The sequence below is a fragment of the Notolabrus celidotus genome, chromosome 11 (genome assembly GCF_009762535.1).
Source record: "Notolabrus celidotus isolate fNotCel1 chromosome 11, fNotCel1.pri, whole genome shotgun sequence".
NCBI lineage: Eukaryota > Metazoa > Chordata > Actinopteri > Labriformes > Labridae > Notolabrus > Notolabrus celidotus.
The window spans coordinates 30,438,535-30,499,482 of record NC_048282.1 but is presented as its reverse complement, the minus strand read 5'-3'; the positions used below and the strand labels follow the sequence as shown (position 1 = coordinate 30,499,482).

At 40.9% G+C, this 60,948-nt stretch overlaps 3 protein-coding genes across 5 annotated transcripts; all 3 read left to right on the top strand.

The window, feature by feature from the left end:
* The first annotated feature begins 872 nt into the window (after positions 1-872).
* On the top strand, positions 873-7,090 carry rnf41 (ring finger protein 41). 2 transcript variants are annotated; one of them, XM_034696176.1, is made up of 7 exons: positions 873-1,013; positions 1,747-1,851; positions 2,759-2,871; positions 2,966-3,237; positions 4,426-4,561; positions 5,311-5,414; positions 5,526-7,090. In XM_034696176.1, the coding sequence occupies exons 3-7, from the start codon at positions 2,782-2,784 to the stop codon at positions 5,878-5,880; spliced, it is 957 nt and encodes a 318-aa protein (XP_034552067.1). In that variant the 5' UTR covers positions 873-1,013; positions 1,747-1,851; positions 2,759-2,781; the 3' UTR covers positions 5,881-7,090. The 2 variants fall into 2 exon arrangements, with proteins under 2 accessions (XP_034552067.1, XP_034552066.1); XM_034696175.1 differs by having other exon boundaries at positions 2,756-2,871.
* A 4,825-nt stretch (positions 7,091-11,915) lies between these two features.
* dgkaa (diacylglycerol kinase, alpha a) lies at positions 11,916-34,867 on the top strand. Of its 2 annotated transcripts, none has more exons than XM_034696405.1 (24): positions 11,916-12,312; positions 21,349-21,448; positions 21,757-21,833; positions 23,021-23,150; positions 23,335-23,409; positions 23,495-23,544; positions 23,627-23,701; positions 24,029-24,145; positions 25,183-25,300; positions 25,444-25,532; positions 25,647-25,763; positions 26,028-26,126; positions 26,351-26,437; positions 26,530-26,603; positions 26,683-26,757; positions 26,901-26,986; positions 27,075-27,164; positions 27,332-27,492; positions 27,586-27,650; positions 28,014-28,104; positions 28,259-28,445; positions 32,743-32,860; positions 33,068-33,128; positions 33,866-34,867. In XM_034696405.1, the coding sequence occupies exons 2-24, from the start codon at positions 21,373-21,375 to the stop codon at positions 33,938-33,940; spliced, it is 2,193 nt and encodes a 730-aa protein (XP_034552296.1). In that variant the 5' UTR covers positions 11,916-12,312; positions 21,349-21,372; the 3' UTR covers positions 33,941-34,867. The 2 variants fall into 2 exon arrangements, with proteins under 2 accessions (XP_034552296.1, XP_034552295.1); XM_034696404.1 differs by having other exon boundaries at positions 21,345-21,448.
* A 2,144-nt stretch (positions 34,868-37,011) lies between these two features.
* On the top strand, positions 37,012-52,277 carry tamalin (trafficking regulator and scaffold protein tamalin). The gene is made up of 8 exons (XM_034696406.1): positions 37,012-37,364; positions 40,811-40,863; positions 42,435-42,489; positions 45,297-45,399; positions 46,494-46,587; positions 47,998-48,064; positions 50,565-50,631; positions 51,435-52,277. Exons 1-8 carry the CDS (start codon positions 37,164-37,166, stop codon positions 51,914-51,916), a joined length of 1,122 nt encoding a protein of 373 aa, XP_034552297.1. The 5' UTR covers positions 37,012-37,163; the 3' UTR covers positions 51,917-52,277.
* The last annotated feature ends 8,671 nt before the right edge of the window (positions 52,278-60,948 follow it).

The following is a 60,948-nucleotide window of genomic DNA, read 5'->3' as shown; positions in this document are numbered from 1 at the left end:
AACTCCAAATAACGCCTGCCGAGCAGAACTGGGACGTTTCCCATTACTATTAAACATTCAGAAACGGGCAATCAAATTTTGGACACATCTAAATTTAAGCCCAAAAGACTCACTTCAATATAAAGCACTAAAAAACCCAAGAGCTGAACCCTGAAAACTGACATGGCTGCCCAGAGAGGAGCGTCTATGTGCTCACTGCTCTACAGGGGACATAGAGACAGAGATGCACTTCCTCCTCCACCGCAGCAAGTTATCTTTACTAAGAGATGCCCACTACAGGGAAATTACTAAAATGGTACCAAACTTCCCAACATTAACCCCAGAAGAGAAACTGTCAGTTCTCCTGGGGGAAGGGTCAGCAGCTCCTCTGGCTGCTAAATATGTGTCTGCCTGTCACAGCCTGAGGGACGCACCATCCCATGGTGTTTGATTTTGGTTGGAGGTTTTGTGAGCGTGCCGCATCGGGTGAGGACATTGAGATATGCTGTATAGGTGACACCATCGTTCATTAATGCACATAAAATATGTAATATATGGTTGATATGTATGTGATGAATATAATATGTAATGAATATGTTGTGTGATTAATGTATATATGGTGAGTGTAGTGTTGTGAATATATATAATGTACTGTATGAATTTGTGTGCTTTGGCAATAATATCTCGTTGTTCATGCCAATAAAGCAAATTTGAAATTGAAATTGAAAATTGACAGGGAGAGAGGGATAGCGAGATAGAGGGAAAGAGAGAGAGAGAGAGAGAGAGAGAGAGAGGGGAGAGAGAGAGAGAGAGAGAGAGAGAGAGAGAGAGAGAGAGAGAGAGAGAGAGAGAGAGAGAGAGAGAGAAAAATCAAAAGCTTCTGTTGTACGTCATGACGTCAACAACGACCGGCGTATCGACGTCACAGAGGTGTAGGATGTAGCGCCAGACGTGGCTAGCCAGCTAGTGTGTACAGTAGGACGTCCGAAAATACATTTACATCGACATCGGAATCAGCTTTTCTACATGTTCCAGTGAGTATATCAGTCATTTATACATTTCTCTTTCACCGTGGCTGCTTGTGAAGAATAATTTGAGGGTTAATTCCACCCGGACTGAGGTCTGTCTGGTTAGCTCGAGTGCTACATCCACAGGAAGCCAACGCTCCTGTGGACGCTAGCATGGCTGGTCAGTTAGCATCCGTAATCCACGTTTAATTCATGGCGTGCAGACTGTACTGACGTCCGAACTCAAGCCTCTGGTTCTTTACTGAAGATGAAACCAGTTAGACATCAGAAGGTGTTCAGTGTAGTGTAGTTAATGCAGTCGAGTCACATCCTACACACAGCTAACGTTAGCAGGAGAGGTTAGCTTGTGTGCAGGGCGACGGGAGGAAAAGTCTGCAGCAGTTAAATCACCCTACACCGGTGAATGCTGATTTTACCAAAACTAGGTCAGATCTGAGTCAGATGGCACAACAGGATGCTTCCCTCAGATGTTAAGGCTCGGCTGCTGCAATTTCATGTGTGGAGGATAATGTTAGACGACCACATTACATTAGGGATTAAGGCTTTTTGGCTCTCTCTGGATGTCTATAAATATGCTAAAATGTCATGTGACATTGTGCATTTACAGCTTTTGATTGATTTTAAGCATGTAGAGCTGAAGGATCTTCACCAGGATGCATTATTCCACTTGTTTGAGTCTGTAGAGTTATTTCTGTGATATGAATATTCTCATGTGTTTCTCCTTTTTCTCTTTTTTTAGGGAGTCTTTGAGTGTCTCTGGGCAGACTGATCATTTCTGCCTGATGTGACGCATCAGCTTTACATCAAGATCTAATGGAAGTATTGAAGGCCTTTCGTGAGTGAGGTAGGCTCATTTTATGTGAGTGAATAACTGACTATCAACGGCCTTATCTTAAAGCTGCTGTTGGATGTCACAGAGTAAACATCTGTTCGGAGAGGGACTACGAATGTCAACACTATCCCTCTCAACCAGATTCCCTCTTCGCCCCCCAACCAAGCGCCAACCTCCAGTCTAAAAATATGAGTCCAATGCGGAAGTGCTAAAAACTGCAGTTCATCAAGGGTACGCTTGAGGCTGGCTCCGGAAGTACCGGAAACCACATACACACCAATTCAAAAAAGACGATCTTTACAGCAGAAATAAACATGTTTACAGCCTGGTACAAAAGACGAGTGTAGTCTGGATAGCTCATTTCGAAGATATTGAGATTGCGAGTCTTCCAATGAGAGGCACAGCTGACTTGATTGCCAGGCGGGAACACTGTAGCTGTTGGCTAGGAGGCTCAAAGCCCGCCTCCTTACTTTACAATTGCTTAAAAGCAGCAATATGGCTCCCACTGACGATTGGCCTCAAAACAGCGCTTCAAAAACAGATGGGTGACGTCACGGATACTACGTCCATTATTTATACAGTCTATGGTGCAGTCATGATAGTGCCGGACTCATAACCAATCAGAGGAGGTAGTAGGGGTCACCCCTTAGCCAATCAGGACAGAGGCTTAAAGATTAGCTATGATTGGTCCGTCATAACGAGAACAAGGGGAATAATTACATGGCTTGATACAAAGGCACTGGAAAATGCAGAGATAGTCTCAAATTACTCCACTTACCGATGAGTACCGATGGGCATTATGACCTTTTCTCCAAACCCAGCAGAAAAAAGTAAAGTTTTTTTACACCATTCCTTCCAACAGCAGCTTTAATGCCGTCAGGTTGTCTGTGAACCTAATCTGTATGTTGTCCCTCAGGAGGCTGTGGTTCCTAGTAATGTACCATGGGGTACGACATTACGAGGTTCCAAGGGGAGGTGGATGAAGACCTGCTGTGCCCTATATGCAGTGGAGTTCTTGAAGAACCAGTGCAGGCAAGCCCTCCTTTTTAAGATTACGCATGTTTCATTGCATCATCCTTTCCTCAAATGTGTATTTTAAGCTTCTGCGTTCTCGTTTGTATTTCAGGCTCCACACTGTGAGCATGCCTTCTGCAACGCCTGTATAACACAGTGGTTCGCACAGCAGCAGATATGTCCTGTTGACCGCACGGTTGTGACGCTAGCTCACCTCCGACCTGTGCCCCGCATCATGCGCAACATGCTGTCCAAACTGCAGATCAACTGTGACAATGCGGGTTTCGGCTGCACAGCAACACTGCGGCTTGACCAGCTTCAGTCACACCTGAAGGACTGTGAGCACAACCCTAAGAGGCCCGTCAACTGTGAGGAGGGGTGTGGGTGAGTGGTTTTTCATTTGATCTTCACTGCATGTATATAACTGATGGATGCATTGCTTATAAAAGTCTTTTCAACATTTAGAACCAGAAAATAAGACCTTACTCACTCTTACAGGTGGAGCTTGTCACAACACAACAGCTACTCTACCAAAACAAATATTTAAAGACGCTGTCAAATATTTGTTCTTAGGTAGAGCGTCATATGAATAACAAAAATATGACATTTCTGTTGTTTGGTGTGACATTTCTTCATCTCCTCTATCCCTCTTTCCAACTCAGTCTCAGCAGATGTCTATCTAACATGATTCTGGTCCTGCTGGAGGTTTCTGCCTGTTAAAGGAAGTTTCTCCTTGCCGCTGTAACTTGCTAAATGCTGCAAAGTGCTCTGCTCGTGGTGATTTAAGATGCGATCAGACTGAGTCCTGCCTTTAAGATGGGACTGGATCTTATCCTGTCTAGATGTTGGGTTTTTATTAATGATATATCATGGAGTACGGTCTAGACCTGCTCTGTTTGTAAGGTTGCTTCAGATCACATTTGTTGTAATTTGGTGCTATATGAATAGATTGATTATTGAATCCAATTCCAATATCCATTTTTATCTATAAAGATTTTGTTAGAAAAATTACCAACCTACCTAACTGAACTTCTTCATTACCCAGACTCGCACCTCAAACCAGCTACTTTTGCATGTTCCCTGAGTTCGGTCAGAACTGGGAAAAACTGCTTTTTGTTTCTCTGCTCCTGACTCCTGGAACAAGTTGCAGCAGCTTCTTGAATAAGATGCACTTTTACCTTTTGGACAATTTAGAATCTTTATTTTTAACCCTTCAACCCCGCTCTGCAACTGTTTTAGCTAGGCTTACCTGTGTATATTATTGTATCATTTTAACCACTGGCCCTTCCTATTTTAGTGCTTTTATAGACAATCCCCTACACCTCCTTTTATTTGTACTATTTTATTTGATCTTGTAATTGTTTTTATATCCAAATCAAAAAAGTATCCTATTTGATGACTTTTGATACTCTTGATGCATTGTTGTTTGTTTGTTGTTTGTTTTTTAAATGTCACTGTAAATGACTCGATATCATTGTAAATGAGGGTTGCCCCTGAATGATCTCTTGAGTATAAATAAAGGTTGATGATGATTGATTATGGAAATATAAATCTCCTTTTTCTGTCTTGCAGGCTTGAGATGCCCAAAGATGAGCTACCCAACCATAACTGCATCAAACACTTGCGGAGTGTCGTCCAGCTGCAGCAGACAAAGATCTCAGAGCTGGAGAAAACTGTGGCTGAACATAAACACCAATTAGGGGAACAAGTAAGAACATCTGTCTGCTCATTGATGTGCTAGCCACAGAGCACTTTGAGAGCCTAGTTTGAACAGCGTTATCTACAAATGTATGTAGTGAAGGTTTAGAAATAGCCCAGGGCACAGGTCTAAGTGCTTAAAAATGCTCAAAGCGTTGGTGTGGGATCATAATAATGTATTTGTAGAATGGTTACTCGACCAAACCCTTTAAATGTTTGTGTGTGATATTACTTTGTGGTCACAGATGTAATTGATGTATGACTCTGTAGATGTTCTGTTTGAGTTACAAAGTATAATGTGGAGAGCTGGATATAATACAACTATTGTAGTGAGACCAGTGAGTCATACCATGAAATGTTGAATGGAAATCTTCCATTTTTTTAATTGAATGCATTACTTTATGTATTTGTCAGTGACATTACATTCCAGAGAGATAATTTAAGAGGCTTTTTATGATCCTGTTACATAAAGTAAGAGAATAAGACAATTTATACAATATCACTTAACCCTGAAAAGCATAGCTATTAAAATCTATCTTCTTAATGGCTTCATTGGAATCTGAAAAAGCAGAGAGGATTAAGGATCAATGTTTGTCCAAAAAAAAGTCAGTAAAAGTGAGTTGCGAGCGGCAGAGTACTGCTGATTCATCAAGCCACAGCAGCAGCCAACAGACTGCAAGTTTTCAAGCTGAAAAATTATGAGCAGTTTTAGGAGATTGTATAAAATTAGACATTAAAGATGATGCTATTGATTTCCAGAAACGGGACATTCAGCTGCTAAAAGCCTACATGAGAGCCATCCGCAGTGCGAACCCAAACCTTCAAAACCTGGAGGAGAGCATCGAGTACAATGAGATCTTAGAGTGAGTGAAACTTTTATCTCTCCTCTCGCTTGGTTTTCTATTATTAACCATGTCATGCTGCTGCAGCTCTGTCCTTAATTCTCTTTTGATTTCACTTCCAATTATCCTCAGGTGGGTGAACTCCATGCAGCCTGCTAGAGTCACGCGCTGGGGCGGTATGATCTCCACGCCCGATGCTGTGCTCCAAGCAGTAATCAAACGCTCCCTGATCGACAGCGGCTGCCCGCTGTCCATTGTGAACGACCTGATCGAGAACGCCCACGAGCGGAACTGGCCGCAGGGATTGGCCACGCTCGAGACGCGGCAGATGAACAGGCGCTACTATGAGAACTACGTTGCTAAGCGTATTCCTGGCAAGCAGGCGGTGGTGGTGATGGCCTGTGAGAATCAGCATATGGGGGAGGATATGATCCTGGAGCCCGGCCTGGTCATGATCTTTGCTCACGGAGTGGAGGAGATCTTATAACTGCTGTAACGGCGAGCAGTGCTGAACCAGAGACAAGTGGGGGAGGGTTTGTTTGGGGGGTTTGCTGTGATGAGTAGGTTTGTGCTCATTGGAGGGAAACCTTCTGGATAAATTGGCTTATTAAAAACAAAATGTTATGAGAGGCTAACTCCTAAGCTTGATACCTATGCCTTAAAGTAAGGACAATTATATTATGAACCTGTTAAGTAGAATCTTAATCTGACTGATCTGAGAGAAAAGGTGAGATGTGATGTTTACAAGGTTTATATTTGGTGCATTATATGATCTGATTGTTCTGCTCCGTGTCCTAATGTAGTATTGAGCTTGAGCCCCAGTTTAATGTCCTCAGTTGTATAAATGCCTGTAAATACAAATACTATATTGAATTATAAATGTCAGTCTCTTTCTCCTCTCAGTGTAATTAGATTGTGATTTTTTCGTTTCAATCAGTTCTGTTTCATCAGCTTGTGTCACCGTCTGCAGGGGACGGCGACACGGGAGATTTTTGTGTGCTTGCTTTAGTATTTAGTTTCCTGTGAATATTTCACACGACATCGTGCTTTCAGTTTAGATTGTCTAAACCTTCTGTGCCATTCGTTTTATTTATTGTGTTGCCTTTTTACATAAACATGCTTGAAGATGTAACCGTTTGATGTATGGAAATCTGCCTTTTCGGTGAATTTGAAGTTCATTGCAGGAAGAAAATTGATTTTGTGTTTGTTGCCTCAGTTGTATATATAAAAGTCTGTACGTTGAATCCAGCTGAAGTGTTAAATTTGAAGTTTAACATTTGGGATTTAACTGTAAAGGCGTTTTTATTTGTCGAATCGTATTGGTTCACTAAATATCAAAGTGATCATTTTGTCTGTTTCGGATAGAAACGTAGACATTGATATTCTCTTCACATTTAGAAAGCATCTATTCACTGACATATCACTACAAAACCATAGCTTGGAGATTGTAAAAATATTTGTAAAGTCACTAATGGCTTATGAGAGGTATAATGTTTCACCATACCATCACCATACTTATTGCTGTATTAAGATAAACAAGACTGCGGAAGTCCAGTATAAAAGCCTACACAAGTGCAGTAAACAGACAAGTTTTGGATTCGTGCCCTTTGTTTTCCCTTGTTACTGTTTTTATTTGTTTTGTGTCTGTTATGTACTGTGTTGTACAGACAAGAAAGTAATAAATATGTTAAACTAAATCTAGAAAAGAATGTACTTCCTCATTGGGATTATGTTGTTTGTACCCTAATTAGGAGAAAAAATGCAGTTCCTTATTCAACCACCATATGTCATCAGAGATCCACAGGGAGCTCTGTTTGTGAAAGGCACGCCAGCTGAGTACATTATGTAAAAATGTCCGGGGAGAGAGTATGATTGCTACTCTAAAGAAATTCAGATAGATGTGGAGATGAAATGAAGTTGAGCAATACAAAGAAAAGAAAGAGGAAAGTTTAACCACAAAATCAGAGGGAGGAAGGTCTAACTGCTCGGTCCTGACTCACTCTCCTTTTCTCTGTCTAACCCAGACACCCACATGCTTTCCGTGTCTGTTATCCTCCCTAGCCAGCCCTGTCCTCATTGTGAAGCCTAATCCCTCACCATTGTGGTCACTGGAATGTGAAATCATGTGCTTTACCAAATACTGAGGCTCTATAATTGACTACACATAATTACGTGACGTGGTTGTTTGTTGAGAAGTCAGACAGCAGTCCCCACACTTAAAAATATGATACGTACCTGTATGTCCCTCAGGGTAAGCTTTATAAAGATGTTGTGCTTAAATGACCTTTAAACAGTACTAATATTAGAGGCCTGTTTGCAGCGCTGAAGTTGGCATGATGGATTAGTAAAAGGGGCAGTACCCTGTTGTATAAAAGCCCCAGAACAGGGTGTGTGTGTCTCGGACAAAGATGACTGTGGATGAAACAAAGAAATATCATGTGGTTTGATCATAAATGCTTTTATATCATTGAAATAAAATGAAAGTGGAAATAATTTATAATATATTTGTTAGGGGGGCTGGATAGTCTGATTACTATCCTGTATTTCAGGAGAAAAAACTAGCTGTAGTAATAGTTAGCCATAGCTAAAAAAAAACAATGAAATAAATATAGTGAGTTATGAGTTGCATAGTTGAATGAATTGACAATAATCTAAAAATGTAAGTACCTCAGATTTGTTCCTCAGATGATTTTAGCTGTAGCTGTACTTTAACATTCCTTTTCTTACCAATATGTGTTGACATCAGTAAAAATAAATGTTTTTGATTGGTTCAGAAGACAGTTCCCATTAACCTCTCAATCATACTTAACACTAATGAGAAAACTGAGGGGGAGCCATGGCATTGATTTTTGTCTTGAGTAATCAAGCTGATACAGAAGTGCTAAAAACGGCAGTTCCTTGAGTGTCCACTTGAGGCTGGGTCTAAAAGCACCGGAGGCCACATTCACACCCCTTTAAAAAAAGCTCTCCTTTACTCCAAAAATAAACATGTTAACAGCTTGGTTCAAAAAACAATTTTGCTCTTAGTGTCTCATTTCTTTATCACACACACTGTATTTTTTGTTATTTTTGAATAGCTCATTAGTTTTGAAGATGTTAAGGTCATGAGTTTTGCATATGGAGGGGCACAGCTGACTTGGCTGAGGCAGATACACTGTAACTATTAGACAAGGCAAGGCAAGTTTATTTATAAAGCACCATTCATACAAGAACAATTCAAAGTGCTTTACAGAGTTAAAAACAGTAACAATCAACAAAAACACACTGCAAACTCTTCAAACATTACAGTTTTATATGCGGCCACTTATGTTTCATCTACTCTCTCTCTCTCTATGTACTAATGTAACTTAACGTACGTAGTAAATCGTTTTGGTTCTTATTATTTATTTAAATTAGGAGGGATTATTATGAATAATCAGCCCCAATTCACTGCTCTGAAGTCCATAACTTGCAGAGTCTTACACAGAATCACAACTGATCTTGTCTTAACCGAAATGAAACCTTAGTAAGAAGGCTAACCCCATCACGTTGCCTTTGTTAGGTTGAACCCCCAGTTAGGTTGAGTCACATTTCTAATATGGCGACCACCTTTGACAGGCCTCAAAGCTCAGCATTAGAAACCAACATCACCGAGACAACGTCCATGTTTTGGACTGAACGTGACGGTTGTCTCAAGGTGAAATGTTGCCAAACATTTCCCTTTTCTGAGTGTTACTGAGTGGACAACTAGTTTTAGAGAAAGAAACTGAAACACTGTAGCTCTGCCTCAAAGGTGCACAGAATTTGAGAACAGAAAATGAAGACAATTAAAGCTGCTGTTGGTAGTCATGATATAAACATCAGTTCTGAGCATAGACTGTAAAAAATATGGACGTAGTATCCGTGACGTCACCCATCTGTTCCTGAGAGCTGTTTTGAAGCAAATCGACGGCAGCAGCCATATTGGTAATGCGGAACTCAACTAGGCAGAGTGTGACGTAGTGTGAGTCTCTTAGCCAATGGCTGTGTGTTCCCGACCGGGATTCACGTCAGTCATGTCCTTATTTGGGCAAAACTCATAATATTAATATCTTCTTAACCGTCACGTTAGAAAAAAAATCACCCCCCGTACAGTGTATGCCATTAGAGAGATTAGCGTTGTAGGGCCAAGCCGTTTTTTGAACCAGGCTGTAAACATGTTTATTAATGCTGCAAAGATCGTCTTTTTCCCATTCATATCTATGTGGTTTCCGGTGTTTCTGCAGCCAGCCTCAAGCGGATTTTCGATGTATTGCAGTTTATATCACTTCCGCATTGGCTTCATCGTTTGAGACCGGAGTTTGCCGCTTGGTTCTGAGAGATATTTTGAATGTCAACACTACGCTTCCCCTCTCTGCTGTTATAACCCCGCCCACAAAAGATCGTTGTGCGCGTTCTATTAGGAAGTAGTGGCTTCCCAGCTAATCAGGGCGACGTAGTGGGGCCGCCACTCAACTAATCAGGACGGACGATTGGAGATTAGCTATGATTGGTCCGTGATAACGGGAACGAGGGGAATAATAACAGTGATTTTTACATAGGCATTGGAAAACAGAGATTTCGCAATAGTCTCAAATTACTTCACTTACCGATGAGTACTGATAGATATTATGACCTTTTTTCCAAACCTAGCAGAAAAAAAGGAACGTTTTTGACACCATTCCCTCCAACAACAGCAGCTTTAAGCTCCCCCATGAAGTTGGTTTGCTAAAATTCAGGTTCAAAGTTAGCATTATTTTATGAGCTCTGAAGAAGCCAGCAGCTACTTCAGAGCAGCTGTGGACAAAGCAGCACCTGCTGTCTCTTTGTTTATTTTGTCCTGTACATGTGTAAATAGTGTTGGTGTGTTCTGACAACAAAATAACATCCTGCTGTCTGTCACCAGTGTGATGCAGCACTCATTGTGACACTTTGTAAATGTAAATAACTAGGCTATCTCAGTGGTGTTAATCACTCTATTTGACACCTAGCCCCAGCAGCATTTACACACATTAAAAATAACTATACAGGGTTTGAGTTTAGAGATATCTGGGGGACATTTTTTAATTTAATAAAAAATGTTGACATTGAAGCAGTGCTGGAAATGTGAGGCAATGATGCGAATGACACATTCTATATTTATATATTTATGATGTGAGGAATTTGTTTTGCTACATTTTAGTTTTTTATGTATCATTATTATATTATTATTATTATTATAAATTTTTTTAAATGTTATTTTATTTATATTATTTATTGTAGGGTTTTGTCTAGAATTTTCTGAAAATGTACTCTGACAATCTAAGCGTTACTCTCATTTGTTTTTAAATTAATTTTTACGCTTTCTGTATGTGTTTCAGGTTTGTAATATTCTTCAAATATATATTTTTTGGGGGGGTTATGTGTTTTCTGTATGTTTTGATACATTCTGTGAAGACCATAGACTGTATAATATATGGACCTGGTATCCGTGACGTCACCTATCTGTTCCTGAGCGCTGTTTTGAAGCCAATCGACGGCGGCAGCCATATTGGAAATGCGGAACTCAACCAGGCAGAGTGTGACGTAAAGAGGCAGGGTTTGAGCCTCCTAGCCAACAGCTATGTGTTCTCGTCCGGGAGTCAAGTCAGTCATGTCCTTATTTGGGCAAAAACTCGTAATCTTAATATCTTCTGAACCGTCGCGTTAGAAAAAAATTCACCCCATGTACAGTGTGTGCCGATCATAGACTGTATAAAATATGGATGTAGTATCCGTGACGTCACCCATCTGTTTCTGAAGCGCTGTTTTGAGGCCAATCGTCGTCGGCAGCCATATTGCTGCTGTCGAGCGATTGTGACTTAAAGAGGCGGGCTTTGAGCCTCCTAGCCAACAGCTACAGTCAATCAAGTCCGCTGTGCCTCTTATTGGAAGACTCGTAATCTCAATGTCAATCCCCCCCGTATAGTGTGTGCCGATCGAGTAGAGCTATCCAGACTACACTCGTCTTTTGTACCAGGCTGTAAACATTTTTATTTCTGCTGTAAAGATCGGCTTTTTTGAATTGGTGTGTATGTGGTTTCCGGTACTTCCAGAGCCAGCCTCAAGCTGATCATCGATGAACTGCAGTTTTTAGCACTACCGCATTGGACTCATATTTTTAGACTGGAGGTTGCCGCTTGGTGCCGATAGAGAAATTAGCTCCATAGACCCAAGCCGCTTTTTGAACCAGGCTGTAAACATATTTATTTCTGCTGCAAAGATTGGCTTTTTTGAATTGGTGTGTATGTGGTTTCTGGTGTTTCTGCAGCCAGCCTCAAGCGGATTCTTGATGAACTGTAGTTTATAACACTTCCACATGGGCTTCATAGTTGCAGCTTGGTGAATACCCTGTAAAATGTGAAAATCAACAAAACATGTTTACAAAGAAAAAACAAACAAACTACATAGTCATTATCAGTAAAACTCCTCACTGGAGCTTTAATGTATATTGCATGAATAACAATGGGGCTGTAATAGTTCTTAAAGCTTTATTTTATTCAACACTCCAGAATAGTTTTCTACACTGCATTTGAGGGAGCATGTTGATAATTCCAGTGTGACAGTTTACAGCTGCATACTTGTGATGAGCATTGCTGTGCAGCTTCACAGATGGGTGCACGCCGCCCCAATACATGTGTGTGAGTGTGTGTGTGTGTGTGTTGGTGAGCAGAGAGGGCGCAGAGCAGCTGAGGCGGTGCTTGACAGGAGGGATCCTCACCCAGTCTCTGCTCTGCACTCGTCAACACCGCTTCCACCTCGCCCGATCTGCCTTCTCCGTGTTAAAGTTATAGCGGTCACTTTGCTCTGCATCTGAAGCCGGATTTTGGGGCAGGAGCTGGAGCTGGAGCTGCTTCACGACGAGTTGAAGAAAAGACATAGAACGGAGGGACGACAAGGAGAGGTAAAAGACTCAGAAACAAACAGTAAGAGATCCTCACTCGGCGGATAGATTGAAGTTCATATTCAGCTCTGATCGGTATAAATGAGTCACAGTCACTGGGATCAATTGTTTATTCTCTGCTGTTATAGAAAGAGCAAAACCCAAATAGCATTCCTTTTGAATCCTTTGACTACTGCTGGATTTGAGTTCTGTGTAAAGGTTTTAATACATTGATAGTCGAGTAGAGCATGAGTAATTCACTCAGATACACACAGTCAGCAAGACAGATGGATTTCATTGCTCTGCACAGTTCTCTGCCTTCTTTTTAAACCTCATAAACATGCATCATTTCAGTTCCCCTTTGCAGCGTGACATGATTGTTAATGTCAGGCTACTTAAATTACCAGCAGGGGAACCCTTCTCTCAGTCTATTTAGAGAATTGAGCAATTAATCTGATCTGTCAATGTACAGGGACTGCTGTGCTTTCAAGGGTTTCTGAAATATTAGAGATGTCATGCCTGATGAGAAAAAAACAACTTTCATGTAAAGGTTTCCACACTACATGGAGCATATGGCACAACTTCATAGTCAGTAGTGCATTGAGCAAACAGGTTCACAGTGTTATTACCCTCCTTGTTAAACATAATCTTATCTGAGTGAGCACCACCTGTGATTGTGTTTGTTGCAGGATATGGTGCTAAACCTGCAGAGACAGTGAAACCACAATCAGAATCATTCTCTTTGTTTTTTTGTTATTTGAAATAATAATAAAAAATCCTCCACATTGTGAAGTAGATGATTGTCGCCTGTGGGCGTTGGTGGGCACTGTCACTGCTGCGTGATCGTTTCTTATTCACAGCTCCCCTTTCACTGTCATTTCACTGCAAATGCTGAATGTGTATGAAAGCCCCCATGCGAACAGGAAAAACAAAGCATACAGGAAAGTCTTGGTACTTTACCAGGTGTTTGTTCTTTCTTCTGTTTCCCCCTGACTGTGCAGTTTCAGAGCCACTTTATTTGCTGGGTGACACTTTACTGGTAGAGCTGTCTGTTCATTATGTGCAGGTTATTTGAAAGCTTCGGTGTCTCTGCTGTATTAATCTGTTTCTAGCTGCAGGAGAGCTTTCAGGGCCCGGCGATCAATACTGTAGTCAGTCCAATCAGCCCATAGTTAATGTTTACATCAGAGGCTGGAGGCTGTAAACGAACGAGCCCATTTTGAGATCTGTGCTGTGGTTGATAAATGCTAACTGATGATAAATGGGACAGAGGAACGAGATGAAAGCCTTTTGTTTACAGACTAAGTCACTTTTCTAAATACAGTTGATCTATCCTCCATTTTGCTTTCACTTCCTTATATATCATCACTGAATCAAGGTGGCATCCATAAATTACCTGTCATAAGTCATGTCATAGAGATGATTTGAATTTGCAGTGGCGCAGTGCAGTGTCAAAAGCTGTGAATTATAACATCATCTATCCCCTCCTACACAGAGTCCTGCATTCATGTCAAGAAAAAAAATCAGCCCAACAAATTTTATCAGATATATTTTAGTTCCTTCCAAAGAATTTGGTTTCCTGAATGCCTGACTTGAAAATGGAGACTATGTCAATTTTAGTCCACTTAAAAAAAAGGGTGCATTTCATTATTGTGTGAATAGATCTGCGTGGGAACCAGATGATCCTCTAGATCTATTGCAAGTACTGAAACCATAAGAGTCATGTGAAAGTTGTACGACTGCATGCACCCTCACAAGTCTGGGCAGGTCTGAGGTTTTTTTTTTTTAACATTTCTGAACGCAGCATGGTGTTCCACAAGGCTGCCTCCACAAAAAGCTATTATATAAGTCACATTCAAGTCTGAACTCTGAGTGATGGGCAGTCCTCTCTTTGAAGCAAGTGAGAGAGAAAAGCCTCGCCTACATTTTCCAAGAAATCAGTGATTCATGCTGTGGTGAATGTCTTTTGTTGTTTTTTTTTTCCCCCTTTGGTGTTTTTGCCTCATTTGTAATGCGTGCTTAGTGAGTCAAAATGCTCCTGTGTTTCTAATAACTGGAGCCTGCTGTAGTTTGCATACTACCTAATTTCTGATGTGTTACCACAGTGTTGTAGACAAGGGAAAGCCATATTCAACGGCATGCTCAGCCTTCTTTCCATTTTCCAGAAAAAAAAGTGTCTGAAAAAGTAATCCTCATTGCCTGTACTAGGCATAACATTTTTGAAACACGAGGGGGTTTTAAACTGGTTATAAAACAGTCTTAATTGATAAACAATGCCTTTATATGACCTAGAAAAGGTAAACCATAGTACTTTTGTTGGTTCTGATACCTGCCAAAGCTTATATTACATGCAAACCAAGAGAGCCTGTGTGTACATTTCCACAGCAAAGTTTTTACAGTGCGTATTGTTTCAAAACGAAAGCAAGAGTAGACTGTTCTTCAGAATATACAGTCCATATACGTGTGATCACAAATTAGGTTAACAGCAGAAAATTGACATTGACAGTGATTGGAAACAGATCATAAATCTTCCTTTTTTGGTATGGTATGCATCTAATTATAATAAAGACATAACATTTGGCCACCTAGGTAGTGCTAACAGCTGTATCACTATATACATATACTACTACAGAACAATATAATGTTAGGTAAAGGATACACAAGTCTGAATCTTGAACATAGTCTCATGTTGTCATATTGAAGTTTTTAATCTGAAAGAGCCAAAAAATGACAAATAACTCATCATTTAATTCAACCCAGATTCCCCCAAAAAAGCTGATGATAAAAAAACAGATTTTAATGTTTTGCTAATCACTGAAACCCTGCATTGAATTGAACAAAGTGCAAAGACATATATCAAATATTGACACTGAAAATGTGTATTGTTTTATTAGAAAAAAAACACTAACCAAATTTGATGCCAGCAACATGATGGAGTATAAAAAGGATATTCAGAGAGGCTGAGTGTCTCAGAAGTAACAATGGAGAGAGATTCAACCCTCTGTGAAAGGCTGAGTGACATATAGGTCAACAATGTTCAATAATGTTCCTCAGCGTAAAATATAAAAGAGATGAGAACTTTGTCATCTACAGTTCATAATGTCATTAAAAGATTCAGAGAATGTGGAGAACTCTCACACAAGGGACAAGGCTGATATTGATGGCTGCAATCTTCAGGCCCTCAGGCAGAACTGCACATCATACAGACATGGCTCTGTAGTGGAAAACACTGCATGGGCTCAAAAACGCTTCTTAAAACCAATGTCTGTGAACATAATTCATTCCTCCACCCACAAATGCAGATTAAAACTGTACCATGTAAAGAGGACACCATATACTAACATGACCCAGACTTCTCTGAGACTATTTATGATGGACTGAAATGAAGAGTAGAACTGTGCTGTGGTCTGATGAATCAAAATGTGATATTCTTTTTGGAAATCATGGATGTTATGTCATCCCTTCTAAGAGGATGGAGATCTTTAGGCTTCTTATCAGCACACAGTTCAAAAACCAGCATCTATGATGGGAAGGGGATGCATAAGTACCCCTGGCATGGGTAGATACACACACCTGGGAAGGCACCATTAATGCTGAACAATAAACACGGGTTTTGAAGAAACATATGCTGCTACACAGACCATTTTTTGGTTTCAGGGAATTCCTTGCATATTTCATTAAGACAATGCCCCAAACCCCCTTCAGCATATATTAGGACAGCATGGCTCCAGCTAGTAGAGGTTGGCAGGTCTCCAGTCCTGACATGTCAGCCATTGAAAACATTTGGTGCATCATGAAATGAGAAGTACAACAAAGGAGACTCCAAACTGTTGAGAAGATGGAATCCTCTAACAAGCAAGAATGGAACAACACTTCACTTTCAAATCTCCAGAAACTGGTCTCTTTGGTTCCCAAACGTTTACAGAGTGTTGTTAAAAGAAGAGGGGATGAAACACTTGTCCCTGTCCCTACTTTTCGTGTTGCTGGAATCAAATTCAAAATGAGCATATATTTTCCCTAAAACAATAGCATTTTTCAACTTCAACATTTTTATGTTGTCTTTGCACTACTTTCAGTCAAATATAGACTTTCAATGATTTACAAACCATCAAAATCTGTTTCATTAACGTTTTACACATGTGTTTTGGAGACAGGATTGTAACAGCTTTGTTTGAAAAGAGAAAACAATAGTATTGAAAGTGGGTGGAATCTGGTGTTGTCTAACTTCCCCACCAAATGTACGTGCTTGAAAGTCATTATGAGATCAGATATACTAACTCACAGGGGAAGCCAAAATAAACCCAATTGTAAGTTCATTACAGCTGTTTTGATTAAAAAAATGTGTATCAGTCATTTCTTTTCCTCTAAGGCATTACATGCTTGTACACAGTGCAGCTGTAAGTACCATCCTGAACTACAGTGAGCATTAGACAAAGAGGGGAAGCAGTGGTTACAGACAGTCACTGCAGGGATACAAAAATGTAAGGAATGTTTTCTCAGATAGTTCCCTCACTAAGACAAATATTACCTCTGGTTTTACCCTCTAGCTTAGCCGGCGAAGTGACCCGTTGAACAAACAATCCATTTATAGTTGGGGAGTATTCCCCTGTTTGTGCAATGAGTCATTGTAGCATCTGCATGTAGAATGCAATTTCCAGCTCTGCCTCAGGTTTTGAAGGCCAAATCAGGCTGGTGGTGTGGGAGGAGGTGGAGCTGCAGGGGGAAGACTCACAGCAATGGACTGGGCTCCCCCGTCTCTTGGCTGGCTGCCTGTCTTTCTGCCTGTGCCTCCTCCTACCTGTTAGTCACCCGTGGCAGCACTCTGACGGAGAGAGCAGCTGATGGAGGGAAACTCTTTCCATAGCAACCAAGCATGTCCTCCCCCTTCTCTTGACCTGGTACAGTCTGCTCACACATCAGTGAAGAGAACTGTTGTAGTTTCAGAAAGAACACAAAGACTAAACTTAGATGCAGACTGTTGTTCAAGGATCCGACGCAGTGTTTTCCAACCACAGAGTGACGGAGTCGAAGACTCGCACCCTGCAAGTGTTGCAAAACAGCAGATTTCCTTGACACGAGGCGTGGGTGTTATGACAGCTTGCACAAACATTAGCCTGCATGGAAAAAGGTCATCCCCAAGTGTACCTTGAATGATTCTTGTAAAGAGAGTGCTGTGCGGTTGTTGACATTGTGACAGGGAGACATAATTAAAAGCACAGCCTGTGTTAAGGGAAATGCCCACTGAGCTGTCCACTCTGATTCTCTAATTATTTCACTGTGTGGATTTTTATAAAGCAGTAGCTTTGGTTGTTTTTTTCAGCTGAGTGGTCAAAAGTAAAGGCGGGTGCCAGGCTCTGAGCAGACGGTTTTTCAGAGGTTTACGGGGGAGTAGATGTTGCTTTCACAAGCTGTTGCTGCTTGTAGAACCACTTTAACATTTAAATTGTTTTTAATTTTTTACTGCTATTTGAAGAACTACTGAAGCCCACGAGTCTGCAGCTCCTGTGTTTTTTGACTCGGTGGATGTTCTCCACTGTTTATTCAAGCAGTGATTTTATGGAGCAACATTTTGTTCAAACATGAATTGTACCTCAAACTGTCAGTAAGTAGTGTGATCACACTGAACCACGCTGAATGATTGCTACGTGACTCCTGCTAACTTTGAAATCTTTTCTCATGTCTACATAACAGCCTCCCCACCGCATAAATGTTTCTATAAAGCAACATAAACAGTTCCCTCATAAAGCATCTACCATTCAGCGGTGTCACCTTGACTGTTTTAGGATTAAGAGACATTTCTCAAACCTCCTGAAATATTAATACCTGCTCCCGTTCGCTCATTTAGATGATGCCTTTGTTTCTTCCTTCCTCTTGACTCCACATCTTAAAGTGGACATGACAGCTTTGTATTTGTCCACCATTTATCTCTTCTGCTACTAAGTGAAGTGGATGCTCCATGTTCTTACTTCTCCTAATTCCCGCTCTGCATCATGCATGCAAATCATTATCTAATCAGGAAGTGAGGAATCAGATTACTCAGATAGGCTTGAGATGCTGTTGAACCAGACAATAATGATGATGATGCTCAGTTGATGAGGAGACAGAATAGTCACTGACGCTGCTCACGACATCAAGCTCCCAAGTAAAGGAAAGCCAACACCTTGGAGAAATCTAAAATAAGAGGTGTGTTTGGTGGCTATTTTCAGGGGCATATTTTTAGAATAATTAGGTCAGGTGATCAGTAGCAGATGGCGGTGTTATAGTCCTTCATGTGTCACTTTTCTGTTGATACAGTGCTGGCCCACCTGATCGGCTACATAAACAGAGATGCTAGGCAAAGCTGCTGACCTTTCGAGGGTATTAAGGGAGGACAGTGTGAACCTTTTAGAGCCCAAATGCATCCAGATCACATGTGATGAGTGGGTGCTATTTCAGATTATTTTACTTCTTTTTCTCAGTACACTCTTTGTCCTATAAGTACTCTGATTCTTTTGTTCCGAGCAGGCAGCTGTCACTGATACCTGCACTGGCTGCACTTTAATGTGTGATAACACCTGCAGACCCGAGTGTGAACAACACATTTACAGTGGAGTCCTTTTCATCAGCCGGGGTTTAAAACTACCACACAGTCTTTTATTCGCTCTGCCTCTGTGTAGCTGATGAGAGAATAGCCTTGATAACAGATATGATGGATTCACAGGCATAGATCTGTTTCTCTTAGTTGAGCTTATTTATCCTCTTTTATCACAAATTATTTCATTTCGTAAAACTCTCAGTAACTATCACATTATTAGGCAGGTAATGAACTAAAGTGGTTCTAAATATTTTTGTTCCTCTCTGGAACAGGCTGCTCTTAAAGATCCATTATAGTCCATTATAGTCTCATGATATCCTCTCCTGTTTTACCGTCACAAACACTTTTGAGGATCTATCAACAGAGGGAAAAGACTGACTTTATTGTTTTCAAAGTCCATTAAGGTTGCACGGTAATGCAGGTGAAGTGCAGATTGATTTTGCCAGTCTGCCCCCATAATGGTAATGTAGTTTGTTGGAACCCCTAATAGAGTTTGCTGTGATGGATCAGATACACGACTCTGATCAATCTGAAGATGAACGTCCTTTTGACATCTGGAATCTGCAGCATGGACCATCAAATATTATAATGGATTAGATTATATACAATGAGGGCAAGAATGTGTAACTTGTGATGAATAAGATAGAATGGCAAATAAAAAACTATAACAGATGCATATAGCAATGAAGGGGTTTAATAATATATCATCTTTACTCATAAATATGAAATAAAATCGATTCACAGCTGTTGAGAATTATAGAATAGATACGGTATGACAATACATATAAACACAGTTCTTAAGAGTATTATATTTGCTTACAGCTCCAGTTACAAGAGAAGAATAACCATAAAGACTGCAGATTGACTCATTAATGTCAGTTAAATAGCAATGATCTCAAATTATCCACCGCTGGCTAACATGAACTCCAGGTCATTACAGGCTGAGTGAGACTGAAGCAACAAAAAGCTGTTAAATAGAGCGTGGTTGTATTTACTGCTTATAAATCAGCATTTTGGGGGGTGCTGGTGGCCTAGCGGTATAAGCGCCCCACATAACGAGGCGATGGGCCTTGTTGCAGAGGTTGCCAGTTTGACTCCCTGCTGCAACCATTTGCTGCATGTCCTCCCCCACTCCAGTCCCCATATTTCCTGTCCATCTACAGCTGTCCTATCAATAAAGGCAAAAACGCCCAAAAGCATTACTTAAAAAAATCTAATCAAATCAGCATTTTGTCTCTAAGTATGACTTAATGGACTTTATTTACCGCATTAGTCATCTTTACCAAGCCGGGGAAGCCTCAGTAGTCAGAACAGCATGTTTCTTGGTGCTCTTTCGATAAACCTGCATGCACAGTTCCCTTTTTTTCTGCTCAAATGATTCCCTTACATATTTATTCTTCACCACATGAGTCATTCTATAACTTCTGTTTTGACTGATCCCGATGAATCTCTTTGCAGCATTTTATGGCCATGCTTCTGCAAAACAAACAACATCAAGCAGGATGTCCGGATGGCCACTTTCTCTCCCTCCATTAACTAGTTTCACTTCTTCCTTCAATGATTAATGCTCCATACATTTGTGTTTGTTTGTTCTCCCCATCATTAGGCAGTCTCCTTCCGTTATGTTTTAACAGCGTGTTTGCTGCCGTGGAATATTCCTGACAGATCCACTAAATGTACGTCCACTTCATGCTTCTGATTTTAACAACATGCCAGGGCCCATCTTTGATTGCAATCACAACCTCCTCCTCTGTGTCAGATTCGAATTTCATGCTCACTTTCAGATTTGTGTGGCATGTAAGTCCCTTCCTTTTGTTTAGAGGGAAGGTCCCTTGATGAGCCAGTTTGGTTTGTTCTCAGACAGATTTTTTTAAACACCTCACTGCACTCTTTTCTCTTGAACTAACACAGACACTTTCAGGCGCCATAACTGGTATTTTGTAAATCAGATATGGGCCACTGAGCTTATGGAAAGAGTTTCTGGGTGCTGAGAATCCCAAGAGTTGAAGTGCCATGGGTGCCTTTAGCCTGACATAATTTCTACTAGACATATGGCCCAGTTTGGGCGGCTAGCCAGCTGATCATTTATACAAAATGTCAAATGAATGCTTTATTTACTCCTGACTTTGTGTCTCTGTCGGGTGGTGTAGCTGCATTTCAGAGCATCATACAGGGGAAACATTTTATCTCCACACACGTCAGAGACAGACTTTGGGTCTATGAGTAAAGACCACAGTAAACTTCTGTGGTGTTTCACTTTAAAACAGTTTGTGTTCTTCTGCTTCACTCAAAAATGCTGTATGTTGAGTCTAATCCACCCTGTCAACATTCATGGATTTTTTTTAAAGCAGGAGTTGGGTGATGTTATCTTTTTGCTCGCAGCCATGCTTTTATGTTTTACAAAGAAAGCCAGCTACTGAGCACCCACCTTCTCTTTTCTCTCCATCTACATCTCACCGTTTCTCTCGCCTGTGCACAGGCAGGCAGTTAGTGCAGAAGCAGGCACCATGTCCACCCCCACAAACCCAGAGGTGAAGGAACTGAGCCCTGTCGACTTCATCCAGCTCCAGCAGTACATTGAATGTGAGTACAGACAGGGAGGCGGGCGGGCAGGCAGCTTTCTCAGCGCTTTACACCCCTCCTTTACTTCCACTTCCACCCACATACACACACTCATGATGATGATGAATCTCATATCTAGAGAAGGTAGCAGTCTGCCACAATCTTTTTTTTTTTTTGTTTCAGTTAAGCATACACATCTCTTTTATTCATTTTCACACACATGTGATGAGCAGTCAGTCAGTCTGTTGAGTTAAACCTGAATATTCTGAGAGCTTCATGAAGTACAGTACACTTGTATCCCTGTGTGACCTGTGTGTCTTTCCTTCCAGACTGCAGCTTGAAGGTGAAAGATGTGCTGAGGGAATTTGATGCAGATGGCAGTCTGGCCCGGCACAGACACGGAGAGGTGAGGGGGACACGCTGTCCTGCTGTTCACCATCACATCACCATCCTCTCCTCCAAAACCCTCTTATACCGTCTTACAGCTTTAAGATGCATAACTGGGCTGAATTACAACCCTCAGCAGAGCATGTTAGTGAGAAATGAGAATTTGATTTATGCATAATGGGCGATATTAATTGCCCCACACCGATTAATGAGATTGAAACCCATCGATCATCAACTAGGCTGTCCACATGAAATATCTTCAGTGCGTTCAAGCGAGGTATCAATTGTAAATGAACTCCTTGGTTTTGCCCACGCAGCAAGGCCTTTGCAGAACAGTGTGCTGGCTGCCCTCATGCAGTGTAAGCTCAAATGTGATTGAAAAGACATCTTTCCAATACTGTACGTCAGCGGACGACAACGCCAACTAATTTGTGCAAGAGGCAAACGCAGTAATTACTCACGGTTAAATTGTTCGCATAAATTTTGTTCAGGTAATTAGATGGAAATTGTGTTTTAATGGGAGCTGAAGAAGATATTCATATAAAGTACTAGTTAAAGGCTGGTTAAACACACACACACACATCAGTGAAAGTATTTGTAAATGGGGGGATAATGACGCACTTTTCTCAGTCTCACTCTCTTTGCATATTTTACTCCTCTTCCTTCGTGATCTTGCCGCTTTGTCGTCACATTATTTATTACTGGGGCAGCTCTGCAGGGTATCAGCTGGAGACATGGAATAATGTCAACAATAAATGGGTTTGTGGTTCACCATTATCAAGGGATTTTTGCTTGTTAGCCCCTCTAGCATATTATCATGTGAGATACACAGCAGATGGACTGAAATCTTGAATTAGGAGATTGTTTTTTTTGGTGTTGCTTTTTTATCATGTGAAAGCATGCAACTGTGACGATATTTTTACCTATAAATGATGGATTAAATGTTTCTGAGAAAGCTCTTGGGATTTCAAAAGTCTTTCAACCCCCCCCCACACTCAATACACTCGTGAGCCTCCCAAGCTCTAATCAATGTGTTGTTCTGAGAAAAGCCGCACATGCAAGAAATGTAATATTCTCACGGTGGCAACAATGTGATTGTAATCTCCCTCAAATGTGAGAGGTTAAATTTAAAAATGCAGAATTGAGTTTGCACAACACTCAGAGTGCAAACAGTCAAAATACCTCATGCTCTTCTTTCTATTCCAGTGTATCGATGAAGAAGGCTTTCGTCTGTTTCTGAAGACATATTTAGAAGTGGAGGACTTCCCTGTGGATCTCTGCCAGCGACTCTTCCGCTCCTTCCAAAACTCTGAACCCACCCAGGAAGACAGTGCCAGTGAGATTACACACCATGTATTTACACAACTCACTGCCTCCACGCTACTTTCGCAGCAGGGCCCTTATCAATTTATGCCATGGCCTGCTTGGCATAAATTCATTTATCACTACATGCCTGTGAGGTACTGCTTGTGTGGATATGATAACCAGAATATTCACAGCCAGCTCTCTCTCCCCTGTAGAGGAGGTCTTTCTGAAGGATGTGTCATGTTACTTCTCCCTGTTGGAGGATGGCCAGCCCAGGGACAAGTTGGAGTGTGAGTCCTTTGATTCTATTATGCCGAGAATAATTTGAGTGTTGACTTGATCCATCCCCTTCTAAATCCCCCCTCTCTTCTTTAGTCGCTTTCAAGCTGTATGACAGAGATGGCAACGGAGTCCTCGACAGCTCTGTAAGTTTCTGAGAAAATCTTACAGCTTTCACTTGTAGAATTACTGAATCTGCTACAGGCTTTTTCTTACATTTTGCAACAGGAAGTGGACAGGATTATTGCTCAGATGATGCATGCTGCAGAGTACCTCGGATGGGATGTGTCAGAGCTGAGGCCGGTAAGTCCCAGGGAGCTCTCTTCTCAAATGAGTATGTCCCACAGACACATTAAAGCCTGCACACACTGTCCTCTCAGCCGTGACAGCATTAAAGATGTGCTCACAGAACAAGCCTTTGTTTGCAAATGATATCTTTAGCATCATTAGATATAGTATATGGCGGTACTTGTTACTTATCTGCTAGTGTGGACAAGATGATAAGCTTGGCTGCACCTTTAGAGGTTAGCAGATGACCATGCAGGGCCCCAGTTTAGAAAATCACGTGGACACTTATGAATAATAGAAATGTGTGGATTGTAAAATAACGATCAGATGTGGTTTCTCTAGGTTCTGAAGGACATGATGACAGCGATCGATGCTGACAGCAGTGGCACCGTGTCTCTAGACGAGTGGGTAGAGGGAGGCATGAACAATGTCCCTCTGCTGGTCCTGCTGGGTCTGAAGGTACGTGAGAAGCGGGATGTTTCTCTTTTCATTAAGAGTTGGCTCCAGACGCCTATCCCGGATGTATATCATTTTTACAGCAGGTGTCTCACAAGGTGATATAAAACCACTTTTACTGCTCTTGTGAAACTCTGGCCTTGCATGCCTGTACTCTGTCCTCCGCCTCCTCCCCGTCTATGAAGGCTTTTTTGCCGACTCAGTGTTTGACACAGGGTGTGGTAATGTCATCTCCTCTCATGCAAGCTCTGCACCATCAGAGTGCTTTAGTGTTTTCCATTTACTCTGCACAGTCTGTGCCCACATTTCACAGAGAGCTCGCATCATATAGCAAACATAAGGCCTTTGCGTTACATCTGAATACAGGGATGAATCAGTCTGATATTTAGTGTATATGTTAGACCAGGGACAGATCACTTTAATGTTGTGGGTGTTGTTTAATGAATATAAAAGCCACTTAGTGATCGTCTCTGTGTCTGCCTGATTACTGTGTTGATCTAATACTACAAACTGGTCTCTGTCGCTGGGTTTGGCCTTCCTCAACAATGCCAGGGACTTCCCCTCAGGCTATTCCTAGCCACCAATGATCATTTGAAGCCTGGGGTGCATGAATTCAGCCCCCTCACACTCGCTGTGTGTCTGCTTCCCCGCTATGCTGAATGCAGTAAGTGATAAGCTGAACCGTCATGTTGGGAAAAATATGGTGTGTAATCTGGATAAGAGCGCTGGTCTCTGTGAAAAAAAAACCAACCAGATTGGAAGCAACCATATAATCTTGTGTTGAGAAATTCAGATTAAAGTCATCGTTGATTTGAATAGCCATGGTTCTACAGTGTGTGTCACGATATGCAGAGCCACTATGGACTGCATAATCAGCAATCTCATTAAGGCACCATTAGTCATGAGTGGGTGCAAAAATAACTGTGAAATACAGGCTCCATCCCCAATGTGTTAATGAAAAGGTTGAGCCGTTTGAAAGATTAAAACTGTAAGCTTCTTCAAACACTGATGTTCTTCACTTCCTCTCTCTCGCACACCAGATGACCCAGAAGGATGGACAGCACCTCTGGAGGATGAAGCATTTCAACAAGCCTGTTTACTGCAACGTGTGTCAGAGCATGCTGCTGGGTCTGAGGAAGCAGGGACTGTGCTGCACATGTGAGTGTCCTAAGTTCTCCAGAAGAGGGCGACACTGTGCTGACGTTTGTCACTGAGTCTGTAGAGACAACACAGAGCATCAGAAGATTTATGTTTCTCTGTTTACATCATATAACAGCTGGGTTGTGTGTCTTGTTGTGCAGGCTGTAAATACACAGTCCACGGGCGCTGCGCTAACAGGAACCCGGCCCCTTGCACCAAGACGTATGTAAAGTCCAAGAAAGAAACAGGGGTATGCTGCTGTCTCCATGACAGCATTAATATTGACTCTCACGATCTAAATTAGATATCATCCCATGTCTGAGTGCCCTTAAGTGAACGCTGAAACATTCATCACACATCTCAGGTTCCGGCGCACGACTGGGTGAGTGGGAACTGTGACTCCAGGTGTGATAAGTGTCAGAAGAAGATCAAAAGCTACCAAGGCTTAACGGGCAAACGCTGTGTGTGGTGCCACACGATGGTGAGGAAGCATCTTCATCTTTCAGAATACACAGTGTAATGTTTTCCCAGAAAAGAAGAGAGAATGTTTGCTGTAGTTATCAGTCATGTTCGCTCCAGTGAGTCTGAGTCTGTGAGGCCTTTTTTCTCCTTCCTCATTTTTCTAACTTTCCCGTCTGAGCTGTAATTGAAGCAGAGATAAAAAAAAATAGACAGATTTGGGTGTTATTAAAGGTCATAGCTGTTCATCTTTTATGTAATATGTGTCACTGTTTTTGTTTAACAGCGTCATGATGAATGTGCCGAACAAGAGCCCACAGAGTGTACCTGTGGGCTGCACAGAGACCATATCCTGCCTCCATGGGCGATATATCCCGTCATCAAGGTACAGAATGATCCTCCAGCACCTGTACAGTACAAACACCGCCTGTTACGCCAACACAGAGCAGAACATAACATCAGCCGCGGGATGTTTTTTTTTGTTTTTGGTCAAACATTCTCGCCTGTGTTGCATTTTGACGACTACATTTGTGTTTGTCCTCAAGGGCAAGAAAAGCTATTAGATTTCTCTCCGTGATTCACTCTGGGCCTTTGTTTTGATCCCTGAAGGAAAGACCAAACAATGTAAAGAATGGCTGCTCAAGCTCGACTGAAGACAGCGAGCTCAATACTACTCCCGATGGGCAAGTGCTTCAGGTATTAATCTCCCCAACAAAGGCTTTCATCAATGCCAGCGTACGTTGTTTCATCTGGTGTCACAGCTGTAACATTTGTCCATCATTTTACAGATCAGCCCGGTGCCAAACACTCATCCTCTCCTCGTGTTTGTCAACCCTAAAAGTGGAGGCAAGCAGGGAGAGAGGTAAGTCCAAACAGAATGATTTAAGAAGAATTAAAGTCTCCTACATGCTCAATGTTCAGCCGGGTTTTATGCATTTCAGAGTCCTGCATAAATTCCAGTATTTACTGAATCCACGGCAGGTTTATAACCTCTCAAACGGTGGACCAGGACCAGGGTGAGTACTGACAGATTACAGTCAGCATAAAAAGGAAGCAGACTTTATTTCAAAACACACAGACCTAAATATAGAGAACTTCTTCAATCCCTGCATCGTGCTCAGCTTTTATAGTCCTCATCTTTTTTTTTTTTTTCTCTCAGACTGAGTTTCTTCAGAAATCTGCAGGATTACAGGATCTTGGTGTGCGGGGGAGACGGCACAGTTGGCTGGATTCTTGACGCAATAGGTGAGATAGTTGGATGAAGCAGTGCAGAAGACACACGTCAGCTTCCAAAAACCACTATGACGCATTTCTCTTTTTTTCTTGGAATCAGACAAAGCCAATCTGCTGGTGCGGCCACCTGTCGCTGTGCTTCCTCTTGGCACAGGAAATGACCTTGCACGATGTCTGCGATGGGGAGGAGGTGAGAAGTGTATGAAAGCTGAAGAATTTCCTTATTGTGAAAATAATGAAACCGTTTGTGTTCTGTGAATCTGCTTCATAAAAGAGAAGTTCTCCAAATATTCTATTTTATTCAGTTTGTGTGCATCAGACCATGAACAGTGTTGTGTGTTTCTGCCGTATTTGAAGGATACGACGGGGAGGATTTGAGTCGTATTCTTAAAGACATCGAGGGGAGCTCTCAGGTGCTGATGGACCGCTGGAGTGTGCAGGTCATCACGGATGAGAGTCAGGAGAAGGGCGACCCAGTGCCATATGAAATCATCAACAACTACTTCTCCATTGGAGTTGTGAGTTTCTCAAACAGATAAAACACGACAGAAAGAGAGTCGAGTTAAGTTGAGAGTGTAGTTTGTAATCTCTGTGTTATGTTTTGTTGACAGGATGCCTCCATTGCTCACCGGTTTCATACCATGAGGGAGAAACATCCTCAGAAATTCAACAGCAGGTACGCTTTTAACTGGAGCATATTTATTCTGAAGGACACTTCCTTAGGATCAGACAAACAAACAGAGACCTCTCATAAAAACAAACAGCACTGCGTTAGAATTCAAAAGCAGCACTGGGGCACGTTGTTTGAATTTGTTGACCTCGGTTTTTTACTTTCATTTTCCTGCTCGCAGTAACATTTTTTTTTACAAAACTGAAAAAAGGGATGCAGGTGGCAACAGCAGGTGGCTGTGGCTGCGAGCACTGTGGCCTGACTCCTCCCTTGTAAAGAGCTGGGTGTGCTAAAAGCAGATAATGCTCTGCGAAAATGAAATATCACTTAAAACAGAAAAAAAAAACCCACTCTTTTGCATGACTGCAGGATGAAGAACAAGCTGTGGTATTTCGAATTTGCCACTTCAGAAACCATCTCTGCTTCCTGCAAGAAACTGAACGAGAGTCTGACGATTGAGGTGAGAACTCGACTTTTCTGTTACCACGACTGCAAGCTTGCATTTTGAGTTTTCCCTTTGATCAAATACTGTTACTACGTGTGAAGAGACTGAACTGTCCCCACTGATGCAGCCTGCAGACTCTCTCTAATGTGTTCTGCTGTTATTTCTTCAGTGCTGTGGGACTCCTCTGGATCTCAGCGGCCTGTCTCTAGAGGGAGTTGCTGTCCTAAACATTCCCAGCATGCATGGCGGCTCCAACCTATGGGGTGAGACCAAAAAAGGGGACACGAAGGGAGTGACGAATCAGGATGAGCCTGAAGTCATCATCGACCCAGAAATCCTCAAAGTGACCTCACAAGGTATTTTATCTTTAGTGATGGAGGAGGAGCAGAGAGCATGTGAGGTTAACAAAGTCTGACAGGGTCACGTGTAGGAACACCAAACTCTGCTGGGAGGTTGTCAGAATGTTAAATGCTGCAGTACTTTTCAAAAGCACCGATAGAATCTGTTGTTTTTACGTTAGATAGCATCAAAAAAGCACCAAGATTATGAAACAAACAGATCTACAATCAAATTTCAACCCAAAGCTGGAGGGAGCAAAGGAGAAAGGAGGCACAGTGGTGGTTGGTGGATGTTGGGATAAAGTAAGGAGAGAAAAGGAGATGGTTAAGAGAACAAGGAAGGGCACTGTGGCTCAGCGGGTTCAAGGTTCAAGGTTCAAGGTTTCTTTATTATCTCCGAGTGGCAATTTGTCTTTCAGTCAGTGGTGACTTAAACAAAACAGTACAACAAGTCACACCAACATCAAAACAGTAACAACAGTAACAACATAGAAACAACAGCTATGTGGCATCGTTAAAGCAGGCTAGCTGCTACCGGGACAAAGGAGTTCCTTTTTTCTTATTGGTCCTGCTTTTTGGCTTCGTGAATCTGCAGCCTGAGGGAAGCCGGCGAAATTCACGAAAAAGAGGATGACACGGGTCAGCCACGATGGACCAGGCCTTGCTGATAGGGATGCACCAATCCAACTTTTTAGGTCCCAATACGGATATCAATACCTGGGCTTTGGTATCTGCCGATAACGATACTAGCCGATCCGATCCTGGTATTGATTTAATAATCTCTATTCCTTAATGTGAGGATAGAATCATGTTTTGGTAACTTCAGGCTTTTCTGACTTGATGGTGAACTGTACCTGGGTTCCAAGTGCTAAACCAGAGGCTGGAATCCCTTAGTTTCAAAGATCCGGAACAATTTAATCCAATAACCTGTATCTGTTTTTTCACACTTTGAATCCATTAATAGAAGGTTTCTTGCTTCTTTGCAGTAGGCTACAGCTCAGGTAAACTTCCTCCTTTGGGCTCCCATTATATTTTTCAGCGCAACTGACATCCGTCAGAACATTAGCGCTTCCAGCAGAGTTGTTAGCAAAAGAAGCATGCAGCTAAACTGCAGAGCCTCTATAGTTATCCTCCATCATGCTCCACTGGGCAAAAATACACAGACCGGCCGGCGCTGATGACATAGGAGACGCACATGGCTGTTGTAAACACAGAAAAGCATAGAACTGAGATGAATAAATCTGCCATATGGATTGGCACTATATATCGGCCCCTTGTCATCGATATCCAATTTAGCTTTTTGAGTCCGATGTAGCCGATATCCGATACCAGGATTGGATCGGTGCATCCCTACTTGCTGATGGTCCTGGCTCGGTGAAGGCTTGACATGTCAGGCAGGGGTGTGCCCGCAACCCTGCTGCACATCTTCACAATAGAACTGCAGTCTATTTTTATTTTTAAGACTGGTGACCCATACCAGGACACCATTGAATAAAACATAAAGCATCTTCATAAAAGTTATGTCGACATTAAAACCCCTGAGCTTCCGATAAAAGTACATTCTTTGGTGGATAGAGTGGGTCTATCAATTGGGGAAGACACTGAACCCCAAATTGCTCCTGCTGCGAAGTGTGAATCTGTATGAATGAGATTAGCTAAACTGATGGTGCCTTACTTTACAGCAGCCTCTGTCATCAGTGAGTGAATGTTGTGTGAATGGGTGAATGTTTAGAGTAGTGTAAAAGTGCCTTGAGTGGTCAGAAAGATCAGAACAGCGCTATACAACAACAAGTCCATTTACCTTTTACCAAATAAGACATAATTCTCTGATTGTTTCACAGTGACTACACTCTAAAAAACATAAAGACACACACAGAAGAGGAAGAAAATCCAGACACGGCCACTCACTTCCTCTGGATTATTCTCATTTATTCAGAGGAAATATTTAGTCATCATGGGTCTAATATTTATTTTTAATTATTTTTAGGGAAATCTTCCTTCCTTTCATGACTATTAACAGTATGTCAGAGTGAAAATCAAAACACACACACACAAGAAAACAGGTTTGGTTGCCCAGGAGTTCAATATGAAACAGAAACAAAGGAGACTGGAGACCTCAGCCAAGATGAACAGAAGATGGGCCAGCCACGCATGTACCATCGCTCCCAGCAGAAACTCCCTCTAAAAAAAGAGCAAGGAGTACCTTGAGAAAATAAGATACAGATAACCAGACTACTGATGGTCTCCAGCCCAAGCTAAGACAATACACTACAATAACAAAACGGATCCCACACATGCCGAGGGATTTTAAACCTGAGGATGAAATAGAAGGTTAAAGGAGGACAAAAGCTCCTCAACAAAATCGTTCTGCGCAGCGAGAAAATGTCTACCTGTCCTTCTATATCACTTCCTCCTACCTACGCACTTAGGTGTGCAGCAAGCAGAGGGATGAGGGAGACCAGAGAGAGAGAGAGAGAGACAGGGAGAGAGAGAGAGCTGCACTTAACAGTATAGAAGTTTAAAATTCTGCTATCGTGACAGCTCTAATCTGCAGTTCCTCTCAGTCCTGTTGTTTTGGTCTTTACAGTCTACAAACTTGACCCCTCTCGACCCTGTGTCTAGCAGCAGCAGACAGAGGTCCTGATAAACCAGCTGTCCAATAAAACCAGGACCTCCCCAGCAGTAAGCGTCTGACAGACTGAAACAGAGAAAAAGTAACATGAACATTGTACTAACATTTGTCAGTTGGACACAAACATCACCTCCTCCCAGTGTCTGCTGCTGGGTGAAAAACGGCTGCCTGTGTAACTTAACAAGCTCTGTCTGCTGACTCCAAGTGATCGAAAGAATAGATAATGCAGCTCTAAGAAGGATATTATTTAAAATGTCTTAATAAATTCAAAGAATCTGTAGTGAAGTGGTGTAGTTTGGTGATGTATGTTCTGACCACCAGAGGGCAGCAGAGACAAGCTGGGAATACAACCATACTCTCATTTCAAGTTAGTGAATTAAAGTGAAGCCTATTTCTACATCCAGCAGACTCACAGCAACAATAACTTTCATTTATTCATTCACATTAAAACTCATTTAAAATAAGAGTTTGGTGTCTGACAACACCTGAGGGAAGTGAGTGTGTCTCTTACCTGCTCCGTTATGTTCAAGAATCAAGAATCAAGAAATCTTTATTGCCAAGTGAGCGAGCACACACAAGTGAATGGAACACTTAACAACAAGACAGTAAGGACAATAAATGTATAAACCTAAAAACTAACCTTTAAAGTTCTAAATAAAAATACTATCTATACAAAGAAAGGTGTAGAAGTACTTTTAAGACATCTGCCAGAAGTGCAAATTTTAGTGGATGAATATAATGATAAAATATGTCATAGAATAAATTACAATATTGCACATGGTTATGAGGTATTGCACTGGAAATCAAGGATTGCACATGTACAGTATGTGATGTATCACATTTTACAGTTTGATTGTTCATGAGGGATACGGCCTGAGGGAAGGGAATGTTCACCAAAAACCTTGAGTCTGCTGTTGTATTGAGTTGAGCTGGTACAGTTAAATATTTAGTTTGAGTCTGTTTTATTTTGTTTTATGTAAACAAACAAATTCTATAAACTTACATTATTTATTTAACCTGGTAAAACAATCACACCTTCAATTTTAATTTTTAAGGTTGACTTGGTCAACCTTTAAAAAAACTTTTGTAACAATGATACCCTTCAGGCAAATACAACTGTTACAGTACAGCAAAGGCTAACAAATATCCAGTTAGTGTGCAACAAATATATATATATCTCAGTCCAAACACCACAGTTTTCTTTGATGCAGTAAAAAAATTCTCATTTAAAGTCTAGAAATTACACCTGAGTTAGCATCTCTCACAGTGTCAGGTCCTCTTATTTCAAGCAGAATGAGCTGCTTATTTCAACATCTCTTGTTTGTTCTCTTCTAATTTTGGAGACTAAAATCTTGTTTTTTTCACCACAATAATATGTTTTCCATTCACACTAACAAATCACTGTATGACCCATCTAAAAAATGCACATTCTTTTTTTAAAGGTATATTTTTGGTCATTTTTTATCTTTATTAGTTAGGTCAGCAAAAGAGAGACAGAAAATGTACAGTAAGGGGAGATATGCAGCAAAGTGCCGTGACAGGGAGTTGAACCAGCGCCCACTGCAAGAACGACTACAGCCTGTTCACAGGGCCTGCAATTAAACCACCAGGCCAACATGCGCTCCTAATGAATCCACTTTAGTCATGTGATCATGTGATGGGGATGGTCTCTTTTTTTGTCAGATCTCAGTGATCGCCGATTAGAGGTGGTCGGCCTTGAAGGAGCGATGGAGATGGGTCAGATCTACACAGGCCTGAAGAGCGCCGTGAGGCTGGCCAAAACATCACAGATTACCATCAGGTGAGACACAGACAAGTTCAGACATGTCAGGCTTTGAGCCTTCAGTCTTGACAATGGCCTCATGCTGGCTTTGATGACCTACTGAGGATAATACTTCATTGTTACTTAACACAACAATTACTGGCTTCTCCTTTGGTATTTTAATGACTCATTGGAGTTGATGTTTTGTTTTCTGATGTTGATCCCGCTCTTCGTCTTTACCCTTAGGACCAAGAAAGCATTACCGATGCAGATAGATGGAGAGCCGTGGATGCAGCCTCCCTGCACGGTAAATAACACGCAGACACAATCTTCTCTTTACGACAGACCAGGGATACTAATCATTATTTTTATTAGCTGTTAATCTGCACATTATTTTAATCATTTTAAACAACATTTATTCATCTTATTTATTTAGTTATCTATTTAATTCTTGTATTTATCTGATCTTTTTAACTTTGACTGATTTTTTATTTTGCTTTCTACCCTTACTTTTTTTTATTTAGTTTACTTCTTTCTTGTTTTATTTTTTTTACCCATTTCTGATGTTTTCTATCTCTGTTCTTTTGTGAAGTACTTTGGGCTGTATGCTTGTATTAATGAAATATATAAATACAGTTGAGTTTGAGTTTAATCAATTGATCCTATAGACCGTACAAAGGCAAACAACTAAAACATTTTAATAGCCCCAAGTGACAGCTCTAAATTGTTTGTTACGTCTCTTGGGAAAAAAACCTTCACCCTTCAATTCTTTGCAGAAAGATAGTACATTTTAAAATCCTCACATCGACAAGGCCTCAAATCAGCAAATGTTTGTTCTTTGGCTAGTAAAACGTGACTGAAGTGACTCAGCAAATATCTTAATACCTCTTTATTTCCTTTTGCTGAACAGATGAAGTAAATGATATGTCATACAGCTTTAGGGCAGACTATGCTTCACATATAAAAGCACATGTTCCTCTTAAACTTTGAAACTTGTTTAAGCGTGTTGTAATTTACTGGACATCTTTATTTATATGTTTTCAGATTCACATCACACACAAGAACCAAGCCTGCATGCTGATGGCTCCTCAGGCCAAATCATCTGGATTTTTCAAATAAAGCCAAGCACTCAGAAGCCGCCACATGCACTCTGATTAACTGTACATAGAGGACTGACACTTTCCTGCATGTGTGTTAACATGTAACCGAAGCCTAGCTCTGTATGATTAGATGTGTTCTGCATCGTGGCAAAAAAAATGACCAAATTAACTCTGTGTTCTTATCGGTACTCGACACTCCTCGCTGCCTCTGTCTCAATGCTTCAGTTAGTGGAAATGTTGCTCTGTAGGAACTCTTAATGGGTTACAGTAAAGTGTATATCATGCTTAAAGAAGAATATTCAGCTTAATGTGCCTTTACAATCTCTTCTCTATGGTTATTGCTTAAGTAGAGGACTTAAAGAGCGTTGTGTAGGCATGCACTTTGGACATAAACCATGTAGTATTTTTGTTTTGTTGTGGCTTTTAAGGAAAATATATTTGTTCCTTTCAGTTTGGAGACAAGAAATGAAGGATTAATTAATTGATTAATTAATTAATATCATACTTACATTGTGGCTAGAGCAATTTTACCTTTTTTCGTACATTTCACAAGATACTTGAAAGTGTTTTTGGGAACAGTATTAGGACAATCATTGCCAAAACGGGCTGCATGTTGATCTAATGCAGCGTGTCTAATCTGCTGTTCCTGTGTGCGTATGTGTGTCCTGTATGCTTGTACATGTGTGTATGTGTGTGTGTGTATGCATGCGTGCGAGGGGAGGGGGGCTGAAAATGCTGTACATGTTTTGCGTTGAAAGCTGAGAAATGTTCACTTCTAATTTATGAATTACAGATCTGTCAGATTTGAAACTATTGGTTTAGACTAAATGTATGTAGTTCTTATTTAAATGCTTTAACAGTCATATCATTTCAGTGTATCTGGATGATGTTTATGTAATATGCCTGATATAACACAGTGAGATTTTAATAAATCATCTGGACCTTATTGTTTGAGATTGCTTCTTTAAGTGTTGTTGGGTTCTTTTTCTACCACAGGGGGGCGTCATCCTCTTTTACTCTGACTGAAATGAGTTGTTTACTTTCCCTTCTTCAGCTTTAACATGTCACAGTGTCATTTACAGCTTCATCTTTTTGTTTTCAGAGAGAGAGAGCTCCACTTAGGATAGATTTATTTATTTATTTTCCTGAGTAATATGTTACATCTGTCTCTTACTTTAAGATAGATTAATCCAACCAGCAACAAATGGTGCCTTCATTTACTGTTGGAAAAATGATGACTCCTGCCCTGACTGCATACTGTAGATTTTGGAAACTTTGCCAGAAGCACAGCTGTTGCTGCTGGGAGTGATTTGCGCAGCTGTTTGCATATAAAATAAGACACACAAATTAAAGCAGTATGTCAAACATGTGCCTTCGATCAGCTTAGTCTCATTGAAGTGTATTTATATATCATAAGAATTTAAAAAAGCTCAGCTCTTCACATTTATTGGGCTTGTTCTACAAAATCTGAAAACATTTCTAAAACAACTCGTACTTTTTTATGAGAAAGAAAAGATTGAGTCTTAAAATACAAAACCTAGATCTTTGTATTAGGATGTCCCTTCACTGAACACATCATATATCATTATACTGTACAGTCTGAGCCGTCACTAACCTAGGGCTTAAACTTTCTTTAATTAGGGTGTGTTTAAAAATTTGGCAATATGTGGACATTAATATGTTATTTAAGTACAACTATTGGATGCACTGTCACAACATTCAAATGTTACATGCGAGTTTTACATCTTTACTTTTAATTCCTATTCAAAACATCCACTAAACTTAAACAAGTTAATAACCGGCTTATTTGGGCAATAAAATGTCACAAAAAGTTTTTAAAAAGTTGAAATTTTTTCAGCACAATCTCTCAAGTATTAGGGTAAGAGGTCCAATGACTAGAGAGAGCATCCTCACACAGAGGTAGTAGTGGACAAAGTACACAGCTTCATTACTTAAGTCAAATTATAGGTACTCCTGGTCAAATATTACTCCAATACAAGTGAAAGTTGCTCTGTCAGATTATTACTTGAGGTAAAGTACTGGAGTACTTGCTTTTAAAAATACTTAAGTATCGAAAGTACTTTTACGTTGTATTTTCACAGTACATGAATGCAGTCAAGACATAGGAGTACATTCTGTTACATTACGTTTATTTAGAAAACATTACTTGAAATCTTTTAAAACTATACCATGGAATAAAAACAGAAACTAAGTTACTCCAAGTACAGACAACTTAGTTTGAAATGTTCATCTGGAGTTAAACAAATGTTCTGTAGCTCAACACGCTTTCTCAGGTTGGACAGTGAATGTTTGTATGTTTGGGCAGAGTGGGAAACAGGAAGAACATTTCAAACCACACGTATCATTCTTCATTTTAAAACCCTCTAACATGGGCTGAAGATATGGACATGGGTGCTCAGGTGGAGAATTATAGCCATCATTACCACCTCTAAATGAACTACCTGATCTGAGTGAAATCTGCTCTGTGTTTGCTCCACGTTCAACCGTGGAGACATACAATATACAGGTATGACTAAACCACTGAGACAAACAGAACTACACAAACACATTTTACTGTCTTAGGGATCAGATTTCAGAAAAGAGGAGGAAATTCATGAGCTGACTTCAAAAGTAGTGAGTAACTAGAGCACTGATAGAAATGTAGTGGAGTGAAAAGTACAATAATTGTCTTCTGAATGTAGTGGAGTAAAAGAAATAAGTTCCTCCAAAGAACAATACTCAAGTAAAGTACAGATACTCAAAAAATGTAAGTACAGTACTCAAGTTAATTTACTTTGTTACTGTCCACCACTGCACAGAGGACTGTTTGTTTGAAAAGTGTTTCTAATATATTTTAAACCATCAAGTGATCAAATAATCAATCTTTATTTTTTCATCCTAAAGTTTTTTGTATTCGATTGTGTTTCTTTTGTTAGTTTCATTTTTTAAAAATCCCCACAGATGTCTCATCACACAACAAATACAATACCTGTTGACATAAAGTGAAACTGAAATTTCCGAGTTACACGCGAAGGCAGCATAAAGGATGCACGTCAACACTGCTATTGGCACTCATTTGTGTCCTTCACTACGCAGGCCCCGCCCCCAACCTATTCACAAGAAACACTGAAGTCACATTGTAGTTTAGTTGACTCCACGTTGAGCCTCAAACACAACCCGGCAGCATCTGTAGGAAGGAAGTCTAGCTCTGTATCTCCTCTCTGAACTCTGTGAGCTCCACCATGACGTTCAGGAGGCTGAAGAAGGTGAACTCAAGTGGGCCAGACACCACTGGACCCGCATCTCAAGACAACGACATTTATTTCCCCTCTTCAAAGTCAGACAGCTGCAGGACCAGAGACTTACCGCCACAGTCCTCTGAGGTGTACAACTACAAGACCCTGGCTTACTCTGGAGGCACTCTGCCCAGGAACTTTAAGAAGGTGAGTCCATGCAACACCTTTGCAACTACCTCAGGGTCTCTAAAACCTGAGTGCATCACTATCCTCTGTCAGCATGAGTTATTAAATGCACTTAAAGTTATCCTGGACACATATTTTATTTTCCTAAGTCCTACTTGTTCCTGAAAGACTTTCAGACTTCCTCAATATCAAATGTACTCTAACATACAGGAACTAAAGGTTACTGTTTTTGCCTTATTCATGGGCACACATCATGTTAAGCTCCAGGATAGTGATATTATATTGTTTACTTTTTATTTTTATTTGATTCATTGCTTTAACATTTATTTTTTTTAGCTTTTTTTAGCTCTGATTTTAAGGGTCTGTTTTATAAGTTTGTAGGGTTTTTAAGATTTTATTTCATTTAATTTTTATTTGCTTCATTTTGCTTTGCACTTCTTGTTTCTATTGCCCACTGTAAAGCACTTTGTAACTTGTATTGAAAAGTGCTTTATAAATAAAGTATTATTATTATTATTATTATTATTATTATTATTAGTTATCTTATTTAATTATTTATTTATCTATTTATTTCTTGTATTTATCTGATCTTGTTAACACTACCTTATCTTTCCACTATTACTTATTTTATTAATTCTACTGTATTGATTTTATTTTATTTTTAAGTATTTTATTTATAATCATGCCTTTTATAATTTTACCATTGCTGTTGTTTTCTGTCTCTCTGTTATTCTGTGAAGCACTTTGGGCTGCATGTTTTTATGTATGAAAGATGCCATATAAATAAAGTTAAGTTGAGTTATCGGACGAGGGATTATTTATATTGGTGCTATAGCTAGACAAAACAAGCCCTGAATGTTCATTAAAGACATTTAAAGTTGCTTAATATTGAGTTAATGCCAATAAACAAACACAATAGTTTAGTCTGCTGCATTATGGATCATGTCAAGTGCCAGTTCTGGATGTTTTAAAGGATTTCACCACTGATAGTTGAATTTCTTCATGTTTCACTTGATGAAACTAATACATTATTCATGAAATGGTCAGACAACCCATGAACCTCAAATCACTATTTAGCTTATTCTTAGTGTGACATGATGTCAAGGGTCTTTCTGGTTTTGGAATGTGGATTTTGTTGAGTTTGTTGTCGCTTTATCTTCCAGAGATTAATTGCAACATGGTGAGACAGCCTACAAGCCTCAGTCCTACATTTTCATGGAGGACATTTAAACTTACTTTATTTCAAGTTTTTCTCACTTTACAGACAGACTTATTCATTGTTTGTCTTATTTATTAGCGTGAAATCAAGCATAGCACCAACCCCAGCTTGGAAAAGGGTTTCTTTGTGGAATTTTCTGCTTGTTTTAGCTGCCAGAAAGAGGATTTAATGAGCAGTAATGGCGAGACAGTGAATGAACTTTGTATAACCTTATCTGAAAGTTGAAGTCGGAGGTTCTGAGGAATGCAGTCGGCTCAGATCCGCAGTCTTGTGAGCCTGAAACTGTTGCTCACAGTGTATCTGTAGAGGGCATCTCTCTGAGGCTAACAGTAGCCCATCTCGGGGGGCAAGTGAGGACCACCCAAACACTGACTGAGATCTGTACTGCTGTGTCAGGTACACCAAGGTCACGCACTCTCCATCGTATGAGGGCTGAGTGATGAGGAGCGACAAGTGGTCAGAGTGAAAGATCTGCTGAAGTCAGTTTATCCTCAGTCACTGTTACATAAAGAGAACCACTGAAAAATGTTGATGTGATCAAAAAGAGGTAGCTGAAAGATCATTACAAGTACTTTACGTAATCCCAATACAAGTGGAACATTCTTAAATATGACAAGATTGAGCAAAATATGACTTAAACTCAACGCACACTCTTCAGTTTCCAAACAATGGACGTCAAAAGACAACATTTTTAACAGAAAGTCATTAAAACTTTACTTTTTGAGTGATATTCTGACTTTTGAGCATGACTTAAATACAACTATACATGCCTTAAGAGTCACTGTATTTCTCCTTATATCCATATAAGGAGTTAAACATCTGACATGTAACTGATTGGTGTTTTTTCTATATTATGAAATAAGTTGTTTGGTGTCATAAAAGTATGAAAGGTAAAAAAATAAACATATCTCTCATTGTTTCCAGAGCCTAAATATATTCAGCTTAATGTCATAGAGAAGTGAAGTCTTCAAAAATAACTCACTTTTGAGGAACTGACACAAAACTCTGACGTCTATCGAAAGAAAACCCTCAAATTTGTTTATCCTGACTGTATGTGATTAATTGAGTAGTTAACTACTGGATGAAAGGACCGTTTAGTGCAGGTTTACTCTCTTACTGGTGCCTCATTTTCTGAGTGAAGATAACCTAATCTATGGTAATCAAATCAAACGTTTGAACCTGATAACAGCTTCTTTGTTTGGATCAGTTGAACCATAAATGAAGAGCAGGGGTCCAGAGTGACTCCCTCATGGTTCAGGATCACAGCAGCTTCAGCTCATGTTAAATATCAGTTTCTGTGTCCTCCTGCTCTTTCTCCTGGTTGTTGTGACCCTGATGAAGCTCATTTGATTTGAGTTTGAAACTTTAACTTTATTTTAAGTTTCTGGTGAAAGTGAGCACCCCAGCTGAAAGTACTTTCTACTGTAAACAGAGGCACATTATCCTTAACCTACATACATATACATAAGCGTCCAGTGGCTGCAGTGAGAGGCTACAACAGTGCATTGTGCGCACACAGGCTCAGAGATCCTGCTCCAGACGCCCCCGTCCGCCGGTCTCTGTGGGATTTTGGGAATAAATGCGCTCTTTGAGACTTTGACGGGACAATTCTGTAAGTGTTGGGACATAAAGAAAGCAACATTTTACTACCAGAGAGACTGTAGCACAAAGCAGCCTTTCATACGAGCTGCATTTGAACATGATTGAGTCGGAACAGACGAGGATTGATAGTGAGTGATTTAGTGGACGGATGCCTTCCTTATTTACACAGCCAGGTAGGACCAGGTCCTGACCTGCTGTGGACTCAGTGTTCATTCAATGCCTTTATTGTAAATGGCTCAGTGTTCACCACCATGTCTCATTTCTTTCTTTTAATAGTCTAGAATCTACACGCAGTAGCCTAACTTTGAGATAGGTCAACATTATGAGAGCTTATTTTTGTGTGCCATGTGGGTTAAATTTAGGTGCTTTTATTTTGTGACTGCTGGAGGTAAACAAAGAGCAGTCAGACACGCATTTCTAGTTTCACCTCTGATGTTTTTATGCTGACATAATGGCCCAGTGGCTTAGAAACACACACTGCACAGCACACTTGTGCGGTGTCAGGACCAGCTCTACCAGTTAGAAGCAGTGATGTGTGCTGTAGGTGTGTCGGGAAATGTTGTTTCGGGGGAATCCCTCATGAGTAATCCTGTTTTGACATCACACAGGTGCCTGACACACTCCTTGTTTCGTTTTCTCTACGCAGGGCGGTGGGCTGCAGAAGTGGAAACCCCTCACACAGACGCCTGAACCACTAAGGTAACACATCCCACATTGTCTCTCACATTCACCCTATTTCTCTTAAAGGCAGCCTCTTCACTGTACCTCAGATCAAAAAAAGCTCCTCCATATTGTTCGTCATCGGTGGCATGAGTCTTGAGGTTTTGCTCATGAATGTTAATGTATCTCTGTGAAGCTGCCCTCACATGAGGGACGGTCTTTCAATGACGTCCCTTTTACTGTCACAGACCCTCTTACTGTACTCTCAGCTGTGACGTCCAGCTCACTGCCGGACACAGAGGAAGTCCTGTGCAGCCTGCAGAGATAACTTGTTATGCAGTTTGTACAAAGATGCTTGTGGAAGAGAGGAGCTGGAGATAAAGCTCTTGTTTTCCTCGCCTCAGCCTGGTCTTGTATTTCAGATTACAGGGCAGAAAATCTGTTTTATGAAGTCTCTTTAATATCAAAGTCATCTTTCGCTTATAGGCGTCAAAACCAAGCTTCATTAGCTTTAGAGTTGTTTTACTTTACAGTCTGTTGACAGGTTTTAGAGGCAAGTTTCAATAGACAAAAAGTGTTTCAGCCTTTTTGTCTTTGAAAGGTTTGTTGTGTTTCCATCAGTATTTCAAGAGACACCAAACTGGTGTCACGCTCTTTAAGTTTAGTTTAACCGTATACAGTTTTAGATTGTTACAGTTTCATACACACACACACACCACACGGGTCCTCTTCCACGGAGGCTGCTATCTTGCATCATCATGTTTCTACGACAGCACAGAGCGGACACATTAGTTATAGCCATACTTGTTTTTGTATTCAGTAAGTGGTCGCCTGAATTGCACTCATTGGAAGAAGAAGAAGAAGAAGAAGAAGAAGAAGAAGAAGAAGAAGAAGAAGAAGAAGAAGAAGAAGAAGAAGAAGAAGAAGAAGAAGAAGAAGAAGAAGAAGAAGAAGAAGAAGAAGAAGAAGAAGAAGACAGGGGTTGTTGTTGTGTGCAAAATAATTTGCATTGATAGAAGTTTCTAAAGAATCATACTTACCATGTATCACAAGAGCTTCTTGTCCTTGAAGGCCACCGTTGCCTCCGGATCTTCACCAACGAGAGGGGTGAGCAGGGGAGCGTTTCAGTCCAGAATCTGGAGCCAATAACACATATTTTTACCTTGAGCTTATCAGGCATTTGTTTTTGTCATCACTTGATCACAAGTTTGTTCTATAAGATTTCAGAAATGGTGAAAATTGCAGCTCAGACATGCAGACATCTTCGAACGTCTCCTTTTTAAAAAACTAATCAAAGCTGCAAAATCTAAACGTTACACTGAGTTAAGATACAGACAAGGTGAACTTTTGAAACGGATGACTAAGTATTTTTGGCATTTCTGCTTGAAAAGCAACTGATCCACTCATCAGTTATCCTGTCTAAAGATCTGTAACTTTTTTCTTCACTTCTTCAATTCCACACGTTTGTTTTAGATGTATTCTCCCTGGCAGATATGTACTAGTTCAACACTTGTTTTGAAGGAAAGTTTACAAGAAGATGTGATTGCTGTGCTAGATACATGAAAGAGTGAGCTGATATAAAACTGACCTATTTTCTTTCTGTTTTCCAGGAAGGTGGTGGTCCTGGAAAAGAAAGAAGAGGAGTCGTTTGGTTTCGAGATCCAGGTAAGAGGATTAAAGTAGACATATAGAGAGAACGCAGGGGCGGGAACGGGGGTCTTAACCTCTCGAGTGCCATTTAACAGGATTTCCCTGATCAGCCACGTCTCTGTTGGATGATGATGATGATGCCTGAGTGATTGAAGCGTGTACATCTTATCCTGTAAATCTCTTAATCCCAGCGTTTGCAGCAGGCGAGGCTGAAAGGTCGCTCATCAGTCATAAAACTCTCTGATTTTAGTCTCATGACTGGAGAGAAGTGGAGATGATGTTTTTCTCTCCCAGTTTCGGTATTTTTAGCCATGCGGTCGGCTCACACGCCTTCCATGTAATACCTGCTTTCCTCTCAGCATGCAGACGCTTCACACATTTGACCTCAGTATCTGTGAGATCTCTGCAGCCGCCCTGGAGCGCTGCCTCACAATGTTGGCTCTGTTCTGCTGCAGACTTCTTAAATAGTTTTGTGAAATGCGTAAATATGGATCTGGTTTGTTTGAGTTTCTGGATGCAGAAGTCTTTGCTCTGAGGAAGAGACATATTGTTCTATTTGCGTTGGATGGAGGCTCCCGCCCTTCCTGCCCGCCTGTAACCAAAAGGAAGTGAGATCATGAGGACCGGTTTGAGGGTCAGCAAAGAGAGAAAGAAATAGACATGAGTTCCTCCTTGCTCTTTGCCTCCTGCACTGCCTGTTACGTTAATCCAGATCCAGCATGTAAATGTAATATTTGCATTTCGGCTGTATTTGCATGCCTGTATGTTTATCTTTCCGGCTGCAGAGAAAGAAGCAGCAAACAGGCTGATCTGAATCATATTCACTTTCCATAAGAGACACTTGTCCAAGCTGGATTGAATTTAGTAATAGAAACACTTGACTGCAACAAATGGAAAGTTTGATATCATGTTTTCATGAGACAGTTTCTGGACCTGTGTGTCGAGGGAGAGGCCCCGTTTTTTGGAGTTTCAGGCTCCATCAGAAGAGTTCTGAAGTCTGACTGATTTGTGTGACATGGGGGGAAAATTAATCGTTGTACTTAAGTGACCTTCAGCATAGAGACAGTGGTGACTGAAATAAGGAAGGGGATGCAAATACACGTGGAAGTTAGAACAAACGTTACCAAGACAACACAACATGTGTTGCATAAGGAGCAGGTGTTCACACACAGAGATGTTCTGCTTTGAAGAGTTTCTTGTGAGCTGTATGAGAGCAGGAGGTTTGTGAATCAGTCACTGCCTGCATGTTCTACTTTTATAGTAGTTTACAGAAACAAACAATCGTCATGCAGACCGTACTTTTATATACTTCCACTTTAAGGTTTTTTTAGAGTTTCCTTTTTTTTATAACTTTATTTTTCAAGTGTGTTACACCAATGTGACATACAACAAGGTAATCCCCTTGTACACAACAGTTACCTAAACAGAACAACAACAAAACAATACATTTTATTTATATAGCGCTTTTCACAGAACTCAAAGACACTTCCCAAATAGCACACAATAAGATACACAATAAAAGAAACAAATTAGAAGCACAGTGGATATAAAAACATTAACAGTTAAAAGCAGTTCTGAAGAGGTGTGTTTTGAGCTGGGATTTGAATGTTTGTAGGTCGGTGGAGTTGCGTATGTGTTTGGGGAGGGAGTTCCAGAGGGCGGGGGCAGCAATGGAGTAAGCCCTGTCGCCCCAGGTTTGGTGCTTGGTCCTACAGGGTGGGGAGAGGAGGTTTTCATCTGAGGAGCGGAGAGCACGGGAGGGGTTGTGAGGGGGAAGCAGGTCAGTGAGATAGGAGGGGGCCAGGTGATGGAGGGCTTTGTAAGTCAGGAGGAGAGTTTGAAGTGAATGCGATCACAAAAGGAACAATAGAAGGAACAAGACAGATTAATCAAGCATACAGATAGACAGATTTAAAGGTTTTATATTGACAATTACACACACAAAGAATCCATAAACTTTTTTATCATACTCCACCCTTTCTATTGTTCAACCCCACCTGCAGTACCTCAACTGGGGTGCATAGCATTAGATAAGTTAATTGGAAAAACAGACAGACACATAGGTAGGTTTTTGAGAGTTTCATTTTATTAAATATTTAAGATCATAGAAATAACAAAGACTGGCTGGTGTGGGCCTCGTACAGAAAGAGAGTGAGGACTGTGAATTACACAGGTGGAGGGTTTAAAGAGCTTAGATTATATTTTTCACTGTATTTTGTAGGTTTTAAACTATATTTTACTCTGTTTTTCACAGATTTATTCATTTGGATCCGCATTAGCTACCACTACCAAGGAAGCCACTAGTCTCCCTGGGGTCCACTCATGCAAATGTGTTCAATCCACACACAGTTAACATAATTACAAATCCAAGGCAAAATTTAAAAACAATAACACACAAAAAAAGAATTGAAGGAAGTTTGTCTTCATGTTTTACAATGCATCTCATTCTGGAGTGATTGTTTTACACCTCTTTAAATGCACGTGAGGTTATGTCAGAACTTTTTTAAGTAACATGAAAAGTATAACTGGATGTTATAAAAAGATCACTGCAGCAGTTTCTGTTCGATCAGACAAGAGGAACTAAAGTCAGACGTTGCATGCTCACACGACACGCTCTGTTCTCTTGTTTTGCCATCATGGTTTCTTCAGCCCATCACTCAGCACTTTATCTGTTTATCTGAGTATCATTGCACTGCAACATGATTTCATAACTGCTGACATCAATCACGTTGTGTAAGACATCCTCATAAAGATAGGAGGAGAGTAATTGTGAAGGTATTTCAGTGTCTGATCTCCAGTGTGATTCCTCTGTCTCCTTTCAGACGTACGGCCTGCACCATCAGGACCAGAACTCAGTGGAGATGTGCACGTTTGTGTGTAAAGTGCACGAGGACAGCCCAGCGCAGGAAGCAGGACTTAAAGTTGGTGAGTCTTTCACTGTTTGTTTTTCTATTTCCACTCTGCTGAAGCCTGAAATAACTTGGAAAACACTGGTGTCAGGCAGGAGGGGAAGTGAGGGAACGTGCCTGGAGTTTTGGTTCGGCTCTTTTTGTGTTTGCCAGCTGACATTCATGTGTCAAACGTCAACAAAGGAACCGGTGCTGTTTAGGGAAGTACAAATATGACCGTGTGCCCACTCATTTTCCAGTCCACACACAAAGTTAGTGAGTATTTTAGCACATGTGTATTTGATGGCTCCTCTCGCCAATGTGTCAGACAGAGGGAGGCAAAGATGACACCTTAAATGTCACTCTTAGAGGAAGCTTTGTTTTTGTTTGTCAAACACGGCTCCCTTCCTTCTTTTTGAGTCCTCACAGACAGAACAAGTCAACAAAGAAGCACCTGCACTTGTTTTTTTTATCTGTTAGGTGAATAAATATTCGTGAGGTTAGATGCAGCTCTGAGCAGCGGTCAGACTTTGCTTCTATAAATTCTCTCTGGTTCTCAAACTTGTGGCCACTCAGTCTCACGCTGGCTGTTCTCAGCGCTTCTACGTCTGTGTGTCCAAAGAAACAGAAGGAGGAAGATGATTCTCAGCCTCTTCTGCCGCCTCCTTCCTTCATCAAAGCTGCATGTGTCACTTCAGTTTCACTTCCTACATTCCTCACATGCTCCCTCCATTGTTCCCCGTGTCTCTGCTGAGGACGCGCTGACTTCATCGTCTCAAGCAGATTTTAGGCGGTGCTTTCTGAAAGAGGAAAACCGGCTTTGTGCTGAGGTTCACAAAGGGCAGCTGTCACGCCTGAGAGTCCATATCACATCTATTGACCTCAGAGGCTGAGGTATATAATAGTGGAACTCTCTCTAAAATTTGGCTCTAACATATATGAGTAAGTCTTCCTCAGAGGTGACGCACTCATGGTTTCCCACATTTGTTCTGCACATGTGGAGGCTTCATTTAGAACAGTCAGAAGTTGGCTGCAGATTGAAGTTATCAAAGCCACACTGGATTGAAGAAGCATCCCGACCCAAAAGGCTGCTGGTTGACACATGTGTTGTCTGTGTGTGTGTGTGTTTAGGGGACACCATCGCAAGTGTGAACGAGGCCACAGTGGATGGATTCAGGCACAAGGAGATCGTTCAGCTCATCAGGGCCTGCGGGAACACTCTCAGGTAAACACAAACTCACGGGACACAGCAGAGGCAGAGGATGTTTGGATGATATGTTTGATTCAGTGAAGGGCTGCATTTAAAAGTCAGTTTGACAGAGAACTTGATGCAGTTTTGATCAGGTGAAACTGATAACAAGGCTGTCAGACCTTAGGTTTGAAGGATATCTTAAGAGAGAATAATAGCTGTAGATTCAAGAGGAACATTTTTCACCTAAAGAAATGCAAACACATTGATTATATCAGATCACAAGACTTCCTCTGGTCTTCACTGTTACAGGAGAGCTCAGTGTTCAGTTCAGACAGTTTAACTTACTTACAGCTGAGACTTTTGGTTAATTGAATTACATTTTTTTCTGAGTATTAGTTCCAAGATTCATCGAAAACATTTTGTCCTCAGACGTTCATCACTATTTCCTGTCTTCGAATTCAAAAGAGGCCCAAACCTGAAACTCCACTTCACGTTTAGTCTCATTTATTTCAAAGACGAGCTGTAAGAAATATAAGAAGCTGGAGCCAGGACAAAAATATTAAAGTCAGAGCATTGAATATCACCTAGTCTTTGCAGCTCTGGCAATATTATGCTTGGAAAGAACAGGGTGTAATGGCTTCTTATCGGCTGCATTGGAAGCAGAGGTGTTGATGCTTGTGCCTCAGAGCCATGATTTAAGGCAGGCCATGCTTTGTTTCTCACCTCTGCACAGCTCAACAATCAGATCTGAAAGTGGGTGGGGATGTCAGAGTGTCAGTTTTCACCAACTGAAAAACCATTCGGATAAAGCATAGTGGCCGCTTAGAAATGTCCAAATAATGAAAACATCCTTTTTATTTTTAAAATGTTACTTTCACTCTGTTTTACTCAAATAAAAGTTACATTTAAAAAAAGATCCACACCTTGATTATGATCTTTCATCCTTTGCACTGGATGCACGTATCTGGCAGTCTAGTCGAGTGGATGTTAAATCTGATATGTTAAATCACACTTACATCTTTCTCCTGCTTGTAAAAGATTAAAAGGACAATTAACGCTGGCCTGTTCGCTGCTGCAAAAGGCGTGAGGTAAACCGCATCAGAGTGCCAGCCAGGCATAGACTTTATAGACTGACATCATCAAATTACACTTACAAGTTGAGTTGGTACAAACCATCAAAGTGGAAATTAGCTCTTTAGATTGGTCGCCCGCTCATGGGATTCAAAGGATTTGAAGTGTCTGGAGTGGAAATTGTATATGTTCCTCATCCTCCCCCCTCCCTTGTAAACCGTTTGACACCAGACCCCTTCCCGTCCTCATGAAAAGACTCTTTCATATGGTCGGACTAGTTTCTTTAATCGCTGTTTTCTGCTCTTGTAGTTTTTACAAGTGCTTCCTGTTACGCTTATTAATCCTGTTGCCTTCTGGTTTTCACACCCACAGACTGGAGACGGTTTACAGCGACTCCATCCGTAAAGCAGAGCTGGAAGCACGGCTGCAGTATCTGAAGGTGAGACTTTCTCTTCTTTAAAGTTACTGCAGCAGTTTTTCCTCCACAAGCCACACACACACACACACACACACACACACACACACACACACACAGACAAACACACATTACGTTGCATTCTACATATAGCCATCTTTCCCCCCCTCCCTCCCTCCCTCCCTCCACACCTGTCTCCCCCAGCAGCACCACCTGTTGCATCAGCAGTTTCTCCAGCAGGGCTGGCTGATGGCTGCACACATTCCTGACTGTGAAGTGGCTCGAGTGAGCGCGCTTTCCCCCCAAGATTACAGCAGCTGTCCCGCTCTAATCCTGCAACCTCCGAGAGCCACTCCACAGCCGCTTCCTGAGACACTAATCCCACGTTTTTAAAGATTAACGTGCTGATTCTGAACACTTTCACATGCTGTGATGGGAGATGTAGATTTCATATGAGGCTGGTCACAGGATTTAAAACTACTAGTAAAAATCAAACGTGTTGTTAAAGGTTTCAACCCACAATTGGGTGTGATCCATTTCTTTATCACCACACTGCAAACAGCACACGTTGAGAAAAAGTCACTAAACAGAGATCAACATTTGATGCTGATAACTGACTTCTTAGTCTCTGCTTCACTGCTTTGTTTTCATTAGCTGTGCTTGCTCTCTTCACTTAATCTCTATGTAACTCAACCACTGCTGCTCTCTTTCACTTGCAGCAGCCTTGGGTTAAATATATAATAATAATAATAATAATAATAATAATAATAATAATAATAATACATTTTATTTATAAAAGCGCTTTAAAAGATTCTCCAAGACACTTTACAAGATAATAAATAATACAATACAAAAGCAAAGCAGCAAAACAAAACTAAACTAAACTAAACTAAACTAAACTTAACTTAACTTAACTTAACTTAACTTAACAAACAAAAATCAATCAATCATAGGTTAAAAGCCTTTGTAAATAGGTGGGTATTGAATCTGGATTTGAAATATGACTCTAGATCTGCATTTTTAATTTAAAACATTTTTTTTTTTGGAATGGCACAGTATACAATACCATTTCTTTGGCATTTAACACCTCAGTATCACAATCTTTCTTTAGTCCGCTTCAAATATCATCCACCGCACAGTCACCCCCTTCCCTGGGAATTGGGAAAGGTGATCATATACAGTCCGACTGTTTTTTGTCCATGTTGCCTAACCAAGGTATTTTTGTTCTTAAGTCATTCTATTGCAATAACATATAAAGAAAAGAACAGGGGAGCTTCCTCTTGTGATTCTCAAAAATAAAACCAAACTAAGAGTAGCTGAAGAGAGTGGGCTGTCACAAACTACAGATAGCTTTAAACGAAATCAGATCTTAGGGGTTTCACATACTCAGTCCATTTTGTCCAAATCCGGTAAAACTTTCCATGTTGCAGTCTGAGGGAAAATTATTTTTTTTCCATAATGTAAATCTCGTACACAATATTAATCCATTCCTCAACTGTGGGTGGTTCTATTTTATTTCATTTTTTTAAATTATATTTTTTGGGGCTTTTTGCCTTTATGATAGGAAAGCTGAAGAAAGACAGGAAATGTGGGGAGTAGAGAGAGGGGAGAAGACATGCAGTACATGGCAGCGGTCGTGAGTCAAACCGGCAACCTCTGCGACGAGGACTGTAGCCTCTGTATGCGGGGCACTTAGACCGCTAGGCCACCGGCGGCCCCAGGGTGGTTCTATTTCTAACCATTTTCTTGTTATGGCTTTTTTACTTGCCGTCAATAATATACCAAATAATTTTTTGTCATTAATATTCAAATTTTCAAATGATATATCACCTAGACACAGAGTTTCACACTTAAAAGAAATCTTAACACCAAACACATTCTGTATAAGATCTGCATTTTTTATAAGCTCTTGTCCTTTTTCAAACTATCTGATGTAAAAAAAATAACGCAGATTGTATCATTTTTGAAGCATGAGGTAGTATCGACACATTTTACCCACCTTGTACAAAATACAATAAAATGAGTACAGCCTGAATCAACAAGATGAAACCACATGCAGTCACAATCATATTCAGCTACACGTCAGTTAGCTTTATTTAGGAATGCCCGTTGGTTTGTCGTTTCCTGCATCTATAGCATGCAACCCTTCCTGTTAGTCAACTCAGTTTTTCTGTTTCTCACTTATCACAATCTTTCAGATTATTCCCCCTTGATGCTCAGATTGTTTTTCTTTTTGTTGGGTTTTCTTAAAAACAATCCTTTTACACTTTCAGTTATGTTATTATCCTGTAGTTTTTGAATCAGTCTTAATGATGGTGCCCTTTGTATAATATAGATTTGTAAATTTGACAGCTTGTTCATCAAATTTGCCACATTTTCACTAAACATGAGCCTTTGACAGATATTTTTCTTTTAGTTAAGAAGTGCTTTCCATATATGTTTTACATTTTACATTTTTTGTTTACAGCCTGCTTCTTGTTGTTTTTTCGGGCGCAATCTTTATGATGTCTTTCTGTCTCTACAGCAAACTCTTCATGAGAAGTGGGATGAATATCGGTCGCTGATGGTGCAGGAGCAGAGGCTCGTTCATGGTGAGTATCCGTGACGTCACCCATCTGTTTCTGAAGCGCTGTTTTGAGGCCAATCGTCAGTGGCAGCCATATTGCTGCTGTCGAGCGATTGTGGCGTGAAGAGGCGGGCTTTGAGCCTCCTAGCCAACAGCTACAGTGTTCCCGCCTGTCAATCAAGTCAGCTGTGCCTCTCATTGGAAGACTCGTAATCTCAATATCTTAAAAATTGCCACGTTAGAAAAAAATTCACCCCCGTACAGTGTGTGCCGATCGAGAAATGTGCTATCCAGACTACACTCGTCTTTTGTACCAGGCTGTAAACATGTTTATTTCTGCTGTAAAGATCAGCTTTTTTGAATTGGTGTGTATGTGGTTTCCTGTACTTCTGGAGCCAGCCTCAAGCGGATCCTTGATGAACTGCAGTTTTTAGCACTCCCGCATTGGACTCATATTTGTAGACCGGAGGTTGCTGCTTGGTTTTGTTATGTCAAATTATTTTGTTTCCTCCAAAGAATCCTCTGGGTGTCAACGCTGCTTTTGCATTGCTGAGCAAACATGAAAAGAGTCTGATGCAAATCTTGCAATCATCCATTTCTCTGTTTTGCTCGTGCATGTTTTTGTCCTGTGACTGTTGGAGTAAATTTGTTCCACTAAGTGATAAATCCAATATTGTACTGATAAACAAACATGTTCTCAGAGGAACACCTCGCACTCAGCCCACTTTGAATACTTTCCTTCTTGCCTGTGTTTTTCTTGAGCATTACATAACAGTCAAATGAATGGTACTGAACTGTCCTAACTCTGCTTTCTCCTCTCTTCTGTAGGCATAGTGATGAGTGATGCTGCAGTCTACGAGTCTCTGGAGTCAGCAGGTGTCTACGGCAGCCTCGGCACCCCGAGCCCCGCCGCCCAGCGAGCCATCCGCTGCACCGGCAGCACCAGCAGCAGCGCCAGCTTCCTCAGCACGGCCACCGAGGATGACCCGCTCTACCAGACCTGCCTGTACCAGACAGACGGCTGCGTGGACTCGGAGAAAATCAGCACAGAGAAAAAGAAAGAGCAGAGGCCAAATCGTCTCCGACCGGCCAGCGAGCTCTTCACGACAGCCAAGACGCAGCTGACCCGCAGCGCCAGCACTCGCAGCTACATGAAGGGATCGTCGTCATCGTCGTCCAACTCGGGGGAGAAGCAGGGAGGGTTCAACTCCCTGCAGAGGAAACCCAAACCGAAAAGCTTCCGCAGACGTCTCCTTAAGTTCATCCCGGGATTGAACAAACCGCTGGAGGAGGAGGAGAGCAAACTGTGAGCAGCACTAAGCTCTAAAGACTTAAATCACCAGTGACTGTAAAAGACTTAAACGCCAAAGAAAAATGTGCAAGCAGCCCCAAAGAGTGAAGAGACCAAAGCGTAATGGAGCCCTCAAAGCTGTACATAACTTTAGTTTCCATTTGTTATGTTGTTTAAATTATTTATTTATTACAAAATGTCTTTGGCTAATGTTCAAAGTGAAGGATTTTTCTGTTTTTACTGCATGCACCAACTTTAGTTTTGACCCGTTATGACATTTTGTAAGAGACCAGTTTGATAAAGGACTCAGTTTGATCCTGTTTTTATTTTTACTGCTTTCGTCACAGTTCTTAAAAATAAAATATGTCATTTTAAAACTATACGGCTCACTATTTGGTGTGGAACTTTCAAGAAAAAGCTGTTTTGTTTCACGAGCCACAACACTTTGTGGTAAGTGTAGCTGCCAAACTTAGATTAGCGCTCAGACCTCGAGATGTGCACACAGTCTGTTTGTGATTTCCTCTGCTGGATCTCTCCCGCTTCACGTGATACTTTCAAACATAGCATGTCTTTACAGTTCCACGAGTCTTTCTCCACTATCACACGAGCTCTGGAGGTTAGTGTGGTTGGGTATGGCTGCAGGCTTTTTTGTGGTGCAAGGTATCCAGAAAGGAGTCTGTTGTGTCAGCTCTGACACACTTTATTGTTGGGAGCAGAGTGAGGAATGTGCAGAGAAAGGCATGACCCAAAATTCCAAACACAACCGCTTTCTTTCAGCTCCTGCAGACCAATGCCGAGTCCTCCTCTTCCACGCTCCCATATTCCCATGGCTGCTTCAGTTGTCCGAGATCTCACTCTGTGTATGTGTGTGTGTGTGTGTGTGTTTGGGCGGGGGTTGCTCAGAGTCTTTTCATTCCTGGCTCCCAGCTGACCCATGAGGTCATGGTGGTCACTCTCTACATCGGCTGTGCGGCGTTGATCCCTTTTGTCCTCTGCTGCTCTTTCACAGATGCGTCAGGAGTGTTGATGATGGTGAGCGATGGTATGTGGCCATGTGTTAGAGCCGGACCCTTTCCATGCCCTCCTCTGACTGCTGTGAGCACTGAAGGAGAAGCCGGAGGGAGGGATGGAGGGGGGGGGGGGTGTGGTCAGAGGGACGCTGACATGAGGGCTTGTTATGCGAGCTTGCTGCGGCTCTAACGTGGGCTTCTGAAAGCATAACGAGGGGGTAATTATTCAAGATGATGGTGCACTAAAAACAATGTGTGAAAGGGTCTTTTAACAGAGAGAGTCACAGAGTCCAAAGAGGGAGGGATGCAGTGCAGTAATTACCCCAGTGGGAGGTTAGTTTAGGGGGACGTCGCCTTGCTGCTAAAACACCAGTGTTGATTCATTAGTAGCTGAATTTGTTTTGTCTGTGCAGCAGAACGTTTGAATTGCAGACAGAAAGCAGGCTCTGTCTTCTGCAGTTTTCCCATTACTTTTGGAGAGTTGACTTTTTACTCACATATTTTATGTGACTCTTTCTCTTGTTTTTAGAATAATGTTTTTCTTTCAATGGTCTGATCAAAATTTAAAAGATAAAAAGGTCAAAATCATGCACTAAACCCTGAAATTGCATGCTCCAGTGGGTGTCTGTCTCTTAGAATTTGTGAAACAGTTACAAGACTGCTTGACAAAAGACTTGTCTCATAAGGATATAGTGGAAAAGTGGCAGAAGGTTGATTTTTCTGATGAATCATTGCCTGAACTGCATCCCGATTGTTACAAACAGTGCAGAAGACCTATTGGAACCCACATGGACCCAAGATTCACCCAGAAAACAGTCAAGCTTGGTGGAGGAAAAATCATGGTTTGGGGCTACATCCAGTATGGGGTGTGTGAGAGATCTGCAGAGTGGATGGCAACATCAACAGCCTGAAATATCAAGACATTCTTGCTGCCCATTACATTCCAAACCACAAGAGAGGGCAAATTATGCAGCAGGATGGTGCTCCTTCTCATACTCCAGCCTCCACATTGAAGTCCCTGAAAGTGAAGAAGGTCAAGGTGCTCCAGGATTGACCTGCCCAGTCACCAGACATGAACATTATTTAGCATGTCTGGGGTAAGATGAAGGAGGAGGTTTGGAGGATAAAACATAAGAATCTTGATGAACTCTGGGAGTCCTGTAAGAATGCTTTCTTTGTCAATAAGTTATTTGAGTCATTGGGAAGACGTATGGATGCAGTCCTCCAAGCTCATGGGAGTCATACAAGATATTAATTATCTTTTCCAAGGCACCATGACTTTATGTTCTGATGTTATTGTAGCATGTTTGTGTATTCAAAGTAAAGTTTAATTTCTACATTATTTTTGTATGCAACAAGACTTTTGTCCAAGCAAAATCTGACCTTTCTGTCCTAATTAAATGCAAAAACTCAATGAATTATAAAAAAAACCTTCATTTTGGTCAAATAAAAATAATTTAGAGGGCTTTGCCTTTCAGATGAGCCATTTCTGGTTCCAATTGATCAACTACAAGTGAAGTTGTTATTTGTTGTTCCTACATCTTCGCTTAGACTTTTGCCAGGGACTGTATGTGTTGTTGTCTTAAAAACACATGCACAACAAACCCATCTTTTTTTATACGTCACAATAACTTTGTAATCAAAGTATTGGTGCTGGAATACTGTTTTTAAATCATGAACTTCCTGTTTTTGTTAATTACTAAAGCACAAAAAGAGACCCTAATATGCAAGTCATCTTATCCTTCAAAATATCAAATCTCTTGTCCAAAATCCTAAAAAAATTGATTATTAATTAAATAAAACCAAGAAGAGCAACTATGTGTACAGTTACAACAGTGGAAACAAGTTTTGACACTAAAGGACCTTCAGTGCAGAGTATAATAAAGAGGATTTTTCTGTCCCCTGAACAATCTGACATTGCAACAAGAGAAGTCATTTCAAAATATGTTTCAGCCAAGAAGCCCTTAACCAAAGAATCCCTGCAAACCTCACAGCTTCATTTTTCTTCTTTGTGACAAACATCTGCTATTGACCTTTTGTTTCCCTAAACTTTGTCCCTCAAACTTCAGCCAATCTCTGTCAGCCTTGACCACTGATCTTTCAGTCTGAGACACTGTCACCAAACTGGTACTGCTACAGTTGTGTAAGCGTCTGTCACCGATGAGAAACAAGCTCTGAGAAGAGGAAGCAGAACGGCCTGTGGAACAATGGGGAGCCACTGTGGTGTAACCGTTCAGACCAGAGAGTTATTTCTCAAACACAGAGCATGCGTCACGGCGTCTGATAGGTCGTTTGTGTCTCTGGTCCAACTCACAGATCAGTGCATGCTCATGGTAAAATAAGAAGTGTCAGGATGCTTGTGTTTATTTTTTCATAATGCAGAAATGACACCAGACAAAACCTCAAAGTTCACTCGCACGCGACATAACGACACGTCTGAAGAAAAATTATCATTTAGAAGGGAAGTTCTTCATATCATAGAGCATGGGCGGCCTGTGTGGCAGCTTGGAGCTGCGTCTGCTGGGTTTGATAGAAGGATAGAAGCATGAGTGGGCTGTCAGGGCACAGGATGTGGGTGTCAAATGTGCCGGAAATCCACCATAAAGATAAGACAACGAGCCAAGAGCTGACTGAAAGGTTCAAAGAGGAAAACAGCATCATATGCATGTGATTGTGTCAATATTTACCTTCCTGAATTAGTGTTTGACTAAGAGACAGCACAGGTAACTTAAAATAAGATAAGGAAGGCACCTTATTTGGTAGGACACCTGCACAGGGAGACCTCAGGTGTACATTTATGCTAGATTTTAGGGTCAAATTTTAAAAATGTAAGTTTTGCAAGATAGCAAGAAAAGGGTTTTACATACACACAAAGACTATTAAGAGGGATGCAACACCTGATCTAAAGAGGAGGAATCAGCATTACTCATTACAGCAATACTCAACTGCAGTATATGAACACTTGAATAAATGCAAATTCACACTTCACAATCTGCATCTAAGATAAAGTTTGGGTTTCCCAGCAGCAGCAGCAGTGAGCTGATACCTTAAAGGTTATACTGTCTCTTTGTGGCTTTTACAGCCTCTTTCCTGAAGCTGCTGCTCATAATTTCCATCTAACAGCTCGTTAATGGACAGCTCAGTAATACAGTCACAGCCTCTCAGCGTAGGAAGTGGACAGCTGCGTGTTTTACTAACCGCTGGTTATAGTTAATAAAATGTTTTAGGGTAGCTGCAAAACTAAGAACACATTTAGTTTACAGTCAATTAAAAACAAGATCTACTAGCATCCAAAAATAGCAGCTTACAGACACACATATTTTGTCACCCAGCTTCTATTATGAGCAAACTAGTCCTGCACAAACACACATTTCTGCCAATGTTTTTTTTTGTGATGTTTTACATGAAAGGAAGATTCTGTATTTTATTTATCTGAAGCTTTGCTTGCCATGGTTGGAGCTGGGAGGTTCTCAGCTTGAGAAAAATGGGGATGTCATGTTGGGCACTGTTCATCCACCAAGCAGTTTCAAGCAACACTTGAAACTAAATCTGATAACTGTGGTTGTGTTAAATGGCAAACACTACCAGACATCACGGAAGTCTGATCAAGACACAGACAGCCCTGATGGAAAAGATTATTTGAGCTGTCTTTGCACATTAACCTCTGAATGAATGATAACTTAAGCTGTTTAGTTTCCAAATTCAAACATTACTTTTTGCTGTTTAAGTTAAAAGTATCTATTTTTATGTAGATACACAAGTTCTGAGGTGATGTGACGTACTGGTTTGAAAAATAAAACCAGTTACATTATTTTATTGGACTAAATAACTTTATTGTGAAAAGATTTTTAGTTTTTCTGGTGTTCATCAAAAGGAAGCCAATAAACATAAAGAATATCTTTTAAATCTGCCAGAGAGACAAATAGAATGTGTTGAGGAGGAACAAATCATAATTTAATTATTTGCTTGAAACTAAGGGTCAAATTTGATATTTCCATAAACCTTGCAGTGCATATTTTTTCTCCACTAAATTGGCATCCCAGTTGGATATACATTATGTTTTCTCCACTAAATAGATATCCTAGATGGCAGTGAATAGTGTTTTCTCCACTAAATTGGCATTCTAATTGGTAGCACATTATGGTTTCTCCACTAAATGGACATCCCAGATGAAAGTGCATCATGGTTTCTCCACTAAATGGACATCCCAGATGACAGTGCATCATGGTTTCTCCACTAAATGGACATCCCAGATGACAGTGCATCATAGATTCTCCACAGAATGGGCATCCTTGGCAGAGCAAATGTGTTTCCTGCACTAAATGGGCATCCCAGTTGCATGTACATTAACATTTTCTCCACTGATTGGCCATCCTAGTTGCTAGTACATTATGTTTTCTCCACTAAATGGACATCCTAGATGGAAGTGAATCGTGTTTTCTCCACTAAATTGGCATCCTAGTTGGTAGCACATCATGGTTTCTCACCTAAATGGACATCCTAGAGGGCAGAACATTATGTTTTCTCCACTGATTGGGCATCCTGGGCAGAGCAAATGTGTTTTCTCCACTTAATGGTCATTCCAGTTGGATGTACATTATGTTTTCTCTGCTGATTTGGCATTCTAGTTGGCAGTGCATCATGGTTTCTGCACAAAATGGGCATCCTTGGTAGAGCAAATGCGTTTTCTCCACTAAATTGGCATCCTAGTTGCTAGTACATTATGTTTTCTCCACTAAATGCATATCCTAGATGGCAGTGAATCATGTTTTCCCCACTAAATGGGCATTCTAGTTGGTAGCACATTAATGTTTCTCACCTAAATGGACATCCTAGTTGGATGTACATTATGTTTTCTCCATTAAATGGGCATCCTAGTTGTATGCATTATGTTTTCTCTACTGAATGGATGCCCAAGTCTGCATTACATTATAATTTCACCTCTACATGGATATCCCAGATGATTTTCTCCACTGAATGAATACTCTAGTTTGCATTAGATCATGTTTTCTCCATAAAATTTTCATTTTGGAGGACATTGTAACCTTAAAGACATTGCTTTATGTTTTCTTCACTAAATGTGCATCTTATGGAGCATTCCACAATGTTTTCTCTTCTGTTTTTTATACTACATTTATCAGTTTTAATGGCATCTATCAGTGTGCTGTGTCATACTACTGGAATCATTCCTTTTTATGGCGTTGATCAGTTACTGTAGCCACTTCCTTTCATCATCTCGTCATATGGTTATCTACATAGCGACCTCAAATGACTTTTCCCATCCATCGCCCACACACAGGCGCAAACACACTCCTACACATACACACTTTTGGATTTCATTCCTGTGACAGGTGTAAATGTCTATGTCATTGAATCTGCCTTTTTCCCCTTTGCAGCTCAAATGTCACATAGTCATGACCATTCAGCTTTAATGCCAACACAGGAACTGGGACAGCTGTTCCTGCTGCTAATATCAGTGTATATGTAAGGATGAATGAATAGGCTGTAGTCATGATATCTTAGATGTTTGACTGGGCTTGGCCTTACATGAATCAGCATCATCACATATAAGACTAAAAGGGTTAAAAGTGGGTTGATGTAAAATGTTTTTTGTGACTATTCACTTGATTTAAAGTGTAGTGATGGTTTTCCTGAGGATGTTAAACAGTAAGTGTGTGCATAGCTTGTGTGTGTGTGTGTGTGTGTGTGTGTGTGTGTGTGTGTGTGTGTGTGTGTGTGTGTGTGTGTGTGTGTGTGTGTGTGTGTGTGTGTGTGTGTGTGCAGATGGTGTATAACAGCCAACAGATCGAACGTTAAGCTGTTGAACAGGTTCCCATTTTTCATAATGGTTTATGATGCTGGAGAACAAAAAGTCAGATAAGGAACCACCTGCTGCTTCCACTCTCTGATCCACCCTTCATACACACAGGCAAACACACACACACAGGCAAACACAGGCAAACACACACACACACACACACACACACACACACAAATACATGTGTGGACTGCTCATATGGACACGTCACACATGTATTTGAAGATTGCAAGAGGATAAATTCATATTTTTTTATGTTGATGAACTTATATATATATATCATCTATACCAGGACTGTCTCTCAGCCTTATAATGGTTGATTACTACGTAAGAGAAGCTAGCTAAGTAGACATACTTGGTGCACTAGCTAGTTTGTGACCCAACTTCAATTACTGAACCACGAATATAAGACGACCCTGATCAGAAGGCGAATGAACACAGATCATAACGAGATGAACAAGGATGCATTTTGACCAAGCGCCAACCTCCGGTCTACAAATATGAGTCCAATGCGGAAGTGTTAAAAACTGCAGTTCATCGAGGATCCACTTGAGGCTGGCTCCGGAAGTACAGGAAACCACATACACACCAATTCAAAAAAGCTGATCTTTACAGCAGAAATAAACATGTTTACAGCCTGGTACAAAAAATGAGTGTAGTCTGGATAGCTCATTTCTTGATCGGCACACACTGTACGGGGGTGAATTTTTTTCTAACGTGGTAATTTCAAAGATATTGAAATTATGAGTCTTCCAATGAGAGGCACAGCTGACTTGATTGACAGGAGGGAACATTGTAGCTGTTGGCTTGGAGGCTCAAAGCCCACCTCTTTACGTCACAATCACTCGACAGCAGCAATATGGCTGCCACTGACGACTGGCCTCAAAACAACCCTTCAGAAACAGATGAGTGACGTCATGGATACTACATCCATTAATTATACAGTCTATGATTTTGACCTCTCATAGAAATTAGCTTTAATAAAAAACAAATCTTAAAAATCTTGTTTGCTAAATGTAAACAAAGATAAAATTAAAGTAAGGTAATCAAAAATATGATTGAGATGTTGTCTTTAGTCACAAAATACAACATCGGTCAAATAGATCAGCCTCATCATCTACAACTTTTCTACATATCTGAGGTTGAAACATGGTTAGGTAAACGCTCTGATAGTTTTGAGAGTACGGACAGAGTGTGAGCATGAAGACAGAGAAAGTTCTGACATACAATGGCAGGAAGTGTCACGGGGTGCTATCTGTGGTCACAGTGCGGCTGCAGCTTGAAACCATTTCCCTGAAGTTGTAACTGCTGAATATTTCAATCAAACAATTCACCAGAGCCTTTTGCTTTTGCCACTAAAATACAGCCCTACCAAAACTAAACGCCTCTACTGCTTTCTACTGTAACATGCAGACCTGCAGACATCCACACTTAAGGTTGACAGAAAGAGAACGGCGACTGTGACTTCTTCCTGTCTCCAAAGACGGGAAATGCTGGGTATCAGCCTGTTCTATTGACGTCTTTCTTTTTCTTTTCCAGGGGACTCTGAACAAATACAACCACCACGTCCTCACTGACAGAACAGCACAGCGGAGTACAGCATATTGTCTTCATCTCCCAAATGAAATCAGCATGTCTGTCTGAGAGCTCGAGCTGCAGCAGAGCTGGAGCTTCAGGAATGCTGTGAGCTGTTGTGTTTGTCCAAGAGGAGAAGAGGAAGTTGACTCACAGGGGTTTTCAAGAGCGAGCTCCTGGAAACAGAGAGGATGGAGCCCAGAGATACTGTACCATGTTCCCAGAAAACATTATGATAGCAATTACCTTTAGTATCTCTGTTCTGAGTTAGATGACATCATGTTTTCGTTCAAGGCTGTCAAGTAACATATAAACTGGTCTTAAACTGATATGAGGTTTGGTCTCAAATCTTTTTGATTGTCCGAAAAGCTCAGTAATGAATCTTATTTCTTTGGCATGTGGGTCCAAACTACACTGACACATTTTATCTGACACTCTTCAAATGTACTCACTCACTCTCTGCCCACACATACACTTTTAGAGTCATTCACTCGCAATCCAAGAAGGTAGAAATGACTCATTGTGGTTGTTATGAGCCACACACACACTTAGTTTTACATATCACATGGTTTTTTGTTGTTTGAAGGGGGCTGTGGTATGCGAATGACGACTATGGCAAAAGACACTCTGAGAGTGTGATTTCATCGT

Bases quoted from the DNA above. Each gene is read 5' to 3' on its own strand.
- rnf41 (XM_034696176.1), top strand. From the start codon at position 2,782: ATGGGGTACGACATTACGAGGTTCCAAGGGGAGGTGGATGAAGACCTG. The intron at 4,562-5,310 runs GTAAGAACATCT...ATTGATTTCCAG, and splicing joins AACACCAATTAGGGGAACAA to AAACGGGACATTCAGCTGCT. The intron at 5,415-5,525 runs GTGAGTGAAACT...AATTATCCTCAG, and splicing joins GAGTACAATGAGATCTTAGA to GTGGGTGAACTCCATGCAGC.
- dgkaa (XM_034696405.1), top strand. From the start codon at position 21,373: ATGTCCACCCCCACAAACCCAGAGGTGAAGGAACTGAGCCCTGTCGAC. The intron at 26,127-26,350 runs GTACAGAATGAT...TGATCCCTGAAG, and splicing joins CGATATATCCCGTCATCAAG to GAAAGACCAAACAATGTAAA. The intron at 26,987-27,074 runs GTGAGATAGTTG...TCTTGGAATCAG, and splicing joins CTGGATTCTTGACGCAATAG to ACAAAGCCAATCTGCTGGTG.
- tamalin (XM_034696406.1), top strand. From the start codon at position 37,164: ATGACGTTCAGGAGGCTGAAGAAGGTGAACTCAAGTGGGCCAGACACC. The intron at 37,365-40,810 runs GTGAGTCCATGC...TTCTCTACGCAG, and splicing joins TGCCCAGGAACTTTAAGAAG to GGCGGTGGGCTGCAGAAGTG. The intron at 45,400-46,493 runs GTGAGTCTTTCA...GTGTGTGTTTAG, and splicing joins GGAAGCAGGACTTAAAGTTG to GGGACACCATCGCAAGTGTG.